Source organism: Patella vulgata, chromosome 1, assembly GCF_932274485.2.
Source record: "Patella vulgata chromosome 1, xgPatVulg1.2, whole genome shotgun sequence".
NCBI classification, from domain to species: domain Eukaryota; kingdom Metazoa; phylum Mollusca; class Gastropoda; family Patellidae; genus Patella; species Patella vulgata.
In genome coordinates, this window is record NC_065879.2 from 7991003 (window position 1) to 8063091 (window position 72089).

A 72089-nucleotide genomic window follows, 5' to 3' on the forward strand; every position below is an offset into this window, starting at 1 on the left:
GACCTCCAGATTAGCGAACCAATATTTTACTTACTGAGCCAATGCGGCTCCACTAAATCTAGAATAGACCAACTCAGCTGTATGAGTGTTGCTGCGCTGTATCATACGGTCTGTCATTGAGTCAACTGGCGGGGTTTCGATTCCCTGGTTGTACGTAACAATGAGTAGGGTCCCCTGTCCAACCTCGTGGGTTTTCTGCGGGTCCTCCGGTTTCCTCCCACTACTAAAGACCCCTACGCGGAAGCGAATTATTGAAATAAAATTAAACCATATGTTAGTCCCGAAATGACCTAGTTTGTGTCGAGTGGACGTTAAACCCCATTTCTCTCTCTCTTGTATGAGTGTGGGCTTAAAGTGGTCATTTGTATGCGGTCATCATTTGCTAATTAAATCTTTAGAAAGAATCTGACCATAATACTAAACACGCACTTGACAAATTCTAGGGGTCATCGAAAATTTACAACCCTTATATCCCTTGCAACTGTTCATCACTGTGCCCTTTTGAAAGGGTTGATCCCCAATTTAAACGGGAAAATGTCTGACACTCCAAAATTTATTACCCGCATTTCCAGTATGGTTCAATATGACATTAGACAATGTTATTTTAAACCAGGGCAATTAATTGTGCAAAACCGTGTGGACTTGATTGAGTGACACTTGATTATTTATGGAGCGTGTTTCCAATACACACCTACTAAATTATAAAATGATTTAGTCTGGGTGAAAAATCTTTTTTTCCATCTAACAGATTTTTTTTATTATTTAAATGTCCCTAGTGTATATTTGTTTGTTAATTTCAAAATTGATTTAGTTTAGGGATAGAGAGAGAGAGAGAGAGAGAGGGAGAGACTAACACATGGTTCAATTTCATTTTAATAACACGCTTTCGCGTAGGGGTATTTATCAGTGGGAGGAAACCGGGGGACCCGGAAAACCCCACGAGATTGGACAGATGACAGTACTCCTTGCCACGTACAACCGGGAAATCGAAACCCCGCCAGTTGACTCAATGACAGACCGTACAGCGCGCACGTGCTAACCATTCGGCCATCCAACCCCCAGGGGGATAGAAATATTTGTTGTCATATGTTCAGATTTGTATGCATTCAATGTCCCAAATGTATATAGTTATTTATGGAAGCCTATAACTACCATTCATAATTTCTACTTTTTAAATTAAAAACTGATTTAGTCAAGGGGTGGGTGGGGTGTGTTTTACACGAATCTTTGTCGATTTTATATATCAGATTTTTATTTATTTAGTGTTCCTAATATGTTATAAAACTTGTTAAATTCAAAACTTATTTCTTCGGATGAGGAGGCGGTCATGTATATTTGCGTCATTTATATTCGTGTACTAATATTTGCGTATGTTGAGTGGCACGTGAATGAATGAATGAATAAAGGAATGCATAAATGAATGAATTCTTTTGACCATTTTGCTAATTACTTTAAGATAAAAGTAACATTGTTATCTCAGAATCCCGTCTTCATTATCCCAGTTGGAGTAGAACAGCAAGACGTTAAACCCCATTTCATTTCATTTGATTTTTGTCATCTCAGAAGTAATGTAAAAACTGTAGATGTGTTAGTGTAATTAAATACATCCAAGTATTAACGGAACTATAACTCTCTAACTCAATATTTTCTGTAATATTCGAAATTAAAAACACAAATTAGAATTCAATATTATTCCATTTCAATCCATATTGATATTGTCATGTTGCCGTGAAAATATGGGCTCCTAATATCCAATATTTAAAACACAATGAACGTTTTTGAATATGCACACGACTCGTGTACCATAGTGTTTCGGGCGCAAAACCAATGAACACAGATAAAAAAAGCGTGAAGGCGTAAACGATTATCGTCAGTTTGGGCTGTTTGCGTATTTCACCGAACATAATTGATTAGAAATTACAATATTTCTTTAAAAAAACATTAATATAAATCACTTTATTTACACTCATATTACATTAATATATGCTTTTAGATCCACTTATGGCTCCCAAAAAAAGAGCCATACGCCCTTTAAATAAAGTCCGTCATGGAGGACTGTTTGGTTTTTTTAGGAAAGAGACCCCATGATTATTATTATCTATAGATGGGGAGTTGGGAGAGGGGGGGGGGGGCGTGAAATAATTATTGATTTGAATAAATTGTTGGACTAAAAATTGTTTTAAAATAAAATGATAATTCGTGGAGAAAATGAATTCTGAAAACCTTTCATGACCACAGTATAGAAGATATACGCGTAATAAACAGCTAGGTTTAACAGGAGTTCTCAGACTTGACTGTAGTCGACCATCTGGCTCTAGCAATCATTTTAGCGTTATTTTATTCAAAAGCCTGTTGACTTTTAGAACTCTCATAAAGAGCCATTTTTTTCAAGTGTGTTTTGATCAACTAATGAAGTGTGTTTCCTCATTATTCCCTCTTTTATTACCCAAGGTTTGACATTTCAACAATCTGCAGTCTTAAGAGTAAAAACGCCGAAAAGACATTGTTTTGTACAATCACTGCATGATGTTCGAGAATTGCCGGTTGGTTGAGACTCGGCCCTAATCAAATGTGTGACAATGAATGCTGATTCTTTTAATAATATCAAAGACTATAAGAACAAATATGGTAGCTTGTAGTCCTTGATGTTTAAGTCTGAGCATGGGCCTTATAATATAAACGCCGAAAAGACATTGTTTTGTACAATCCCTGCATATATATACCGGTTGGTTGAGATTCGGCCCAAATCTGTCACAATGAATGCCGATTCATTTAATAATGTCAAAGATATGATAGCTTATAGTCCTTGATGTCTGAGTCTAAAAGCAGATGCACCAGGGCAGTAGCCTGTTAGAAAAAGGTCTTTTTGTGTACCGGGTACTGTTAAAAAGGCATTTAGTATTTGAACACGTTAAAATAAACACAACGGTTCTATGGAAAGGAATTGTTGTATTATGCTTGACAAGAGAATATTCGTAGAAACGTGGTTCCGATTAAAATACTGTAATTTATTTCTACTGTAGCGGGTTTGTGTGGTGTGTGTGTTTGTGTGTGTGTGTATGTGCGAGAGAGAGAGAGAGAGAGAGAGGTGGGGTCGAAAATTGTTTAGAGTAAATTCTGGTTTGTTTAGATTGTATTTCTGCGCAAAATTATTGTTTAGAGTAAATTCTGGTTTGTTTAGATTGTATTTCTGCGCCAAATTTTAAACAAAACGTATGATAAATAGGGATATTATATTATTCAAAACTAATAATAGTGATTGATACTTTAAATTAATTTCAATTTTACTTATTACTGGGTGGTTATTTTCATATTGTCATATATGTATTTGCAATAAATAGAAAATGAAATAAAATGGGGTTTAACGTCCTACTGTTCTGCTCCGAACTGGGCTAATGAAGACGGGCATACACCATACAGTGTGCTATGGGGGGAATTTTGCCCGGACAGCGCCACTATGGCCTACTCTTATATCGAATTCCACCTGTCAAAGGATCGTTTACGTGCACGCCAATTTGTACACGGGACCTCGGTTTTTCGTAAGATCCGAACCCGAACGACTATAGACAGCTGTCCTTACCCACTTATCCACCTGGATCCCCTTGCAATGAACAATGTATTTAGTATTTTACCAGGTCTATATGGCGTCACATCGACTCATCCACGGCCTCAAAAAGCTTATAGGCAATTCATTCGTACATCGTCACAACGATGATCAATTCAATCTGATTAAAATACAGATCCAAATTTCGTTTCGTTTTTTTTAATACTTTCGATGGCCTAAACTACATGAAGCTCTTCCGGATCCTAGTGTAGTAAAAACAAATAAAACGAAATTTTGAACTATAAAAAACGAAACGAAATAGGATCTGTGTTTTAATCAGATTGTCGTAAATATAGTGTTATTGAGTTTATCGATATTTGTTACTATCACCGGAATAGCGTAATTTCTAAAATGTAGCGTATAGTTAGAAAATCACTTAGAACTTAAAAAATGTAACATGAGAAATCATTTTGTTTAAAAGTCAGATGCAAAATAACAGCTAACTATCCATTTAACTGAGAAGAGACGATCCATTAGGCTGATTCGGTTAATCTTGAAATTACTTTTCAGCCAACCAATAACAGCTTCTGGGTTCATACCCATGATTGACAGGTGCACGTGACACGACATCTCCAGGGAGAAATCTTATCACGCGCATCCAGGAACTATTATTACAATAGAATGTAAAAACTACAGACATTTTATCTCGTTGTCTTCTCAATTCCTGACATTTCTTAGTTTACCGTAAATACGCCAAGAAATAATGGCATTAATAATGGACAAAGAAATAGGGAGAATTTTTTTGAAAGTCTCGTCGGTTATTTCGAAAGTTTTAAAATAAGCGGAGATTCAGGTTTTCATCGGAGAGCCGAGGGATTTAAGAAGTAAAATAAAATGGGGTTTAACGGCAGTGTCTAGTCGTTCGGATGGGACCAAAAACCGAGGTGATGTGTAGCCTACACTTTGGTGTGCACGTAAAAGATCCCTTGGCAGTTGAAATTCGATATAAGAGTAAGTCATAGTGCCGCTGTCCGGGCGGAATTTCCCTCATGGAACACTGTGTGGCGTATGCCCGTCTTCATTAGCCCAGTGCAGAAATGCAGGACCTTATTGAATTTCCCATTTTCCTGTTTCTGTAATGTAAACGTTTGAATTTACGGTTATTTACGGTAATTCTTTCAGTACGCATGTACCCCCTGTAACCAAGTGAAATGAATACTATGACCCCTATCTACCGTTTAACATACCATCAATCATTCTATATTAGACGATGTAATTATTCCAATGGGAATTAAAAACAATGCAATCTTCTTGCAATGCCAATGTACTGTAGCCTAAGGGATGCAGGCGCAGGTTTTCGCTGTACAGAGTGGGCGAAGAATTTACGCTTTGTGTTTTAAATTTATTACATTTTTATTGTAACCCTATTTGTTCAGTGGAACGAAGTAACCCTATTTGTTCTGTATATGTATTTTTAAAATGGATTTCAAGATTACCCCGTGTACATTGTTGCATTATCTACAGTTTGTTTTCCAGTGTTCTGCCATTGTTCATCATTGGCATAAGTTTGCTTCGGCATCAACTGAATTTCGGGATCTCTTAACTTTCATTGGTGGAAGCAACGACAGGATCGTCCGCCAATTTTTCTCGCCAAACTGAATTTTATCCCGTTGCCCAGTGCCCGGTTACTGAGACCTATACATTGTTTATTTCCATAGGTGAGATACCCCCCCCCCCCAAAAAAAAAACAAAACAAACCATACATATACAATTCGCCATATTTATTAATGTGTGATATTCTTTTAAAACAAACAAAAGAGAAGGATCTTGTTACTTCAATTTTGACTAGGGATGGACGAGTTATCTCCCATATAACCATTGATTACGGTCCCACAACAGCACCAACCTTGACCTTGACGAAAATGAAATAACACAAAAAAAAATAATTAGAATCGGCAAGCTGCAATTTTTTCTACGGCCTTTACAATTTTAACACTTCATTTTATTGAAGCGAGGCTAAAAATATTTTAATTTGATAGATTTTATATTTACTAGAAATTATTAGCCAATCAACTGAAAGGAAGTATTTGCTGTCTAAATAAAAATGGCAGCCCCCGTAAACGAAGAAATTCAACGATTATGCTACCATAATATTCGGCCAGTGATATTTCATGGCTATGTAGCACCTTTTATTTTGATTTACTCTGCTTGGTTATATACGTGGACATTTGCTTATGGTGTAGATGACTATTTTGAAGGAGGTTTGATAGCTTTTGCGATCATAGCTTTATTTCAAGTTCTGACTTCACTGTTTTGTTTATGGTCAATTGACGTCCGGTGCGCTTTGACGTGTTCCAAGGTAAGAATAAGTTGACATATGGAATGGTGGAATGAATTAATACGGATTTTTTCCTTCCAGAAAAGAAGAACACCTTTTATTTATTTAAAATATTTAAATTTGTCATTAAGTTATAATAAATTTAAAGATGACTATCAATCAGTATCACTTCCCGAATTGCTGAAAAAGGAAAATTTATTTTAACAAACGATTCAATCAGACCTGGTATTATCATATATAACTATAATAAAGACCTCCTTGATTTGGGTCAAGAAGAAAGTGGTTGATTTCATTATATTTTGTAAGTTGATCTAGATTATGGGATGAAGTTCTGTCTTAATTGCTAATTTTTGAGGCTTTATATAAAGCCATTGATGATAACCCAAAACAGTAAGACAAAAATGGAACTAATATATAAAAAAAATTAAGCCGACGTCTGCTTTATTTTTCAAAGCAAATTTTAAACATATAGATTCTCAGAATTCCTGTGTCGCTCACTAATAGTAAACTTTACATCTACACATTACCAATTATCATTGTGTTTACATGCATCTTAATCAATTTTTCAGGTATCTGATCCATTTAAAGCCAGTTGGGTAAAAGTTGTTCCTACACCTAATAATGGCTTCACAGAATTGGTCAAGCTTCACCTCAGTAAGGTAGAGTATAAGAGATTTTGTCCCTCATGGCTTTCTGCTTGAACCAGGATTTTGACCTCTATTCTATAGACTGAATATATGTGACCCACTCTCACAAAACCAGGGGGGGTTGGATGGCCGAATGGTTAGCACGCACGCTCTGTATCATACGGTCTGTCATTTAAAGTCAACTGGCGGGGCTTCGAATCCCCGGTTGTACGTGACAAGAAGTAGGGTCGCCTGTCCAACCTCGTGGGTTTTCTCCGGGTCCTCCGGTTTCCTCCCACTGCGAAAGACCCCTACGCTCAAGCGAATTATTGAAATAAAATTGAATCATGTGTTAGTCCCGAAATGACCTAGTTTGTTTCGAGTGGATGTTAATCCCCATTTCTCTCTCTCTCTCTCTCTCTCCCCCCCACGAAACCAGGTGCTTGTCGCACAACTTAATTTTGTACTACGGGCATAAAAGCATAATCTGTATGCCTTCTTGCTGCTGTGAATGAGCCGAATTCAACTCCATAATACAACCAATTTAAAAAGAATTGCATTTTTGGAAAGCTTAGGCTGTGGACTATTCAAATATACTGTCAGCTCTATTTTTATAAAAATGACCAAGAGCCTGGTTTTGTACGAGCAGCTCACATATGTGTTGAAATATAAAACTAAACATCCATTCTAATTTATAAATTGATGATACAAACCTGTGCTGGTGCTAGATTATCTCCCCTGGCGATGACTCGTTGTTTTGCTGCTTTACTCATACCTAGCTCACATATCTAGCAGAGAAAATCAGTAAAATATAAAGTAGTATTTACATTGGATACGAGAAGTGTCAGTGAGCAAAGTCTCACTTCGGAATGTCAGCTCAATAACTACTATACCTTTTTATATTTCTAAATCATTTGAAAAAGGGTATCACAACCCAAAACGTTATTCATTAAATAATCTTCACTGTTACCAAGTCTATTGTGCTACTATTGAGCGGGGATTCTTTAATTTACATTCTTAATTCTGTAGTTGAAGTTGATAAAGATGGACGCATCATAGCACAATCATTAATTAGATTAGATTGAGATTTTTCAGGAAAAGGAAATGAAATGGGGTTTAACATCCTACTGTTCTACTCCGACTGGGCTAATGGAGATGGGACTATGCCATTCAGTGTGCTATGAGGGAAATTTGGCCCGGACAGCAGCGCTATGGCCTACACTTTTATCAATTCCAACTGCCAAGGTATCTTTTACATGAACGCCAATGTGTGTACAGGATCTAGGTTTTTTGTACCATTCGAATGACTAGACAGTTGTCCTTGTCAAGTCCTCAGTCCTGCACCACTGACATGGGGAAACCAGAAGATTTTTGAGGATTCCCTGGTAGCAAAATCGGTTTGTTGTATCAATATAACCATAGATTTTCCGAAATGAAATAAAATGTTTTCATTCCATCTGATTAAAATACTAATCTATATTTTGTTTTCTACATGAAGATCTGACCAGTTGTTTTGGGAGGTCACGTCAGAGATCATACGAGCAGCTTTTGACCCTATAACTTCAGACATTTTATTAACCAATCAGCATTGATGTTTCTAGTGGATCACCCACACTTCCGTACACCTGATGCCAAAAGCTAGTCATAACAGACCGTTTCATTGGCTAATCCCTCACCTCATCCAAAACACCTCAATGATAACAAGTCTTCCAGATCCTAGTGTAGTAAAGACAAGTAAAACGCGAAATTTTGAACTATAAAAAACGAAACGAAATTGGATCTGTGTTTTAATCAAATTGGTTTTAATTGTACAGTGGATGATAAGATAACTCTCACTTATATTTAAGAAACTTTCTTCAAATAATTCTATATTTTATTTTTTTTTTTCCAGACTGACCATGGGGAAGAGCTGTGGTTCAATTTTCAAAAAACAAAATTTATTTATGATCACGAGGAAAAAAAGACATTTTTACAAGTTTCTTTCCCGATCAATGAATCAATGCAGCATTATATGGACTGGAAAGGATACCAGGATGATAATTCACTCAAAGAAGCAGAAATTAAATATGGAAAAAATCTGTAAGTAGTCTACAGTATCAAGCTAGAACAGTGATTCTCAACCAGTGAGATCTTCCTAAGTGTGCCACGGAATTTTGAACGGCACACTAAGAAAATGCAAAAAACCACATGATCCCAATTGAGTATTCACTGGTGTCTGTTGAAAAGTTCATGGCTGTATTTTTCATTATTTAGTTTGTCTATGACTAGTCTCTGTCTACCGTTGTATGCCGTCAGACTTGCCATGATTTTATTTTGCAAAATTCAAAATATTTTTCGTATATAGTTAGCCAAGTGTGCCGCTATTTTTTTCATGTGTTCCATGGCGTTTGCGCTGTATCATAAGGTCTGTCATTGAGTCGACTGACGTTGTTTTGATTCCCTGGTTGTACGTGACAAGGAGTAGGGTCGTCTGTCCAACCTTGTGGGTTTTCTCTGGTTTCCTCCCACTGCTAAAGACACCTAGTACGCGCAAGCGATTTATTGAAATAAAACTGAGCCATATGTTAGTCCTGAAATGACCTAGTTTGTGTCGAGTGGACGTTAAACTCTCTTTCTCTTATCCATGACGAGAATATGTCCATTGTACGTACTATGGTCCCAACATTTTCCGCAATCCTATACATTGATTGCTGGATAAAGACATTCACATGATAGTTTAACAAGTGAAACTGTGATTTTTAAATGAATTTTATTTGATAGATGTTTTTTTTGTTTTATTTTGACAGCATGAAGATGGACATTCCTCAATTTGTAGAATTATTTAGAGAGAGAGCCACCGCCCCGTTTTTTGTTTTTCAAGTTTTTTGTGTTGGCTTGTGGTGTTTAGATGAATATTGGTATTACAGTGTGTTTACATTATTTATGTTGATCGCGTTTGAGGCAACGTTAGTTCAACAACAACTTCGTAACATGGCCGAAATAAGAAAAATGGGAATACGACCATATCTTATTCAGGTAACCTTTTAATACAGGAATTATTATTATTTTTTTTTTTTTCAATTTAAAGTCGCTGATTCCAATGGTGATTTTTAGAAATATTATCTAATATTTCATGAAATATTCCAGTCATGGTTCTTTAAGGCGAGCACCTGCAGTGCACCTGAATGTCTACCAAGGGGAGGTTTTTCTAGCTCCCCTTAAAATTGAAAATCACTCTCCTTTATAAAGTCATCGGCAGTTTATCATCATTTATGAAAACAGGAATGACCCCCTAACATGCAGTTATTGATCTTCAGAACCATTTCCCATACACACAACTAATCACTCTCCTTAATATCAGATCACTCTCCTTAATTTCTAAATCACTCTGCTTTTTGAAACTGGGAGTAACATACAGTTATTTATCTTCAGAACCATTTCCCATACACACAACTAATCACTCTCCTTAATATCAGATCACTCTCCTTAATTTCTAAATCACTCTTCTTATCGAAACTGGGAGAGATTTTTTAGGGGAGTGATTTTTTCAAATTGTTGATTAAGGAGAGCTTTTTTCGGCTCTCCTCTAAAATACAAACAACAACGACTGATGATCAATGCATAAATGTGTTTGAAATTAATTTTTTAAAGAAAGCAAAATCAGAATAGCAACGGTAGATAAATTCTCGTCCTGAAATCAGTCTGATTGAAACATCTTTACCCAGCTGTTTTATCCTTTTTATATTGACGGCAGAGTATGCTGAAAGTTGCGAAATTTTCAAATCATATCTTTGTAAATACTTAACAGACTGATATTCCTTTTAGCATTCAACTCTCACAAGTTCGAAAGGGAAGAAAACCAAGGTTTCATGTACATATTGGCGTGCACGTAAAAGATCCCTTGACAGTTGGATTTTGATATAAGAGTAGGCCGTAGTGCCGCTGTCCGGGCAAAATTTCCCTCATAGCACACTGTATGGTCCGTCTTCATTAGCCCAGTTCGGAGCAGAACAGTAGGACGTTAAACCTCATTTCATTTCATTTCTCTCTCTGTGGAAGTTAAACCCCATTTGTCTCTCTCCGTCTCTACTCTCCTATATTTTACACAGTTTTATAATACTACACGTATAATAATATTGTAGTTTCACACCATTATTTCCAGGTGTATAGAAATAAACGATGGATTAAGGTGATGACAGATGAATTGGTACCAGGTGACATTGTGTCTATAGGTAATACATGTATTTTATTTACAACAAATATAGTTTGGGCAGAGAAAATTCCAGTGTGGTTTTCCTTGTCAGTGGTTCAGTACAGAGGGCTTAGCAAGGAACAGTGTCTGGATGAGAAGAAATTCTGAGGTCTGCGTACACATTTGCTTGCACATAAAAGTACCCTTCGAATAAAGCGTAGGTCGTAGTATCGCTGTCTGGTCAAATTTCCTGGATGGCCGACTGGTTAGTACATGCATGTTGTATCATAAGGTCTGCCATTGGGTCAACTGGCGTGGTTTCAATTGTACGTGACAAGAACCCATCCTGGGTTTTTCTCTGGGTCCTCTGGTTTCCTCCCACTGCTAAAGACCCCTACGCTCAAGCGAATTATTGAAATAAAATTGAACCATATGTTAGTCCTAATAATGACTCAGTTTTATTTCAAGTGGATGTTAAATCCCATCTCTCTCTCTCTTTCTCTCTCTGCATGTTGTAAGCAAGTCTTCATTTGTTCATTTGGTGCAGAATAACGTTAAACCCCATATCAATTCATTTAATTTTCCATTACCGTGCAACTGTAGACATTTTCTCATACATAATGACATTTTTAATTTATTGATAGATCTGACTCAACCATATGTCAAATCTGGATTAATTGGCCTCGGGAGAATAAAGTTTTATGGTACATTTCAATATTCGCATTTGTACTATAATAGATGTGATTTATTGTGTCAATCTTCGCTATATTATATTACAGTGAAGGGGGGTTGGATGGCCGAATGGTTAGCATATGCGTGCTGTATCTTTAGGCCTTTCACTGAGTCAGCTGGCATGGTTTCGAATCCCCAGTTGTACGTGATAAGGAGTATTGTCGTGGGTTTTTCTCTGGGTCCTCTGGTTTTCTCCCACTGCTAAAGACCCCTACACTCAAGCGAATTATTGAAATAAAATTGAACCATATGTTAGTCCCGAAATGACCTAGTTTGTGTCGAGTGGACGTTAAACCCCATTTCTCTCTTTATTACAGTAAGATCACAAGAAGATCGTATAGTACCATGTGATATGTTGTTGTTACGTGGACCATGTATAATAGATGAGTCTATGTTAACAGGTGAATCAGTACCTGTTATGAAGGTAAACAATTAATTTTAATAGAATAAATCTGTTTGAAATTAAAGTATTGCAATTATTCATCTTCATGAATAGTTTGGATCAAGGTATAAAATGAAAAATTTGAGAAAAAAAAATATCCCATTTTTTGTTCAGCATTGTAAATCACATCAAATAATGATTTTACTATTCAAATATTTTAAGTCATTACTTGATTGCTATTTAGATACTTTAAGTCATTATTTGATTGCTATTTGAATATTTTGAGTCATTATTTGATTGCTATTTGAATATTTTAAGTCATTATTTGATTGCTATTCGAATACTTTGAATCATTATTTGATTGCTATTCGAATACTTTGAATCATTATTTGATTGCTATTCAAATATTTGTATCATTTGAAATCAACAGTTTCTAAACTATTCAGATTTCTAGAAATAATAAATCTTTCAAATCTTTATGGTTTCATTCATCCATTGGTTGCTTATTAATAATAGTTCATTTGATTGTAGAAAGGGGATTGGGGGCGGGGGGATTCACGGTGGCTAATTGGGTAAGACCCTGGCTCGCTAGCTTGGAGGTCAGGTGTTCAATTCTTGCATTGGCCTAGAGAGTTCATCCAGATTTTCCGGCGTGGTTACCCCTTGTCAGTGATGCAGGATGGAGGGCCTGACAAGGACAGCTGTCTAGTCATTGGCATGCACGTAAAAGATCCCTTGACCGTTGGAGTTCGATATAAGAGTAGGCTGTCACACTGTCGAGTCGTTCGGATGGGATGAAAAATCCAAATCCTGTGTGCACGTAAAAAATCTCTTGAATTTGGAATTCGATATAAGAGTAGGCTGTAGTCCTGCCGCCTGGGCAAAATTTCCCTCATAGCACATTGTATGCCCGTCTTCATTAACCCAGTTCGGAGCAGAACAGTGGGATGTTAAACTCCATTTGATTTGATTTGATTGTAGGAAGCTGTGGAGAATATAGATCTAGATCATGTTTTAGATATAGAATCAGACGGTAAACTTCATATGTTATTTGGTGGTACGAAGGTAGTTCAACATACTCCACCTAATAAAACAGCGCCAGGTTTAAAAGGTATTCATTACATTTCTACAATAAATATCAGCAATTGTAAAAAAAATTTTTAACCGTGACAGCATTCACTGTAACCCGGGTATCATTTAATCTTGTGCATTTATCACTTATTTCTTTCACGTTCATTCAATAACAAATCTTTGTTTAAAAACTCGAAAAATCGTTAAAATTCACCCCAAATCATCTAATTTGTACTTGTGTCCAGGTTAGAGCTGACCATTCAATTTTGATAATGAGTGTCCAATTTAAAAGTGTTTAATTTCTCAATCACTGTTAAAAAATAAACAACCCAATTGATTATTGATGTATAATGATTAATTTTTGAACAGTGATCAGGAAATTAAACACTGGACACATGTACAAATTATACTAATGTCCAAAAGAAAGTATACACTGTGCATTTTGTGCTGCATCAACCAAAGTCGTTTTTCCATGGTATACGTGTCGTATTGATCCTCTCTATACTGGATGATCAATATTGTCAATTTGTTTTACATTTTTATTTTGCATAGAAATGTTGAGTCTGGACGCAAGAGACAAACTCAGTAATGCTTTATCAAATGTTTTTAATCTAAACAAAACTTAGTCATACTTTTAGTGTGTTTACTTTCTTTTGGACATCAGTATAGATGATTTTTGGTAATTTTAAATGATTTTTACTAGTTTTTAAACAAAGATTTGATATTGAATGAATGTGAAAGAAATTAATGCTAAATACACAAAATTAAATGATATCCAGGTTACAGTGATTGCTAGTAATTGCTTTTTTGCTTCAACATTTTATCAGGAACAACTAAAACTGTTTATTCCAGGCTTGCATGTAGTTTTTAGAATGCATTGGCTAAGCATTTTTTACTGGATTAAACTACAATTTCACAATTAAGACCATGTTTTTTGTTCTATCCGTGTTACTAATTCTTTTACATTTTGTGTTTTTTTAGCCGCAGATAATGGATGCATAGCTTATGTTTTACGTCATAGTTTTAACACTTCACAGGGAAAATTACTGAAAACTATTTTATTTGGTGTAAAAAGAATGACAGCAAACACAGTTGAAACGTTTTTCTTTATTATGTTTTTATTAGTGTTTGCGATTATAGCCGCTTCTTACGTCTGGATTAAAGGTGAGATATGCTATATTTTATATAATAACGAGTATAAATAAATAATAAGTTGCAGAAATCACGGGATATGCAAATGCAACCGTTGAAACAAAACACAAACTTTGTCCAAGGGATATTTGAATTATTTGAATTTTGTAACACTATCTTAATGATAACAGAGATCAGTTTAGTAAATATATTATTTATGTACATCGGGAACAGGAACTTAAATACACATGAACATAAATCAAACATCAACACAGTACATTAATATAGTACATGACTATATTTCAACCATTTCGTCCTTCTGCTTCGGTAGCGCCCGAACCCAAATGAGCCCACTTGCTGGTCTCTGCTTCTGTCTTTTCCTCCCATCCTCGGTTACCCAGTGTACTCATTCCGTTCTACTCCACTATACCCTGGGTTAATCTATGGGGGAGACACGTTTTCAAATTATCCGCCCTTGAGGATTGTGCTATTTTTATCGACCAATCCCATAAATTGTTATTTGAAAAGGAAGTTGGCAAAGGTAAGTAACTCTCATCAGACAATGTTAGGAGTTGGCCCATTCTAAATGCGTAATTATTAACAATCTATATATTATGTTAATGAAGACCAGACGTTCATATAATAATGTAGGGTCATTAGTTTTATTTAGAATCGTTCGTTCATTCCCGGAATTTTTTGTCCACGTGATATCGTAGACAAGTTATTGTGAATCAAATTGCCAAGTATAAGTCCAATGATAATAAACATAACAGAATGACATATTTCAGACAAAGAACGAATAGTAATAATAATAACCAAATTCAAACATATAGGTGTTATACATATTTGAAATCAGCGAAACATACTACAGATTTTGATAATACAATTAAATATAAATAAATTATAAATATAGACATTATTTACATAAATCATTCAGTAAATGGACATTAATATGGTTATCTACCCTTATAAAAAACGAAGGCGAATCGATTGGTTTGTAAACTGTTTTCTGATTGGTTGGTAGACTGTAGCTACATTCTAGGCCAGGTCAGATAATTTGAAATCGTGGAAACCCTATGGATTAACCCAGGGTATATTGGAGTAGAACGGAATGAGTACACTGGGTAACCAAGGATATTTTCCTCCCCGCTCGTCTGCGTCTCTCTTCTCTGCGTCTCTCTAACTGTCAGTAAACTGGTGGTTATATACCTTTCAACTGGGTCTTACATATACAAGATCGTTACTATATATGGCATTTACAAGTTATCTTAATATAAATATATACATCTGGAATTGATAGTTTCTGTGTAACAACTGTTCCCTTTTTATATTTAAACACTTTTTATTTTACCATCAAAATGGCAATGTTTTTATTTTAAAAAAAAGCCCCCCAAATAAAAGAAATCAATTTTTATTTGGTTTTCATACAATTATTTATCATTGTATATTGTACAATGGTGGCTAAAGTGGATAAGATGCTGGCTCCATACTGACGCTAGTCTGGAGGTCGGGTGTTCGAACCCTGCATTGGCCGAGAAAGTTCATCAGAATTTTCTGAGGTGGTTTCCTCTTGTCAGTGGAGCAGGACGGGGGTCCTAACAAGGACAGCTGTCTAGTCGTTCAGATTGGATGAAAAACCAAGGCCCCATGTATACATTGGCATGCACGTAAAAGATCCCTTGGCAGTTGGAATTCGATATAAGAGTAGGGCGTTGTGCCGCTGCCCAGGCAAAATTTCACTCATAGCACACTGTATGGCATATGCCCGTCTTCATTAACCCAGTCTGAGCAGAACAGTAGGACGTTAAACCCCCATTTCATTTCATATTTTCACGTATTAAAGTGAGCAGTTTGCAGGTCAGTGTGAAATGCAAGGGAAGACAACTCTGCTAGAAGAAGGCGATAGTGTAAGTGGTTGACGTCTATTGCTCCCAAGACAAATTAAAGCACATGCTTTGCCAAATAGAATATTGAAGACTACGAGACAGCAAGTTATCGCTTTATAAAATCTTTTTATATCAACTTCTAATTCATTTCAGGTACTGAAGATCCAAATCGTAATCGCTACAAGTTATTTTTAGAATGTACATTAATTTTAACGTCTGTAGTACCACCAGAATTACCAATAGAGTTATCTCTAGCTGTAAATACATCACTGTTAGCTCTAACTAAACTATGTAAGTTGTTATATTATACTTTGGGGTTGGATGGCCGAATGGTTAGCATGTGCGCTCTGTATCATAAGGTCTGTCATTGAGTCAACTGGCATGGTTTCGATTTCCCGGTTCTATTTGACAACCTCGTGGGTTGTCTCCTGGTCCTCCGGTTTCCTCCTACTGCTAAAGACCCCTAAAGGCAAGTGAATTATTGAAATAAAATTAAACCATATGTTAGTCCTGAAATGACCTAGTTTGGGTCGAGTGGATGTTAAACTCCATTTCTCTTTCTCTCTCCCATGTTTGTATGTGACACGGAGTTGGGTTGGCTGCCAAAGCTTGTGGTTTTTCTCCAGGTTCTGCGGATTCCACCACTCTCAGTGAGTTAAATGCTGGCTCTTGTGCCGGGAGGTTTCAAGTTCAAAACTGTTGTTGGCCGAGAAAATTCCATTTGATTTTCCAGCATGGTGCAGGATGGAGGACCTGACAAAGACAGCTGTCTAGTCATTGGCATGCATATAAGAGAACCCTTGACAGTTGGAATTCGATATAAGAGTAGCCTGTAGTGCCGCTGTTCGGGCAAAATTCCCCTCATAGCACACTGTATGGCGTATGCCAGTTTTCATTAGCCCAGTCGGTGTAGAACATTAAACCCCATTTCATTTCATTTAAATGTGTAAAATACTTAAATATTGAGTCATTTATTATATTTGATTTCAGATGTATATTGTACCGAACCATTCCGTATACCATTTGCTGGTAAAGTAGATATTTGTTGTTTTGATAAAACAGGGACGTTAACTAGTGATAACCTGGTGGTAGAGGGCGTTACTGGTCTCAAGTAAGTCTCACAAATACTTTAATATATCCTTCCTTATACATAAATCGTGGCTAGTTGCAAATAGATTTTAGATTTTTATTGCGAAAAATTCCTGACTTATATCTAAGTTTGCAGGCCTGGAAATAACGGTTTTACACCTGACAAAATGTCAGGCACTAATGAAATAGTACCTGATATTTTCAACTTTAGTGTCAGGACATGTATTAATAAAAAAGACAAATCAGTGCCAAACAAAATGACAGGCACCAGAGGTTTTGTGCCTGACAAAGCCTGAATCTGTGCCTGACATTGTCTGTGACAGGTGCCTTATTTCCAGGCTTGTAAGTTTGGATTTTTTTGATCTACATCGGTTGAAATTCAAGGGACGGATATATCGAAGAAGGCTCTGTCTTTTTGTCCTGATTTCGTTTCTAGATCTCTGAAACATTTCACACACATATTATAGTAGTTCTAGTTTTCCTGCTTAGAAGCTTCTCCGATTTAATACATTTTTTGTTTCGGTGGAAACAAATTGGTTTCGTCCCTGATTTACAAGGGCATTGGGGTGTAGTCTTATCCTAATTAGAAAATTCTTCGGTGGGTTGATCCAACATCAAAAATAGAACTAAAAGCTATTTATGGTGTGTGAATGTTTGAACAATAAGGCTCCAAATTACCTTTGTGATCTTATAATACAACCAGAATCGATATTTCGCCCAATCATAGAGCGCCCATAATTTGCATGTTCCAAAAACAAAAAATAAAAGCTTTCCCCCTTCATTGTAGCGGGACCAAAACTCGGGGAATAAACTATCGCCAAATCTCAAAGAGTGTCCTTCTTTGGAAAGTTTTAAGAAGACTTTAAAAACATATCTATTTCATTCTGCAAATAACAACTTGTATTATGTGTTTATTTAATTTATGTATGTGTAGGTGTGTATATTTTGTTCATGTAAAGCACCATTGAATTCATCGAGCGCTATATCAAATACAATCAAGATAAACATATTTGTCCAACTTCACTGGTGTAAAAATACTGACAAATAAACTTTGAGTTCAATAAGACAGTATCTAGTCATTTGGAGGGTACAGAAAATGGGAAAAAAACCTTGAAATTTGAAATTATAGTAGGCTCTAATGTCGCTGTCCTGTCAAAATTTAGCGTATGTACGTCTTTATTAGCCCAGTTGGTGCTATCAAATTCTGAGTTTGTTATTGAATTAGTCCAAAAATATTAATTCTAGTGGTGCAGAAATGATAGCAGCAACAGATGTTCCTATAGCAACAGCACAAGTTATGGCTTCATGTCACTCATTAGTACAGTTAGATGATGAACTTGTTGGGGATCCATTAGAGAAAGCTACATTGAATGCTGTGGAGTGGACTTTAACCAAAGGTACAAATTTTTTTTTTTATTTTAAAGTCGCTGATTAAAGATGAATTTGTTGTGTTGACTTATCTGGTTTTTAAAAAAAAAAAATCTTACAAAAACAACCCCTCGACCTACCGACCCTTGTCCTTGATTGTGGGTCGGGTTATGTAAGTCATTCTTATGATAACTGGGGGCTTGGACAAGCCGAATGGTTAGCACGTGCGTGCTGTATCATAAGGTCTGTCATTGAGTCAACTGGCGTGGTTTCGAATCCCCTGTTGTACGTGACAAGGAGTAAGGTCGCTTGTCCAGCCTCGTGGGTTTTCTCCGGGTCCTCCGGTTTCCTCCCACTGCTAAAGACCCCTACGTGCAAGAGAATTATAGAAATAAAACTGAGCGATATGTTAGTCCCGAAATGACCTAGTTTGTTTCGAGTTGACGTTAAACCCCATTTCTCTCTCTCTTAATGATAAATGAAATTCTAAGATTCAATTAGCATACAAGTATGATTTTAAATTTTTTTCTAACTTTTATTTTTTCAGCCGATTCAGTCATACCCCAAAAACGAGGTCCACAAGGTTTAAAGATATTTCACAGATTTCATTTTGCCAGTGCCTTGAAACGTATGTCTGTTATTTGTGGTTACACTCCTCTAGGATCTCAGAATACAGAATATATGGGCACTGTTAAAGGAGCTCCCGAAACCCTTAAAAATATGGTATGTACACTTGAGAGAAAATTATGCAAATGTGATGTAATCAATGGTAAATATAAGCTGGTACCGTTGACGTCATTAACATTTCTCACTGTCTAGTTCATACAGTGTGCTATGAGGGAAATTTTGCCCAGGCAGCAGCATTAAGTCCTACTCTTATATCAAATTCCAACTTCCAGGGGATCTTTTATATGCACGACAATGTATACAAGGGAAATCATGTTGGAAAATCCAGATGAATTTTCTTGCCAATGCAAGGATCAAACACGCGACCTCCAGACTAACAAGCCAGCGTCTTACCCACTTAGTCAATTTCAAGGGATTAAAAATACCTCAAATTTTATATGGTGTAGTGAAGATCTAATGTTTTTTATTCTACTTTCAGTTTACCAATAAACCGGATGATTATGATCAAGTGTATCTAGATATGGCGAGGAGAGGAGCGCGTGTTTTAGCTTTAGGTTATAAACATCTTGGAGCCCTTTCTCATCCAGAGGTAACTAACAACTTGTGAACTGTCATGCTTTACGTTTCCATTTGCGGATGTATTGCTTTCGAATTGTATGATGATTTCTAATCGACCAAACCTCATCTTCTTTTCTTAAGAAAATATCTCAATATGGTGTAATTATTGTTGATTTGCATTCATGTTATTGTTATATTACAACATTCACTGTACGATAAGGACTGTGCAATGGTGGGATGTAAGTCAAGATCTGGTCCAAGTTATTCCATTTATTTTGGGGAGTTGTTGGATGGCTGAGTGGTTAGCGCGTCCGTGCTGTATCATAAGGCCTGTCACTGAGCCAACTGGCACGGCTTCGAATCCCCAGTTGTATGTGACAAGGAGTAGGGTCGCCTGTCAAACCTCATGGGTTTTCTCCTGGTCCTACCAGTTTCCTCCCACTGCTAAAGCTCCCTACGCACAAGCAAATTATTGAAATAAAACTGAGCCATGTGTTAGTCCCTAGTTTGTGTCGAGTGGATGTTAAACCCCATCTCTCTCTCTCTTTGTTGTTTAAGGTGTCTGTATATATTGTGTCTTGTAAAATTGTTTTATGTGTGGTGGACTCCTCCTTCCCTTACTATTTGATTGTTTTATAATAAATTATTCCCGTTTTATTTTAGGTTCGTGAAATATCAAGAGAGGAAGTAGAACATAGTTTAATATTCGCTGGTTTTGTTATCATTTCCTGTCCATTAAAATACGATTCCAAATCTTCTGTCAAGGAGATACAAAATGCGTCTCATCACGTAAGTAGTCATCATTAACTCAAAATACATATAAAATGGCTATGCGTCTATTGTTGGCGATATCACTTTGGTGGAAACAGACGTTAAATAAAGCTATTTCACACACTCTTATGGGGTAGTAGTAGTGTCAGTAGTAGTAGTAACGGAAAGACGAATTACCAGTTGCTACAGAGATACAGAACAAGTCTCAGGCGAGTAACTCTTAGAGCCGAGTTACCCACGTAGAATAATGGTGTGTGTGTTTGAAATAGCTTTATTTAACATCCGCTTCCACAGGAGTGATATCGCCGACAAATTATCGGCGGGTCGGTATGGCAAAAGAAATTCAAAGACGAGCAGGCTGAGACTGAAACTGATTGAGTATAAAGAACCCTTGACAGTTAAAAATTGAAGAAGACTATCGGCAACCTCGGATAGCGAATTCTCTGCTCTTTCATCTCACATATGTCTCAAAATGTATTGTATTTGTGTGACATTTATCCCATTTTACATCGCCATTTATTGTTATGACAGGATTCTCCTTTCAGTGTCAATATGAGCAAAATAAATTGTAGATGTATATTACAGATCAATCTGATTAAAATACAGATCTATATTTCATTTCGTTTTTTTTATACTTTTGATGGCCTACACTACATGAAGATCTGACCAGTTATATCGATAGGTCACGTCAGGGGTCAAAAGACCGACTTATGACTTATGACTTATGACGTCAGACATTTGATTAACTAATCAGCATTGATGTTACTAGTGGATTACCCACAGTTCCGTGCAAAACACACCTAAAGCTCGCCGTAACAGACTGTTTCATTGGCTTATCCCTGACACCATTCAGAACACGAGTTAAATAACAACTCTTCCAGATCCAAGAGTAGTAAAGACAAGTAAAACGAAATTTTGAACTATAGAAACGAAACGAAATAGGATCTGTGTTTTAACCAGATTGATTGCAGAATGACCGTAATAAATTGTTTGTGTATTTTTCAGGTTGCTATGATAACCGGTGATAATCCACTTACTGCCTGCCATGTTTCTAAAGAATTAAAAATATCAGGAAAATCTAAAATCTTGATCCTTACCTCGCCAAATTCTCTAGGTAAATTGTTTTGTTGTTAGCTTTTATTGTAATCATTTTCATAATATTTACCGTTACTTACAAATATGCAATTGTACATGCGCAATGTTCAAGGCGGGAAGAGGTACTTTTGCCTAGAGGGTTGGGAAAAGAACATGGCATTGGCCTCGCTGTATTATTAGTTAATAAAATAGTTTAGTAATCAGAATGAGACTGTAGACATATTTCCACAAGTCATGTCAAATGGTGACGTCATATTCTTATCTGAAGAGCATGCACAATAAACACTATCGGTCTAGACTGGAATAACCAGTTGCTAGAGATTGCCATTCGATTGAGGCTTCTAATATATTTCGCCGAACATAACTGATTAGAAATTAGAGTAAAAACAGAAACAATTGAATGTAAATCCGTTTATATGCATTCATATTACATTATTATTTGTGTCAATTTCTAGGTCCCAAATATTAGCGATTTAGCTCCTTTAAAGAGGTAACATCCAGGTATTTTATTTTTGTTTTATTTCAGCCAACTCCTGGCACTGGCAGTCTATAGATGATGAAATTATCGTACCTGCTGTACCTGTAAATTTGAGAAAATCACTTATTGATAAATATGATCTCTGTTTGACTGGTGAGGTGAGCACAAAATATCTTAATTGTTTCTTATAAATTATTACGTAGTGTCATATAGTAATGTCACCTTTCATGGAAGAGTTCTCTCCCCTTTGTTCTTTATTAGAGTCCTCGGGAGTTATCTCCCATATGTGGAATCTTCTGTACTTAGATAGGTTGAATAAAACATGGCCTATCTTATATGTGGTTCTTGGATTCAATACAATTTAATCCATGCCATCCATGGTGAACCAGAGAACCACAGCCAAAATTAGCTGATATGTGTTAAAAGTATGGAGAATTCACCAAAAATACACCAAGTTCTACACTACAGCCACAGAGCATTAGTAATGTCATGGTATTACATTGTTATAATCGCCTCACTGTCAACAAAAACCCATCCAGCCATCAATGAAAGACACTGAAGATGAAACATTTTTTTTGTTGACTCATCATTTTAGTTGTGGTCTGAACCCACCTGCTTAAATAAATAAATTGATAAATGTATGTATTTTATTTTCAGGCTTTAATTTACCTGCAGACTGAACATCCTAAATTATTAAAAACTATTTTACCCAATACAAAAATATATGCTCGTGTAGCACCTAAACAAAAGGTAAATATATATGTGTCATATATTCCCAATATATGACCGGTGACAACAAAATCAGTCGGAAGTCTCATTCATTCAGAAAAAATGTGGTCCACTCATGTACATGTAGGCCTACATGTGAAGGAGTCCTTGGCAGTTAGAATTTAATAATAGATGTTCTTTATTTTCATTACTTCTGTCAATAAGATAAATCATATCAGAAATAGCACCAGCAGTCATAGAAACATCAATGTTGGCATTATTTTAATTACATCGAACAACTTTGGACAGAATTCAATTAATGTTTGTTACAGGAATATCATATTTACAGAGGTTGTATTTATAAAGAGCAGTTGAAACCGCTGCTGTTCAGGCAAAATTCTCATTTCAGTGATTATGTTTACAATGTGAGGGGTGAGAATTTTATGATATTGTCAAACGACCAAAGTTTGGTGTTGAGAAATTAAACACTGTTACATTTTTTTTTTTTTTTTTATGTGAATGTATAAAAGATTTGAAATTATTTGTTTTAGGAAATTATTATAACATCTTTAAAATCATATGGCTACACAACTTTAATGTGTGGTGATGGTACTAATGATGTTGGTGCTTTAAAACATGCACATGTGGGTAAGTGAAAATAAATTTTTACACTTTCATTTTAACAAGTGGGGTTGGATGGCCGAATGGTTAGCGCTTGCACACTGTATTATTCATAAGGCCTGTCATTGACCCAACTGGCTTGGTTTCAATTCCCCGGGTTGTACGTGACAAGGAGTAGGGTTGGGTCGCCTGTTCATCCTCGTGGGTTATCTCTGGTTCCTCCTGTTTCCTCCCACTGCTAAAGACCCCTACATGCAAGCAAATTATTGAAATAAAATTTAACCATATGTTAGTCCCGAAATGACCTAGTTTGTGTCAAGTCGTCTTTGTATGAGCCTGGATCAGCTTGCCTATATACTAGGTGAAGTTATATTGATAGTCACAAATATCAAGTCACAGATGCTATTGAAGAACAAGTTTGAATCTATGTGGGCCTAGGATTTTTCAAGCCTAGTTTTCACTTGTTAGTTCTGTCTTTGCTTTGTTGTGCTGTTCCCCTGCACATTATTTAAATGATGTAAATAAAAATTGTAAATTTTCCATGTTTGTGTTTTGACAGGTGTAGCTTTGTTAGCCAACGCACCAGAAAGAATGTCAGATAAACGAAAAAAGAAAGAAAAATTAGAGGTTTGTTAAAAATTATTATTAAAGCCACTGATTGTCTGTCATTAGAGAGGGAGGGTTGAATGGCCGAATGGTTAGCACATGCGCGCTGTCTCATAAGGCCTGTCATTGAGTCAACTGGCGTGGTTTCAAATTCCCAGTTGGACGTGACAAGGAGTAGGGTTGCCTGTTCAACCTCATGGATTTTCTCCGGGTTCTCCAGCTTCCTCCCACTGCTAAACACCCCCTACGTCTGTCAAGTGGATGTTAAACCCCATCTCTCTCTCTCTCTCTCTCTCTCTCTCTCTCTCATTTGAGTGATTTAGAATCCCTTGCAAACTGAAATATTGTGAAAGTTGTATCTCTAAAAGGATCATCAGTATGTACAAACATATTATGAATTACTGTTTGACATCCCAGAAAGTTTATCAGGATTTCCTGGAGTCGTTTCCCCTAGTTAGTGGTATAGAACAGATGGCCTTGCAAGGGACAATGTATAGTTGTTTAGATGGTACGAAAAACCGAGGTCCTTTGTACACATTGGCGTGCATGTAAAATATCCCATGGCAGTTGGAATTCGAAATAATAGTGGGCCATCAGGGCAAAATTTCCCTCATAGCGCGCTGCATGCCGTATGTCTGTCTTCTTTAGCCCAGTCTGAGCAGAACAGTAGGACGTCCACGTGACACAAACTAGGTCATTTTGGGACTACCATATGGTAAAATTTTATTTCAATAATTCGCTTGCTGTCTTTAGCAGTGGGAGGAAACCGGAGAAAACCCACGAGGTTGGCCCGTAGCGAAACTACTCCTTGTCACGTACAACCGGGGAATCGAAACCAAGGCAGATGACTCAATGACACAGCGCGCATGTGAACAACCATTCGGCCATCCAACCCAACAAACTTTATGAGTAGGGGTCTTCAGCAGTGGGAGGAAACTGGAGGACCTGGAGAAAACCATGACGTTGGATTGGCGACCCTACCCCTTGTCACGTGCAACCTGGGAATTGAAACCACGCCAGTTGACTCAAAAACAGACCTTATGATACAACGCGCATGTGCTAACCATTCGGCCATCTGAATCAATTTGAGTATATTGTAGTATGTCCCAATGATATTTGATCATTATAACATGTGGAGAATTGTATTTTAGGGTACAAGTGTTGACGTAGAAACCAATAAGAATGATAAATTAACGACATTAAATCAACGAGGAACAAAGGGTATGAGTAAAGCAGCAAAACAACGAGCCGTTGCTAGGGGAGATAATCTAGCACCAGCACAGGTTTGTATCATCAATTTATAAATTAGAATGGATGTTTAGTTTTATATTTCAACACATATGTGAGCTGCTAACACAAAACCCGGCTCTTGGTCCTTTTTATAAAAATAGAGCTGGCAGCATTTTTGAATAGTCCAGAGCCTAAGCTTTCCAGAAATGCAATTCTTTTTAAATTTGTTGTATCATCTGAAGTGGAGTTCGGCTCATTCACAGCAACAAGAAGGCATACAGTTTATGCTTTTGTGCCTGTAGTACAAAATGAAGTTGTGTGACAAGCGCCTGGTTTTGTGGGAGCGGGTCACATATTATGTATGGATTAGATAAAGTTCAATTTTTCTAGTCTGTCAGTTTTGGCGTGTGCTTCGTTAGTTTCGTGTATGACACTTTTCAACATTATCCCAATTTGTAACAATCTGATTAAAATACAGATCTATATTTCGTTTTTTTTTTTTTTTATACTTTCGATGGCCTACACTACATGAAGATCTGACCAATTGTACTAGAAGGTCACATCAGGGGTCATACGAGTGCTTTTGTCCCTATGACGTCAGACATTGATTAATCAATCAGCGTGGGTTTACCCACAGTTCCGTGCAGAGCACGCCAATAAGTCACCAGAACAGACCGTTTTGTTGGCTAATTCCTCACATTAACTAGAATGCATGTTATATAACAACTCTTCCAGATCCTAGTGTAGTAAAGACAAGTAAAGCGAAATTTTAAACTATAAAAAACGAAACGAAATAGGATCTGTGTTTCAATCAGATTGACGTTATAAATATATTTTTAAGTATTTGTAAACATAACAACGTTAAATTTAACTATATTTAGTGTATTTCACCGTGAATTCTTTGAAATTCTAATTTTATCTCATGTAACGTCAAATATGACTGAAAATAATTCTTGAGTGGCATTTATTGATTGAGCACATTAAAAAACACAACACAATTTATATGGAAAACAATCACTGGTTTATACACATATAGCACGACGTTTCGACAAGTATTCACTTATCGTTATCAAGTACAAATGTGTGTAAACCAGTGATTGTTTTCCAGATTGTTGATTATGGTCTGGATAAGTTAATTAATGTCTAATTAATAATTTAGATAACATTTCAGGCCTAATGAAAGTCCTGCAATAGGCAGATTTAACTCTTGCGTAATGTATGGTTAAAAAAGAAAATGGACAATGTTTGGAAGTCCCTTGAAAGTCATATCTTTTATTTGTAGAAAAAAATAGCAGCCATGTTAAAAGAGATGGAGGAAGAAGAAAAATCACAAGTTGTCCGTTTGGGAGATGCAAGTGTAGCCTCTCCTTTTACTTCAAAACTATCAACTGTAGCTAGTGGTACGTCATATACAAATAAGTTTAATTATGCTGCGTCGTCTTTATTGTGTGTACTGAGCATATCATTATAAACTGAACATGGGGGGTTGGATGGCTGAATGGTTAGCATGTATGCGTTATATCATAAGTTCTGTCATTGAGTCAACTGGCATGGTTTCGATTCTCTGGTTCTACGTGACAAGGAGTAGGGTAGGCTGTCCAACCTCGTGGATTTTTCTGGTTCTCCGGTTTCCTAACACTGCTAAAGACTCCTATGCGCAAGTGAATTGTTGAAATAAACTTGAACCATATGTTAGTCCCGAAATGACCTAGTTTGTGTTGAGTGGACGTTAAACTCTCTTGAAAGTAGGGCTGGCGAAAAATATTGATAAAGCCGATAAACGTCGGCGACTATGGAAAAATATCAATATCCAGTTCTTGATATCGATACTCGCATAAAAAATAAAGGAGCTTCAATGAAATGAAATTAATGGAATGTTTTGTGTCAAATAATCGCTGTCATATCATTCAAAACACGCTAAAACTAGCTGGCCGAATGAAGGTGGGCATACACAATACAGTGTACTATGATGAAAATTTTGCCAGGAAAGCCATGCAACAGACTACTATTATTTCAAATTCCTACTGTCAAGGGTTCATTTCATTTATATGCACGCCAATAGGTACACAGGACCTCCGCTGTTCGCACCATCCGAAGGACTAGACACTACACTGTTCCTGCCAGTGTGGATAATAAAATGACATGTATTTGTATGATTTCAGTATGTAACATAATAAAACAGGGACGATGTACGCTAGTTACTACGTTACAGATGTTTAAAATATTAGCGTTAAATGCGTTGATATTAGCATACAGTCAGAGTGTCTTATACCTCGATGGTATCAAGTTTAGCGATGGTCAAGCCACCATGCAGGGTTTATTATTAGCAGGCTGTTTCCTATTTATATCCAGGTCAAAGGTCAGTAAACTTTAGAATATTATTCAGTTCGCGGTCCAACTCTATTTGATTACTGCCAAAGTTATGGCCCTTGACGCATCTTGTGAACGATCTAGAGGCTACTGTTAATTTCTGATTGACTTTAAGTGTTAGCATAAAAAATTACAATTTCATACCGTCCATGGTAACCTATATACAATGAAGACATTTTAATATTTCTTTTTTACATGTTCCATATTGTGTTTTTTCTTGTTTCAGCCATTAAAGTCATTATCAAAAGAGCGCCCTCTACCTAATATATTTAATATTTATACAATATTAACAGTGTTTCTGCAGTTTGCCATACATTTTACAAGTTTAGTTTATCTCGTACAACAAGCTCTAGTCTTTGCTGATAGAAAGTAAGTTGAGGTGTTTTCTTATATTAATACTAGTATTAATAAATAGTACTCACACATTTCTTATAAGTTGGGTTGTTTTCTTATATTAATACTAATATTAATAAATAATGCTTACACATTTCTTATATAAATACTAGTATTAATATATAGCTCACACATTTCTTATAAATCGTGTTCATATATGTTATATTAGTATTAATAAATCGTGTTCAGACACCTTATATTAACACTAGTATTAATAAATCTTTTTCACATTTCTTATATTAACACTAGTATTAATAAATAGTGCTCACACAATTTGATATATTAACACTCACATGAATAATTAGCGCTCACACATAAATCATGTTCATATATCTTTTATTAACACTAATATTAATAAATAGTGCTCACATATATCTTATATGAACACTAATATTAATAAAAAGTGCTCACACATTTCTTATATTAACACTAGTATTAATAAATTGTGTTCATACATCTTATATTAACACTAGTATTAATAAATCGTGTTCATATATCTTATATTAACACTAGTATTAATAAATAGTGCTCACACAATTCCTTACATTAACACTCACATTTCTTATATTAACAGTAGTATTAATAAATAGTGCTCAAACATTTCTTATATTAAAGATACATTATGAGAGATTAAATAAAGAGCTGGCAGTTCTCACTATAATAGATAAAAACTAGATAATGTAAAGACAATTTGCTGAACCGCTCTGAACCGAGAATTTAGAGATTGAATTTTCTGGCTAGCCTCGGTCATCATTACTAAAGCTGTTCGATGAAAAAACATAGTCTTGATTATCCATTTCATGATTTAATCATGAATGAAAGTTGATCAGCTAATCGGATCCTAATCCAGTAAATATCGCAGGCTAGCGATGACATCGGGAGTTGATTATGGTCTGGATAAGTTAATTAATGCCTAATTAATGATTTAGATAACATTTCAGGCCTAAAGAAAGGCCTGCAATAGGCAGATTTAACTCTTGCATAATGTATGTTTAACACTAGTATTAATATTTTAAAAATTTTATAATTTCCTAAAAAAATTTTTAAAGGGAGCACCTGTTGTTAATTCTAATGTTATTTCATATCTTGTTTTGTTTGATTTATTTACAGAGTTGGAGAACATATTGATCTAGAAGCTAAATTTAAACCTAGTATATTAAACACCACAGTTTATATAATATCTATGTCATTACAAGTATCTACATTCGCTGTTAATTATCGTGTAAGTTTTTAATCCACTATGGTCCCTCTCTGTCAATCAATTACAAGTATCCACATTCACTGTTAATTATCGTGTAAGTTTTTAATCCACTATGGTCCCTCTCTGTCAAGTTTTTAATCCACTATGGTCCCTCTCTATCAATCGCACATATCTGCTGGACATATTTTATGTTTTATTCCAAAAATGGCTTAGTTTATGTTCAGTGGACATTAAACCCTATTTCTCTCTCTCGTCTTGAAATATCCGGAGTTCAAATCTCATGATTTAAGCCTGGTTCCTGGTGAAAGGGGTGACGCCTACAGCACAGACAAGTAAAGTATTGCCTGGTCTATACCTCGGTTCTAATTGAGTATTTTTCATTACATTAATACCTTGACTAAGTTTGCTCAGGTGAAGCAGAATATGGAATTTAATGGCTAGATGGTTTATAAAAAAGATAAATGTGGGTGTAATTGAATAATGCCATCTATTTATTTTGGGTTTGAGTTGGATGTGAAGCCTTACTATTAGCTTGTTGAAGTTTAATCTTTTAGAGGCATTATCATGTAGTAACTGGATAAAGCAGTAAACTATAACACGTACTTATTGAAGAACAATTACTTCTTTATTTAGGGGGGTCATGGTGGGTAAGATGCTGGCTCGCTAGCCTGGAATTCAGGTGTTTGATCCCTGCATTGCCGAGAAAGTTCACCCAGATTTTCCGGCGTGGTTCCCCCCTGTCAGTGATGCAGGACGGAGGGTCTGACAAGGACAGCTGTTTAGTCATTCGGATGAGACGAAAAACCAAGGTCCCGTGTACACATTGGCGTGCACGTAAAAGATCCCTTGACAGTTGGAATTCGATATAAAAGTAGGCTGTAGTGCCGCTTACCGGGGAAAATTTACCTCATAGCACACTGTATGGTGTATGCCCGTCTTCACTAGCCCAGTTCGGAGCAAAACAGTAGGTATGTTAAACCCCATTTCATTTCATTTATTTATTTAGGCGACGTTGTGAATAGTACTCTCTCAAGGTTTTCAAGCAAGTACAGTAACAAATTTGTAGGTCAATTATATTTTATGTGATGTAATTCTTTTTTTTTTAGGGTGAACCATTTATGGAGAGTTTGTGGAATAATAAACCATTATTATATAGTTTAATGATATCGGGTGGAGCCGTGGCCTGTTTAGCCAGTGGTCTTATACCTGAATTAGCAGACCAGTTTGAATTAGTTGCTCTACCTGAAGATGTAAGTAACAAAACATTTAATGTGTGAAATATCTTAACTCTTTAGTACATAGACAGCCCCAAACTACCCTAACTAGGGTTCCTTAGACAGTCCCAAACTACCCTAACTAGGGTTCCTTAGACAGTCCCAAACTACCCTAACTAGGGTTCCTTAGACAGTCCCAAACTACCCTAACTAGGGTTTCTGAGACAGTCCAAAACTACCCTAACTAGGGTTCCTTAGACAGCCCAAACTGCCTTAAACAGCCCTAACTAGGGTTCCTTAGACAACCCAAAACGACCCTAACTATGATTCCTTAGACAACACCAAACCACCCTAACTAGGGCTCCTTAGATAGCCCCAAAACAACCACAAGTAGGGTTCCTTAGACAGCCCCAAACTACCCTAACTAGGGTTCCTTAGACAGCCCCCCCCCCCAAACTACCCTAACTAGGATTCCTTAGACAGCTCAAAACTGCCTTACCTAACCCAAACCAAGGGTTCCTTAGACAGCCCCAAACTTCCTTAGACAGCCCCAAAACGACTCTAACTATGGTTCCTTAGACAACCCAAAACGACCCTAACTATGGTTCCTTAGACAGCCCTCAACTACCCTAACTAGGGTTCCTTAGCCAGCCCAAAAGAGCCCTGTCACAACCACAGTTTGAGGCAGTCTATGGAAGAGCAGTTTTAGACTGTTTCAATCTGTCCAGGGATGTACCAGTATTAATATATCACTTTTCTTCAAGGAATTGAGGTACTCAATATTTACATATACTAAGTGGTAAAGGGTTAATCTATGAATAATAGTGTTCAGACAAAACTTATAGCTTTTCAAATACACATATTCAATAATCGAAAATTTGTCTGTTATAGTAATTTAAAGCCCCTTTGTACTAGTTTGGGCCAGTCGAATATTGTCGTCGCCGAATATTGTCGTCGCCGCTGTCCGTCCGTCCGTGTGTCCATTCACAATTTGTTTGTGGACACTCTACAGGTCACAATTCTTATCCGATTTTGACGAAACTTGAAGTATAGGTTTACCCCCAAAAGATCTCGTTTCCTGTCTATATTTGCATGCATCGGATCGAAACTTCATGGATTATGGCCCCTGATTGTACCAAAAATCATGTTTTTAGCTTGTTGACACTCTAGAGGTCACTATTTACATCCGATTTTAAAATTTGTTTAAATGTATCACTGCTACACCCTAATAAAGGTTGAGTTCGAATTTCCCGAAAAATTGGCTGCTCCTTGAAGGCAAATAATGTAAAAGTATGTAATACTTAAAATATATCTTCATATCCCAAATATCCCAGTCCCTTTGACTATATGTGCATTTCACCTTTTTATTTAGCTTGTACTCTATCCATCTTTTGCAAAATGTGGGGTATCTTACCTGGTAACCACTGTTTTTTTTTAAATATTTCAGCCTAAATTAATGGAAAGTTTTTTTTATCCATTTCAGCTACGTAATAAAGTGTTGATGACAGTAGCAGGGGATATTATGGCAGCGTTTGTAGTTGATAGAATATGTCGATTTATATTTGGTCGTGGGAAATTAAGAAAAAGTTAATATTTGTTGTTAAATTATTTTCTGTCCATGTTTTCATTGATTTACCACTGAATATCAAAACCCAAAAATAAAATCTTTTTTTTTCTTGTTTAAATATGTTAGTTGAATTTCACTGAAGGAAAGAAATGGAACAGAGTTTCAGTGTCTCAAGAACTCACATACTTCTCGGCAGTGCTTCGTTTGATTAGAGCTAATCCCACTCAAACACTGTTGTAATGAAAGCAAATTTCTGTTCCAAATTATGACTGGTCAATAGTCCGATTAACAACCAATACCTAACTGCGTAAAAGTATCATTTGGGTTTAAACAGAGCTCCACATTGTTTACATAACGTTAGGTCATGACTCACAAAACTTATTATGCCCAATTACCTAACCAGTGCATAGCAGAATGTCAGTCAGTGACACACTAGGGGCCATTTTAGTCAAGCAGAAGGACACTGGTAGCACTGGCCTCTTGCCTGTTGTGTTCTGTGTGCGACTCAACCATATTATGCCACCTTTGTTTCCATGATTAATCCAAATATTACAAACATGATGGGAAGATCAACCCGGGCCCGGTTTCTCATAATCCTAACTAAAGATACAATCCAAATTTTAGTAGGTACTTCAATTTTGATTGGCTAAGCACTTAAATCAATCTAATATTATCCAATCAAATTACTAAAATTTGGATTTTATCTTAGTTAAAATTTCGTGAAACAGGCCCCTGGTACACACTATACAAAAACACCTGAGTTGTAAGCCTTGGAAGGCCGAATGGTTTAACATGTGTACTTTAGATCATAAGGTCTGTCATTGAATCAACTCGTGTGGCTTCGATTCTCAGCTTTTACTGTCAAGGAATAGGGAGGGTTGCTTGTCCAACCTCGTGGGTTTTCTGCAGGTCCTCCGATTTCCTCCATGTAATAAAGACCCCTACGTGCAAGCGAATTATTGAAATAAAATTGAACCAGGTAAGTTTAGAAATGACCTAGTTTGTGTCGAGTGGACGTTTAAATTTCTCTCGATCTCGGCTTATGGGTAGGAGGAGTAGGGTCGCTTTGGGTTACCTCCAACTGATTAAAACCCCTATGATATTATTGAAGTAAAAATGGACTATATGGTTGTGGTCAGTGGACTTTATAAACCCTCTCTCTCTCTCTCTCTCTCTCAGTGGCTCAGTGAGTTAGACGTTGGCTCTCGCTAACCTTGTTGTCCCGTGTTCGATGCCTGAGTTGGTCGAGAAAGTTCCTCCAGGATTTTCGGGCGTGGTTCCCCCATGTCAGTTGTGTAGGACGGAGGGTCTGGCAAGGGACAAAGTATAGTCGTTCGGATGGAACGAAAAACCGAGGTCCCATGTACACATTGATGTGCATACAAAAGAGTCCTTGACTGTTGGAATTCGAAAGACGCGTTGGCCATAGCGTCGCTGTCCGGGCAAAATTTTCCTCATAGCAAACTGCATGGCGTATGCCGGTCTTCATTAGCCCAATGGAGCAGAACTGTAGGACGTTAAACCCGATTTCATTTCCCCCTACCCCCCACCCCACCCCAAATCTAAGTTTTCCTAGGATAAAGTATATTTCATAATGCAAAAGAAAATATTTCTTAAATTGGTTTATTTTTGTCTATAAAAGAAATTAACTTTAAATCGACTTTTCAAATCTTGATCCCCTGTTAGGTAGGGGTAATATAAAATATAATTGGTGTCCCAGATATTATTATAAAAATTAAATCCTAGGCCTATTATATCTTGTTGCGTTATAGGGGTTAAGGGTACGGGGAACGGGTAGGGAGATCGCTTTTTAGTTGCAAGTAATACCAATGGAACATCTTGTGTTAGTAACTGTAAACCGTTGCCATTAGCATCAATATAATACGCACCATTGTCTACAGCTGAAATAATAAAAGAAAAACAATATTTAGAAATTTTCCGAATTGCTAATAAAATTTCTACGTGGAAATTTTCCGAATTGCTAAATAAAATTCTACATGGAAATTTTCCGAATTGCTTAATAAAATTCTACATGGAAATTTTCCGAATTGCTAGATAATATTCTACATGGAAATTTTCCGAATTGCTAAATAAAATTCTACATGGATATTTACCGGATTGCTAATAAAATTCTACACAGAAATGACCCAAATAGCTAATAAAATTTTACACTGAAATTGTCCTGATTACTAATAAAATTTTACATGGAAATATTCCAAATTGCTGATAAAATTCAAGGGTGCTACTGAGTATGGAAGTGAGTCGCTATCCAGGAGATTTCGGTTCAGGGTTGTGGTTACCGCTGATTTAGCGCAAGGAACAATTTCCCATGGGACAGAAACAAATATTACAAAAATCCGAGGTTTCCTCGAAATAATTGTAGAATATCTGAGCCACGGTATTTGTTTGAGAGAGAGATGGGGTAAACATCCACTCGACACAAACTAATTAATTTCGGGACTAACATATGGTTCAATTTTATTTCAATAATTCGCTTACTCGTAGGGGATATTTAGCAGTGGGAGGAAACCGGAGGGAGGACCCGGAGAAAACCCCAACTCCTTGTTTTGTACAACCTGGGAATCGAAATTCTGAATATATTATTCAAAATTAATTACATTTAGTTTGTATATTATGAATCTATGAAAGGGGGAATGGGAGTTCGAGTAGTCTAACGCGTGCGCTTTAGATCATAAGGTCTGCCATTGAGTCAAGTTTCGTATCCCAGCTTGTACGTCACAATGAGTAGGGATCGCTTGCCCAGCAACTTCGTGGGTTTTCTCTGGGTCATCTGGTTTCCCCTAACTGCCAAAGACTCCTACGCACAAGCGAATTATAACGCTAAAGCCCATGTGTTAGTCCCGAAACCATCCAGTTTGTGTCGCGTGGACGTTAAACCCCATTTCCATCAACCTCTCTGTAATTAGTTCAGCTCTGAACGTAGGTCTCATTACATTCGCCCTGTACGTTCAGAAACCGTCCTATTGAATCTTTGTCGAAAAACTTTCGGTTTAGATAATTTTTAACAGCTTCCATGTTGATCCATGTACATATATTTTGTATAAAAGTATTCATCCCTATCTTCGAGCAAATACTGTTCATGTATAATTCTATATACCTCTCATAGTGTAAATATTTTCACATTTATCAAACAGCACATCTAATATATTTATTATCATTATGTAAAACATTTGTTCCGGATTTTATGCATGTTTGGTGTTGTTAAAAGGGCAAAATGTAAGAAAGGCCCCAGGCCTAATTTTCTACCCTTTTGAAATAAAGTGATTATTATTATTATTATTATTATTATTAACAGCATGTTGTGTCGGACATACTGACTCGAGCGAGGTAAGCGAGACCTTATCTTCTCACTAAAATGCCCCTTTACATTGTAAGGCGTTCACAGGGACTGACACACGACCGTTTAGCAGTAAAAAGTTGCCCAGTACAGGGCGAGTGTAATGAGACCTACGTTCAGAGCTGAAGCACTCTGTAATCTATGTAACGGGAAAGGGTGGGGGCACGCTTGTTACAGTACAGAAAAAATAAGAATCTTCGTTATTGTTCAAAACATAATTGTTGTAACCCAAATCGATACGTCAGTCTTATTTTTAAAATAAATCCGGCCACTGTAGCTATAACAACAAAGAAATGTGATTTACATCAGGAGATAAAATATTTATTCAAGTCTCAATGGATTTTTATTCAACTGGGTCCAATAATATTTGCTTTTCATTAAGTTATATACATCTTGGAGCATTCGAACTTTTTCTTATCCATGAAGATATTGAATCGTCTGTAAAACTTACCGTGTAAGTATTGACTGCCATTAAGAACAACATTGGCTGGATCAACAAGATGTCCAATCTTTGACAGTCTCCACTGTAAATCGTTAACTAAAGTAGGTGTAAAACTGTAGGATAACGATTCTGGAAGTCGTGTAGATGTTTTATCAAACCACTGAACAACTATATCCAAACCTAAAATGAGAAGAAGACTACAGCGACCTAATTCATAAGTAGTACATGTATACAAAATCTATTTGTGGAATGTTATACAAAATCTATTTGTGGAATGTTATACAAAATCTATTTGTGGAATGTTATACAAAATCTATTTCTGGAACTGTTTAAAATTCTTTTTCTGGGACGGTATACAAAATCCATTTCTGGAACGTTATACAAAATCTATTTCTGGAATTGTTGACAAATTCTATTTCTGGTACGGTATACAAAACCTCTTTCTGGAATTGTTGACAAATTCTATTTCTGGTACGGTATACAAAATCCATTTCTAGAACGGTATACAAAATCTATTTCTGAAGTACATTATGACAAATCTAACGGATAGAATTATACAAAATTGTTTCAGTGTATAGCCCAGGAAATTAGATAAAAACTGTTACTTTAAATTATACAAAATCTACTTGGGAAATCAGCCGAAATCTACATGGGAAATTTAAAGTAATTGACAGAATAAAACTAAATGACTTATGTAAACGTATCAGACAAATAGAGAGAGAGAGAGAAATGGGGTTTAACGTCCACTCGACACAAACTAGGTCATTTCGGGACTAACATATGGTTTAATTTTATTACAATAATGCGCTTGCGCGTAGGGGTCTTTAGCAGTGGGAGGAAACCGGAGGATCCGGAGAAAACCCACGAGGGTGGATATCAGACAAATGCTGAAACAAATAGCCATTTACAGTTTAATAAAAACAACACCCCAAAACCGTAGTAGAGGGCGGGGAACATCGTAAGGAAAAGTCCCTAGTCGTTTGGATTGTAGGAAAAACCGAGGTCCACTTGTATACTCGTTTGCGTGCAGGTAAAAGAACCCTTAACAGCTTCAGTTCTATGAAGAGTAGACAAATAGGCCGCTTTCCATTTTCATTATCCCGATAGGTGCAGGACGTTAAACCCCAGATTCCAGACGACAACTGTTAATTACCCCCCCCCCCCCCCATTAGATTGAGACTTCTGGCGTATTTCGCCGAAAATAACTGATTAGAAATTCGAGTAAAAACGGAAACGATTGAATGTAAATCAATTTATATACATTCATATTAGCCTACATTAATATATGCGTTGCGACCTATTTGTGTCAATTTCTAGGTCCCAAATATTAACGATTTAGCTCCTTTAATTCTAAAATTATAAAAGGTTGAAACTGTGGATATCGACTAAGACTCTTAGTTATGTAAGCTTAAACTAAACAAGTACGAGTGTAGGCCTACTATATGAACTAGAAACTCGCCATTGTGGAATTGTGGCGTCATATCCAAAAATCGAAGCACGTTAATCGATAACAGACATACTAGTAATATTATTAGTAGGCCCTATATTATTGTAATCGATGTCCAATCGCAATTTTCCAAACAACAGTGACGTCAAGCTACATGTCCATTGTACTCGATTTGACGGGGCCTTAGGCTTTCTTGAAAGGACGCCATCCCAAAAATAAAAACATCAACATCACGACTATCAAATGTATGGAATTAGTTACTAGTTTAAACAAACAGTGTGTCCTATCGTCGACCTTAAAGGGTCATCTGAACGCAAATAAAAAAAAAAATAAAAAAATTACAAAATATCATTATTACCGAAATGTACGTATATCTTTTAGTCCAATGGTTTATCATGTGACTCTGATGGAATGAACCTAATGTACACTTATTACTGTCCTTCCACTGATCCGTTGTTGAAAGGATAAACGAACCGTTTCTGTTTTAAGACTAAACATATAAGATATTAAAATAGTAAACATTTGTTACATGAGGTTCGATGGTTCGGTGTTAGGGAGCCACGGTGGATAGATGGTTAAGACGCTGGCTCGCTAGCCTGGAGGCGGGCCCGTAGCCACGCCCCCCCCCCCCCCAAAAAAAATAAAATCGAATTAGCCCCCCCCCCCCCCAAATATTTCGCCAACAACAATGATTTCTTAGGAGCGTTCTTAGCCGGCCACATCCTCAGCCCCTCCAAAAAATTCCGTAGCCCCGCCAAATTTTAAGAACTGGCTACGGGCCCGCCTTGAGGTCGGATGTTCGATCCCTGCAATGGCCAAGAAAGTTCATCGTGATTTTCCGACGTGGTTTCCCCTTGTTAGTGGTGCAGGACGGAAGACCTGATAGGGACAGTGTCTAGCCATTCGTTTGGGAACAAAAAAAAACGAAGTTCCGCGAACACAATTGCGTGCATGTGAAATAACCCTTGACAGTTCGAATGCGAAATAAGAGTAGGCAGTACTTAGCGCCTCTGACCGGGGAAAATTTATCTGATAGCAAGCTGTATGCCCGTCTTCAGTAGCCCAATCAGTGTAGAAAACTAGTACGTTAAACCCTATTTCATTTCGGGGAGAGAGAATTGGGGTTTAACGTCCAGTCGACACAAACTATGTTATTTCGGGACTAACATATGGTTCAATTTTATTTCAATAATTCGCTTGCGATTAGGGGTCTTTAGCAGTGAGAGGAAACCGGAATACCCGGAGAAAACCCACGAGGTTGGACAGGCGAACCTACTCCTTGTTACGTACAACCGGGGATTCGAAACCACGCCAGTTGACTCACTGACAGGCCTTATGATACAGCGCGCACGTGCTAACCATTAAGCCATCCCCTCGCCCCATTTCATTTCGGTCTCATTAGAATATTTTATTGCTGTCATTAAAAAGTCTCTTGATGTAATGTAAGATAGCCGAAAACGAACCTAAGCTTACTTTATCATTTGCTTGATAAAGACGAGTGTATCCTCGTCGAAACGTCGCTTAATATCAAACTCAGTAACTGTGTATCCATAAAATTGTTCCTTGTATAGGGACCTTTCCCATCGGTACGAAAACGAAAACGTCATTCGTTACGCGTATGGAGCTGGATTTACGTAGGTATGGAAACGAATATGTTTCTTGTCTCATATATTGAATTTTCCATCATTTTCCATCATTTTGTGTATATTGTTGATTGTGTAGAGTTCGTAGAATGTGCTCAAATCCAATATTCTGCTTGATTTATTGAACATCTGCCAAAAAATCGATTGAAAACTTTGCCTTGACCGAGAAGTTCATGGAGTGGAAATTAACGCCATCTAGCTAATTAATATTATCGTACGTCGGATTCCGAAACCGCGTGTTAGAAGATACGAAAACGAAAATGTAAACGTACATATGTTCGTTTTGGTGTTCGTTTTTGTACCGATGCGAAAGGTCCCTAACTAAATGCCAACCAAAGAAGATACTTGGTGTGTTTGTACCTACCACCGGGGTAACCCCCTACATCCGGATCTATACCACGTGTTGTATACTGTATAAATATTTCACTTGGCGCCCCGTACCATGTATTACTGCGGCTATAAACTGGAACCAATTTCAACATAAAATCGCATTTTTTATCAGGCACTGAAAATAAAATACATTGGTTTTTAAAACAAACAAGTACGAACGTAATATGGACTAGGAGCCGAGCATGATGTCATCGCAGCCATCTTGGAATCGCGACGTCAATCAATGCGCAACTGTCCAAGGAAAAGGTCATGTTTCATGTCCATCGTACTTGAATTGCCGGAAGCTGAGACTTTTTTTTAGATTAGCGTTGCCACCCCCCCCCCCCCCACCCGAGGAAGAGGAATAACAACACAAGAACATCAATGTCTATAGGTTTGGGCTCCAGATGATCCAAAATTAGAATATATCAATTTTCTGTTCTGTAAACTTGCAATACCAAAGTTCACATGTTTTAGCACGGCTAAATCTAGGGTTTGTTAAGGCCAGCTCAATTTTTGTCAAGGTCGCTGGGATGTATAAAAGGTTAGGGCACGTGATTGTTTGCGAGATTGTATGTTAGGGTTAGGGTAATCATTGATGCTAGGTCCAGTGTTAGGGTTAGGGTTGGGATTAGTTGATCGTATCGAAACGTATTCGAATGAATCTGCACGTAGCAGATCCTGGACTCAATAGGGACAGTCCCAATCAGATTAAGATACAGATCTATATTTCGTTTCGTTTTTTTTTATACTTTCGATGGCCTACACTACATGAAGATCTGGCAAGTTATAGTGGGAGTTTACGTCAGGGGTCAAACGAGCGGCTTTTGACCCTATGAAGTCAGACATTGATTAATCAATCAGCGTTGACGTTTCTAGTGGTTTACCAATAGTTCCGTGCGTAAAAAGGTCAAGAACTCGCCGTAACAGACCGTTTCATTGGCTAATCCCTCACTTCAACGAGAATGCCGGTAATATAACAACTCTTCCAGATCCTAGTGTAGTAAAGAAAAGTAAAACGAAATTTTGAACTATAAAAACGAAACGAAATAGGATCTGTGTTTTAATCAGATTGAGACAATCCTATCGTAACCCAGCATTAAAAGAAATGACGCACTTACATTCATATTTGTAAAGTGTTTGTAATTTCATTGGCCATTTCTTGGATTCGGGATGAGCGTTATCAGTTAGATTAATCTTATAAAAGCCAGCATTTCCTAGATAACTGTAGTACGAATTCATATAGTCAAAATCCGAATCATTATAACTGTTATATAGAAACTCGCCCATGGGGTTATTCTCGGATGCCCAGTTCACCTGAAGAGAATAAACATGCATGCATTTATCAAAGATACAATTGTGATTTTGAAAATACCTGTCATAGTTGTCATACCAATGATTGATTTTTACCTAGTGTTCGGTAATAAAGGAACGAATACTGACCCTTGTGGTATTCCACATCGAAAACTTTCCCACGTATCTTTTTTTTAATTTCTTTTCATATATAGAGAACATCCTACGAGTCTTTTTTGATTTTGATATCAAAAAATATCAACACAAGTCGATAAAGTAAAAAAAAAAAAGAGAGAGAGAGAGAGAGAGAGAGAGAGAGAGAGAGTTTAACGTCCACTTGACACAAACTTGGGTCACCTCGGGACCAACACATGAGAAAACTCACGAGGTTGGACAGCCGACCCTACTCCTTTTAACGTACAACCGGGGAATCGAAACCCCGCCAGTTGACGTGCTAACCATTCGGCTATCCAACCAGATCAGCAGTAAATAATGCAACGGCGAGTAACAAAAATGAATTTCGCTTAGAACCAGCACAAGATATTGATTTTATTAAGAGCGTTTCTGGGTTAACTGGATAAAGGTGTCTTACCTTGTTGTAAGGATCATATAAATGTTGTATAAAACCCTGGGTGTTGAAGGCTACTTGTATTCGGTCATCACAATAATACGTCTGTGTAACATCTTTTTCAATATTATAATCTACCAATTATATAAATAATATTATAATCTACCAATTATATAAATAATATTATAATCTACCAATTATATAAATAATATTATAATATACTAATCTACCAATTATATAAAAAATATTATAATCTACCAATTATATATATATATACTTTTACAATCTACCAATTATATAAATAATATTATAATCTACCAATTATATAAATAATATCATAATCTACCAATTATATAAATAATATTATAATCTACCAATTATATAAATAATATCAATAATATTATAATCTACCAATTATATAAATAATATCATAATCTACCAATTATATAAATAATATCATAATCTACCAATTATATAAATAATATTATAATCTACCAATAAATAATATTATAATCTACCAATTATATAAATAATATTATAATCTACCAATTATATAAATAATATTATAATCTACATTTCTGCATTAACCGGGCTAATGAAGACAGGGCATTACGCGGTTTACGCCTAATTTCCCCATATTTGCATGTGTTATGAATTCTCTTCCATGCACACCATCGTGGAAAAGGGATCCCTTTTTTGTCCCATCCGAACGACTTGAAATCGTTTCTTGCCAGGCCCTGAAAAGGGGAACCAGACTGGAAAATCTCGGCCATCATGTGGGTCCAGACGTGACTGGTGTCGTGCACTAGGTAAATATGCGAATTCTAGATTGATACTAAAAAGGAGATGTACTAGGTTTCGTTCTTGGAGTCATGGTGGCCAAGTGAGTAAGACGCTGACTCGCTAGCCTGGAGGTCGCATGTTCGATCCCTGCATTGGCCGAGAAATTTCATCAGGATTTTCCAGTGGTGCAGGAAGGAGGGCCTGGCAAGGACAAATGTCTAGTCGTTCAGGTGGGACGAAATTCCCAGGTCCCGTGTATGCAATGGCGTGCACGTAAACGATCCCTTGGCAATTGGAATTCGATATAAGAGTATGCCATAGTGCAGTTGCCAGGGCAAAATTTCCCTCAAAGCACACTGTATGGCGTAGACCCGTCTTCATTAGCCCAGTATAGGAGCAGAACAGTAGGACGCTAAACCCCATTTCATTTCATTTATAACTTACTGGTAAGATCTGGTTTTCTAGGTATAAGTTCTGCTAATCCAGCTACAACCCTCTCGACTACAGGATGATCTTCTAGCGAAGCTAAAGCTAAATCTATAAATGTCCTTTGTTCTGCCCAGGCAGCATCGCAATTTAAAAAATTCTGATCTGCAAAAACAGAGCAATGAAATGGAAATCCTAGAAATCTTTTTAAAATATGTTTATACAGCGCACGTTATGAATAAATTCATAATAGTAGATCTAATTTCGAAACAATAGATCGAAGAATTCTTTTATTTACCATAATATATAGACAGCAATATTGGTATTTTTTTTCCTCACAAAAATAACTGCGTACATTCTTAAAGGGACATCATGGTAGATTAGATAACGAGCTAGGAGCTCTCACTATAATAGTTAAAAACTTGATAATGTAAAGGGAATTTGCAGAAAATTTCAGTCAAATTGATCCACTCGGAACCGAGATGTTAGCTTTTGAATTTTAGGCCAAGCCTCGATCATCATTACTAAGGTCGGTACAATAAAACATAGTCTCAATTATCCATTTTTGGATATAATCATCAATGAGCGTTGAGAAGCAGATGGGATTCAAATACAGGCTAGTGACAGAGAGAGTTGATTATGGTCTGGATATGTTAATTCAGGCCTAAAGAAAGACCCGCAATAGGCAGATTTAACTCTTGCGTAATGTATGTTTAATAAATACATAATAGTAGATCTAAATTCGAAATAATGGATCGAAAATCTCTTTTATTTACTACAATAAATTATAGCAATATTAGTAAAAAAAAATTATCACAAAAATAACTGAGAATATACATTCTTAATAAATTCAAAATAGTCCATCAAAAATTCCCTTTACGTACTATAATATAGTAATTATGACATTATGTATATAAAAATGACAAAACATTTACATATTAGAGAATCTACAAATTACTTTGTAACAAAGAATCTTTTCCCCGCCTTTAGGTAACAGTCCCAAACTGTTTTACGATAACTAATGTTATTTCGCATTTTTATACTGAAAATCGAAAAACAGAACCCGTACTTCTGATAACTTAATACAATTTAACAACAAAAGCAACCCCTACTGGTAAATAGGGTAATAAGTTACCTGATCTAGCGATATTAAAATCGGGGTTTGACCAGTGAATAAAATCGTTAACTGTTGGTAGTCCCCATGTATGTTCTGGTGGTTTTATTATGTATCTAATAGCATTAAATATTCTACTATCATCTGTATCACACTGGCCTGTAAAATAACATTATCATCATCAGAGCAGAACACCTTGGCCGCATTAGCGGACATTTTGGTACACTTTCGTACACATCAAATATTCTGTTATCATATAATACATAACAAAATTCGCCAAAAGTGACGAAAAAACCGTTCACTAAAAGGAAGGAAAGGGCGGAAGAGTCCCTCTAATGCCCCCGTTAGACCGGGGTGATGTCCTTACTGCGCTGCTGCGACCGTACACCGACAAGAAAATGCATAACCACGAACACGACGCGAGAAAATGTCCCAAAATATTACAAACTTGAAAAAAATCGCGTTCTTACATCTGTCCAGGTCAGAACGCAGACCCTTGGCGTTGGTTTTGAACGTGCTCAAACGGCGATTATTGGCGACCATGGAGACGCCACCCGGTCTGACGGGTATGACAGTGCAAGTGAGTTTTGGGCTCAGTGATTCGACCAAGGAAGAACAGGAACCATTCTTTGTAAATAATTCATGATAAAAATCCCCGGATACCAAACTTGACAAGACTGTGTGAAGATTAAAGATTTAAAAATGAAATGAAATGAAATGGGGTTTAACGTCCTACTGTTCTGCTCCTATGCTGGGCTAATGAAGACGGGCATACGCCATACAGTGTGCTATGAGGGAAATTTTGCCCGGGCAGCGACACTATCGCCTACTCTTATATCGAATTCCAACTGCTAAGGGATCTTTTACGTGCATTCCAATATATACACGGGACCTCGGTTTTTCGTCTCATCCGAAGGATTAAAGATTTAAACAAGTCTTGTCAACTTTGTTATTCGGGGACACGGTTTATACTTTTAAAAACATTGACTGCGTTAGCCGACCTTTTCAACACTTTGTTGAAAAATATTTTTGAGATATTTAAGGAATATTAGAGGAGGAATTCATTAAGTGAACCTTAGAAACAACCATTCGAGGTGTTAGACGAGAGTAACTACGATCTTCTAGTATAACCCTAAAATACGCCTGATTCTGCTGATTGAGTGGTTAACGCCGTCATTAAAAGAATCTCACCAAGTAACACCTTGTAATATATTAATCGTTCTCATCAACGAATCGTACACGAACGCACAATTCTCAACCACGACTCACCCGCTTCCGCATAATTCTCATTCACGCGTTTTATACCCGTGCCTGACATAACGAAATGAAACGGGGTTTAACATCCTACTGTTCTGCTACGAACTGGGCTAATGAAGACGGGCATACGCCATACAGCGTGCTATGAGGGACATTTTGCCCGGACGGCGAAACTACAGCCTACTCTTATATCGAATTCCAACTGTCAAGGGATCTTTTACGTGCACGCCAATGTGTACATGGGACCTCGGTTTTTTGTCCCATCCGAACGACTAGACAGCTGTCCTTGTCAGGCCGTTCCTCCTGCATCACTGACAAGGGGGAACCACGCCGGAAAATCTGGATGAACTTTCTCGGCCAATGCAGGGATCGAACACCCGACCTCCACCATAACCCGACATAACTAGTTACATCACAAAACAATATTTATAAATAGATTTTATGAGAAAATATCTGACATACCGGTTTGAAAACATTCTTGAAGGGTCAGAGAAAAACTTCTGTATTTGGACATTTTCAGAGGATCGGAAGCAATTCCTTGAATCCAGGTATCTCCGATTTCATAACTTGCTTTTGGTAACTGGTCTTTGATTGGGTATAACGCTTGAACATAATTTTCAAATGTCGATGCCATGAGTTTTGCTCCTGGGAATTCTGCAGCCAGAATAGCATAATTCGATAATATTTCCTGTTAAATATTGAAAAGAATTAATCCTATCGAAATTTGCTATCTGAAACCAAACGATGTCTAATAGCGTCCCGTATATAAAAGTGCATGCGTTCAGATGCCGAGGTTAGGGTGGGGGGGGGGGCTGGGATGGCCAAGTGTCGCGCTTCGACCTCTAGCTGGTTGGTAACCTATAGCTTGCAATTGTGGTTTAGATTCCCCGTGTGAGGGTATATGGCTTGGAGATAGGGGCGCCTTCTCAATCTCGTGGATTTACTCCGGGTACTCCGGTTTCCTCTCACAGGAAAGACTTCTGCGCGTGCGCTAAGATAATAAAAATGAAAATAAGACTTGTCTGCGATATCACCTTCGGTGGACGTGGACGTTATTTAAACACTAAGAACAACAACAACATACCGAGGTTGCCCAAGGTTCTATACTAGGATCTTTGCTTTCTATCGTAAACGTTTGTATGATAACGGACAATGCTACACCATCAATTAATGTTTCATATTCAAATTGAAATAGTACTTGTATTACTATACACGATTCCATCTGATTTCAGAATCTGTGTTAATCGTACTATTCTAATTTCTTGTTTCATTGACTGAATTGAGATAAATATCAACTACGATATTTAACATAAAAATATACTTGCTTTGACCGATTCTGGGGGACCAGCATTATCAGTCCTGAAGGCGAAGCACAAGGCCTCGGAGAAGCCGTCAACAATAACACAGTCTTTTCTAGATAAACCACCTGGCTGTGATGGATCGGGTCCAGGATTCAAGGGGTAACCACCTGAAGTAATATGCATGTTGTTTCTGTTATTGATTTTATTAGTCTGATTAAAATACAGATCTATATTTCGTTTCGTTTTATATACTTTCGATGACCTACACTCATAGAAATATATAAATATTTATATATTTCTATGCCTACACTACATACAGACAAATAAAACAAATTTTGAACTATAAAAAACGAAACGAAATAGCATCTGTGTTTTAATCAGATTGTTGTATTTTTATGAAAGCGAGAATTTCATATTTTCTAAGAAAGTCGAAACATAATTATTTCTATGTCTTTTGCTCAATAGGTTGTCAACTCACTATTATACGATCATAGGCATCATTCTCACACTTAAAAAATCATTCACACTGGAAATAATAACACAATTACCTCCCTTGTTTTTCTATCCCCCACCACCCCCATGGAATAGCTATCTTCAAACGTTTCAATTTGAAGTTGAAAAAGATATTTTTTTTCCAATTTCTCAACTGGCAATAGTGAATTATAGGATTAATAGGATTATTCTTTAACAAGGTAGTACTGTTTACAGATACCATCTATTTTAAGGCGTTATTTTAATACATTTAAAAAATATAAATTAAAAATATGAAATTCTCGCTTTTAAATGCCTGGGCACTGCATTTAAAGGTTAATCAGAGTTATTACCCAGTAACACTCAGCCTATTACCGTGCTGTTGATAAAACACTAGTGAAACATACATTATGTATGATTTAGACCAGTGATTCTCAACCAATGTGCCGCGGCACACCTGTGTGCCGCGAGATCTTCCTAGGTGTGCCGCGAAATTTTGAACGACACACCAAGAAAATGCTAAAGAACATGTGATTCCAGTTAAGTATTCACTGGTGTCTACTGGTAAGTTCGTAGCTGTGTTTTTCTTTATTAAGTTTGAATCATTATAAATGTGTATATGACTAATATGTCTACTGTTGTATGGAGTCTATGACTTGCCTTGTTTTTATTTTGCAAAATTCAAATATTTTTCATATATTATTTAGCCAGGTGTGCCGCTGTTTTTTCATGTGTTCCAAGGTGTGCCGTTGGCAAGAAAAGGTCGAGAACCACTGATTGAGACAAAGGACTGACAGTTCTCGCTAAAATAGTTCAAAATAGATTATAAAAAATGAATATATTTAAAATTTCAATCAAATTGCTTTATTCTGGATGTTGGAAGTTTTTATCAGAATAGTGTAGACTCGATTTTCATTGCTACCATTGCTACGTTAATAAACAAAGTCTCGAATATCTATTTTAAATTTAAATCATTAAATGGAAATCGTGTTTCCATCCATTACATAAAGCGACCATCCGATGTCAAGAGAGTTAATCATGGGCTCGTTTTTCGATATTGGCGAATAACGAAAAACAAACTTGAATCTCAAAAAAGCAGATTTGATGGATGTATATCTACAGAATGTCTCCATACATCTTTGATTAAATAAGCTAATTGTTAATTTATATTTCATATATATATATATGAATTTCAGTGTAAATGAAATGAAATGAAATGGGGTTTAACGTCCTACTGTTCTGTTCCGAACTGGGCTAATGAAGACGGTCATACGCCATACAGTGTGCTATGAGGAAAATTTGCCCGGGCAGCAGTACTACCGCCTACTCTTATATCGAATTCCAACTGCCAAGGGATCTTTAACGTGCATTCCAAAGTATACACGGGACCTCGGGTTTTCGTATCATCCGAAGCACTAGACAGCTGTCCTTGTCAGGCCCTCCGTTCTGCACCACTGACAAGTGGAAACCACGTCGGAAAATCACGATGAACTTTCTCGGCCAATGCAGGGATCGAACATCCGACCTCCAGGCTAGCGAGCCAGCTTCTTAACCACCTAGCAACCGTGGCTCCCGAATTTCAGTGTTTCTGGTATGCGTAACGATACAAAATATGTGTTTTATAGAGTAAAGAAATTGTACCTTTATGCCACATTGCAATTACTTCTTCCCCTTGGAATTGCCAGAGAAACGGATTGGGAACACCAGGTGGGCTTGTACTGGGATTCACACCAACCGAGATCCCCTTGATGCCATATTTAGCTAAACTTGGTATCACGGACTGGGTCATACCTAGCACAAACAAAAAACAATAAATTCAACAACATAATATTCTCAAATAAAAAGAACACGGACAGAGAGAGAGACAGAGAGAGAGAGAGAGAGAGAAATGGGGTTTAACGTCCACTCGACACAAACTAGGTCATTTCGGGACTAACATATGGTTTAATCTTATTTCAATAATTCGCTTGCGCGTAGGGGTCTTTAGCAGTGGGAGGAAACCGCGGGACCCGGAGAAAACCCACGAGGTTGGACAGGCGACCCTACTCCTTGCCACGTACAACCGGGGATTCGAAACCACGCCAGTCGACTCAATGACAGACTTTATGATACAGCGCGCGCACGCTAACCATTCAGCCATCCAACCCCCCTGAACGCCACGGTAGGGGAGACTGACTAGACATTCCGTAAAAGATGAACCTTTAATAGGAATATCAGTTCAAAAAGCGTTCGGTGCTGTTTATAGTATTATGGAGGGTTGGGTGGCCGAATGGTTAGCGCGTTTGCGTTGCATCATAAGGTCTGTCATTGAGTCAACTGGCGTGGTTTCGATTCCCCGGTTGTACGTGACAAGGAGTAGTAGGGTCGCCTGTCCAACCTCGTGGGTTTTCTCCGGGTCCCGCGATTTCCTCCCACTGCTAAAGACCCCTACGCGCAAGCGAATTATTGAAATAAAATTAAACCATATGTTAGTCTCGAAATGACCTAGTTTGTGTCGAGTGGACGTTAAACCCCATTTCTCTCTCTCTCTCTCAGTCCGTGGCGTTCACAATCTTTGGCAGTACACCATCCTTATCAACAAAATATGTATTTAGCTAATCAGTATTGAAATTCATAATAATCATTCCCAATGCGGTATTTTTTTATGTTCTTGTCTATTTTGTTACATTATTGTTATTACGTATATTAAATTTTCTTGTCATTTATTTATAATAAATGGCCTATTCAATTTCATATCGTCTACTCTTATATTTGTTTACAAGGACACTCACTGGGGGAATTATTATCTGTCGTCATCTGTCGTGAATATGTTTTACTCTAAAATGGCACATCCAGACTTTAAAATACCAAAGCTTCATTTATTTTATAAGTTATAGAGAATTTATTTACCCGGTACATCTCTCTGGCTTAATGTTTTAAACTGTCGTTGTATACCATAAACGTTATCCAGTTGTTGACTGATGTTCAAACTTTGTTCAAAAAGAAATTGATTCAAATTCTCAGGCTGCATGTTCATTGGTCCCGCATGCCAAGTGATATATCCTTTCTTAACCGCCCATTCGAAATCACCAATTTCCTGAGCAGTCGGACACTGAAATGACCAGAATGTATGCGTATATAATATCTGAATTGAAAGTACCTAAAACTGAACCCTTTGGGGACGGCAACAAAGATACTTTATTGCGTAAACTTTCACAGCCCTTCAACTTTGGTGACACTTAGGGTTAAGCGGATCTCCTGAATTAACGTAATCTTGGGTCTCTATTTATAAATTTCATACAACTGACGGGGGTTTAAAATCAAAAATGGAGTTTAAAGATGGGTTCCCAGAAAAGTATTTATCGGGTGGTTATTTCCAATAAAAGTATGGCAATTTTGGTATATATGGAAAGAGAGATATCCAATCTTACTAGAAAAATACTGGATTTCCCGAAAAACACTCATGGAGCGTATACAGGACAAAAATGTAAGGGTTCCCCTAATCAACAGCCCGACGATTAGGAACTTCTGCATGCGTGATGTCAAAGGTCACAAGCGAACATTGAGCGCTTGATGTACAAGTTGATAAACTTTATGAAGAGTTAGACTTTCAACACTGACTGAGATAAAACATGACGCGGGTCATGGATAATCCGAGAATTTAATTAGGATTCGATATTTGTAATAAATAGTAAGCGATTAAAGACAACATCGTCTTATGTATGCAATGAATTCTCCTCTGACTTCCAAGGGAGGTAAGTCACGTGACGTAAACATGACCTGGTTTGATCGAATTTTTATAGCAGGGCATTCCTTCGCAATTACAATGTTTGAGAAGGATTTGAAGCAAAATTATGACAAATTAATTAGTTTGAATATGTTTTTAGTCCATATATACCATTAAATCACCCAATTTGCACGCGGGAATGTATCTTTAACGCCCCACTTTTCTGCAGCAACCGGGCTTATCAAGACGGGCATACGCCATGATGTCAAATTGGCCTGGACAACAGCTTTTTGACCTCCTCTTGTCCGAATTACAAATGCCATGCTAATGTTTACACAGAAACTCGATGTTTCGTCCCATCTGACCAACTAGATGTTATTTCTTGCTAGGCCCTCCATCCTGCATCACTGACAAGGACGAACAACGCTGGATTCCCGCGAACTTTTACTGGATAACCGAAGTTATGTTTAGTGAGCCAGCGCCCTCCGCCCTGCACAGCTGAAAAGGGGAAAGAAACAACGTCGGATTCTCGCGAACTTTCCAGGACAACCGAAACTATGTTTAATGTACCAGCGCCTTACTCACTGAACCACCTGGTCTGTTTAAAGACAACAGAAGAAAAAATAAATAAAAACAAAACCCAAAAAACAAAAAAACTCAAGCTAACCTTTAACGTTATGTTGTTAAGTAACATGGGCGGACCATTTTGACAGTTAATATAGGAGCTGACGAGCCATGGATGTGTAGTATAGATAAATGTGACATTAGATTGTAATTGTTCTATAGCTTTAGATAAAGCTACAGCTCGTGGAAAATATTTGTGGTAATATATGTTAAATATATTGTTTATAAACCCCACTGTAGGCGATATACCATTATACCCCACATCTGAAAAACATTATAAAAAAAATTATTTTATTTCTAGAAATAGTATTTTAAAATAAGAATAAAAAAGTATAGAAATATCATTTTGAAATAAATATAAAAAAAAAAAATATAGAAATATCATTTTGAAATAAATATAAAAAATTTACAGAAATATTATTTTAAAATAAAAATTTGTATTATTTATAGAAATAGTATTGATAATATTTATAGAAATAATTTTGATATTATTTATAGAAATAATATTGATATTATTTATAGAAATAATATTGATATTATTTACAGAAATAGTATTGATATTATTTATTGAAATAAAATTGATATTATTTATAGAAATAGTATTGATATTATTTATAGAAATAAAAATTGATATTATATATAGAAATAGTATTGATATTATTTATAGAAATAGTATTGATATTATTTATAGAAATAGTATTTACCGCCCCCCCCCCCCCAAAAAAAACAAAAACAAACCCCAAACAAAAACAAAACAAAAAGATAAAACGCACCTTTGCCAAATTATAATAGCAATATTATTTTTGAAATGAAATGGGGTTTAAAGTCCTATATTTCTGCACCAACCGGGATAATGAAGACAGAGGTGCTTTTAGGGAAATTATGCGCGCGGGCAGCGACGCTCCGGCCTAACCCGTATTTCGAATTCCAATTACCAAGGTTTCTAACGTGCATACCAACGCGTACACGGATCTCGATTTTTTACCCACCCGAACAACTAGACACTGTTCCTTGCCAGGCTCTTGTCAGGGGGAAAATTCCGAGATACGTTTTATCTTTTTTTCAAGGACCCCGCTTTCCCCAAAAATATTTTTCAGTGTTTCAATGACTCCAGAGTGGAAAACAATATACATGTTATTAGTAAATTGTTTAAGTGGCATTTAGTAACTGGATGAGAATAACACATGACACAATTATATGGAATACAAGTTACTTGAAGAGTTTATTTCAGCGACGTTTCGACGAGGGTTTTCTCGTCTTTATCAAGCAACGGGTGAGAGAGAGAGAGAGAGAGAGAGAGAGAGAGATGGGGTTTAACGTCCACTCGACACATACGAGGTTGGACAGGCCACCCTACTCCTTGTCACGTACAACCGGGGATTCGAAACCACGCCAGTTGACTCAATGACAGGCCGTATGATACAGCCACACGTGCTAATCATTCGGCCATCCACCCCCCCCCCTGTCAATCAACGAAATCATTACTTAACATACATTATGCAAGAGCTAAATCTGCCTATTTCTGGTCTATCTTTATGTCTGAAATGTTATCTAAATTATTAATTAGACATCAATCAACTCTCGATGTATCGCTAGCTTGCGATAATTACTAGATTATAGTCCGATCTGATGCTCAACGCTCATTCATTATTAAATCAAAATAATGTCGAATCAGGGATAAAAGAATATTCCATTAAGTTGTTAAAAATTAATGTTTAATAAAATTGTCGAATCAGAGATAAACGATTATGTCATTAAGTTTTTAAAAATTAAAGTTTAATATACAATCAAACCAATCAATAATTAAATTGATGACTCACCTAAATGATTCATAAAAATAATATGAACTTTTTCAATCTTTGTTTCAGAGTAGGGAACGCCATCAGTGTTTACCTAATAGCAAAAATAAAAAATACGACGGTTAACCTCATTTTCATAAATATACACAAATGTATAGCCTGTAGGCTCAGTGCGGGGGTGGGGGTGGGGTGTCCATCAAACTTTGCACAAAACCAGACCCAACTTTTCTAGAGTAAAATTTTGCGTAATCAGTCCACCGTTGGGGCGTTTTCCAGATATTCGGGGTCAAAGGTCAAATGAGGTCATTTGCACTAAAAGTGACTGCGCAGCCATTCTTGTATCACGAAAACATGCTGAAAATGATCGAAAGTAATCGACCTTTCAATAAAAATGTTGATTTGCTAAATTTACCTTTGTTCTTTGTGACCCCGGAGGCCGAAATGTCAAATTGTCAGTTTTTCACTAGGAAGATTTAAAGCAATAAAATGTCAGCGTAAAAACTAAAAACTAAAGCTAAACCCGTTCTAATTAATAAAAAGAACATTTTAACTTGTCTTTAGGTCGTCTTATCACCGTACATTTACTTTAGAACGTCGAAAAAGATCTTGCATAAAAGAACCAAAACACTTGGAAACCTGTTTCAAAAATACGTAAAAACTGTCAAATCATAATCTCTTTGATTTAGTTTCACAACGATTGCTATACATAATGAAACTAGTTGTGCGAAAAAACAATTGGATAGTTTCATGGCTGAACTCCAGTTGTAGGCCGCGTCACGAAGTTTGCCAAACTTTCTCCCGGTAACATTTACTAATACGACATTTATATCCCGTGGGCTATAATGTGCAATGCATCTGTTGGTTTTATCTGTGTCCATGATCCGGCAAAATTCATGAAAACTCATAAAAAATTTGCAAACCTTTAACCGCGTCGTCTGATACGTGTTTTCCGGTCACAGATTAACGTCGTTTTCCCCAGATTGGGATTCCCGGAAATCCACGCGGTCTGCAAGCTGGAGTCAAACCATGAAACAGTTCAAAGATAAGTTTTAAATGTTTCTTTTATAAATTAGAACAGGTTTCGCTTTAGTTCTTATATTTCACGCTGACATTTTATTGCTTTAAATCTTCCTAGTGCAAAAACGGAAAATTTGTCCTTTTGCCCCCCCCCCCCCTCCTTGGGTCACAAAGAACAAAGGTGAATTTAGCAAGTTAACATTTTTATTGGAAGTTTGATTACTTTCGATCGTTTTCAGCATGTTTTCATGATATAAGAATGGCGGAGCATTAGTTTTAAGTGTAAATGACCTCATTTGACCTTTGACCCGAATATCTGGAAAACACCGAAACGGCGGACTTATTACCATCCGGCATCGTATTCTACGCAAAACTTTACTCTAGAAAAGTAAGGTCTGGTTTTGTGCCCATTTGATGGAACCCCCCCCCCCCCCCATCACTCAGCCTCCGGTGTAGTAGAATCAAGCGTTATTTCGTGCCGAACGGGGAGGGATTCTTATAAAAATAAATTTACACGCACCGAATAATTTGAAATTCCTTATATATTTTTACATATTTTGTTGTAAAAGTCAAAACCGAATAAATTTAATGAGCCCAGAAATGTCTTTTAAGTTCATACCATACAAAATAAAAACAATAAAGAAAAAATAAGATTCATGTTTTACCGTGGGCCCGAAAAAACTTTCAATTTGATCAGTTACAACATCACCATACTGCTATGTATTGAAATAACTGGTTTCGTGGAGGAGGGAGGGGGTGGGGCTACATACCCACCAGGATCCGCCCCTGTGTAACGCACGAGAGTACGTTTGAGATAAGCGGTTCACTGACATACTCACTTGTATTGGTGATTTCTATCTAGATCAGTAGACCTATCTTCTATTGAATTTAATGTACTGATAAAATTATTAAAATTATTAAATGGCCAGAAAAGAAAAATAGGATTGGGATAATATACAGAGTGAATTTAGGATTGAGATATTAATATGATATTTACCAAAGCAGTAAGCAGTGATAGAAATAAAAACAACACTCCTCCTACACCCATGACTGCATATAGTCACATGATTCATCACGTGCACGGTAAACCTATATATATATATAATTGACTACTATTTGTATATTATCTACACGCTATGTCAAATGACGCTATATCAAATGAGAGATAGAGAGAGAGAGAGAGAGAAAGAGAGAGAGAAAGATAGAGAGAAATGGGGTTTAACGTCCACTCGACACAAACTAGGTCATTTCGGTTTAATTTTATTTCAAAAATTCGTTTGTGCGTAGGGGTCTTTAGCAGTGGGAGGAAACCGGAGGACCCGGAAAAAACCCACGAGGTTGGACAGGTGACCCTACTCCATGTCATGTACAACCGGGGATTCGAAACCACGCCAGTCGACTCAATGACAGACTTTTATGATACAGCGCGCGCACGCTAACCATTCAGCCATTCAACCCCCGGGAATCGAAAGAGAGAGAGAGAGAAATGGGGTTTAACGTCCACTCAACACAAACTAGGTCATTTCGAGACTAACATATGGTTTAATTTTATTTCAATAATTCGCTTGCGCGTAGGGGTCTTTAGCAGTGGGAGGAAACCGGAGGACCTGGAGAAAACCCACGAGGTTGGACAGGCGACCCTACTCCTTGTCACGTACAACCGGGGATTCGAAACCACGCCAGTTGCCGGGGAATCGGAACCACGTCAGTTGACTCAATGACAGACATTATGATACAGCGCGCACGCGCTAACCATTCGGCCATCCAACCCCCTTTATGTCAAACCGTGTCAAATCTAGAAATCTGATTATGAAATGAAATGGGGTTTGACGTCCTACTATTCTGTTCCGAACTGAGCTAATGAAGACTGGCTTACATCATACAGTGTGCTATGAGGGAAATTGTGCCCGGACAGCGGCACTACGGGCTACTCTTATATCGAATTCCACCGTCAAGGGATCTTTAACGTGCCCTCCAACGTGTATACGGTACCTCGGTTTTTCGTCCCATCAGAACGACTAGACAGCTTTCCTTGTCAGGCCCTCCGTTGTGCACCACTGACAAGGGGAAACCACGTTGGATAATCCCGATGAACTTTCTCGGCCAATGCAGGGATCGAACACGTGACCTCCAGGCTAGCGAGCCAGCGTCCTACCTACTAAAGACGTACATGTTGTTGTTGTTCTTCTTCTTAGCGTTTAACGTCCGCTTCCACCGCCGTGTAAATATTTTCTTTTGTGTTTTGAGTAGGTTATTTTCAACCGAGGTCCCGTACACGTACACATTTGGGTGCACTTCAAAGATCCCTGGGCAGTTGGAATTTAATATAAGAGTAGGCCGTAGCGGTAAATGCGTTACATAACCGACTGTAAGCAGTGTTTTCGCGGAAAAATAAAGTTATGTCAATCTTTTGTCGCAACGGAGACATGACTCCCTTTTCCCCACAGTAGATAAAAGGTGCCGCTCAGGTCTGTGCCAAATACGTTTTCGTGATTTGATATGGATTATGTTTTCTTTCTAAAATTGATCTAGTATTTTCCAGAAAATATTCATTAAAAAAGCAACGCTAAAGCGGAAATGAAATCAAGAGAATGGCGCATGTATACACACAAGCATAGCATTGTCCTTTTAAACACTTAATAAAAATTAATTTGTCTTTTACACAACCATCCAATAGTCAAATAGGTAACATGACACACGACAAATCAAGCTTTTCGTTATTGAAGTTAAAAACAAATACGGATTGAAAAGGTGCTATTTATACATTATAGCTTACTATAATACTATTCAAAAAAAGTAGGGGATATTTGATTTTGGGGGCATAATACTAAAATATGCAAATGACTACGAAAAAAGTCACTATAGAACCTAACAGAAGAAACATTTCCAGTTACATGTGACGCCCAAACGCACCAATAGCTACCGCATGGAATGCAGGTGATGCTTGGGATCATCATGGGGGTCCAACCCAAGATTTGCACGACTCTGACTTTGAATGTTACAGTCATTGTGGCATTGAATTCCAGGGTGGAAACATCAGTTTAATTGTTTTAGTGACCAGAAAACAAATTTTGATATGCGTCGGCTTACCCAAAATGAAAGGTTACGTGCCCTTGGCATGCTACAGATCGGCACAACACAGGCGGTTGTGGCGCGGACGATGAATGTTTCTCAGTCTGTCATAAGCAGGCTATGGTCCAGATACCGTGATACACAATCTGTACAGGACAGACCACGCTCAGGTCGACCAAGGGCGACAACTCAAGCCCAGGATCGATTTATCCGTACCTTGGCCTTGAGAAATCGTGTCATCACAGCAAATCAGATCAGCGCTCGTCTTGAAACAGACACTGGTGTGAGAGTGAGTGGCCAGACGATTCGGAATCGACTGCATAGGGGTCACCTTCGCGCCCGACGTCCTCGCGTGATCCCTTGTTTGAGAGATCATCACATTCAGGCAAGACGTCGTTGGTGTAGGGATCGTCAACACTGGGATAATCGACGCTGGAGCAATGTGATGTTTTCAGATGAGTCAAGGTTCACTGTTGATTTTTTGGACAGACGTAGGAGGGTGTGGCGTCGTCGAAACGAGCGCTTCCAAGACGTTAACGTCATCAGACATGATCGATTTAGGGGTGGTTCTGTTATGGTGTGGGGAGGCATCACTGTTGCTGGAAGAACGGCTTTACATGTTGTTGCAGGGCGTGTTACAGGCCAGTACTACCGGGACAACATCTTGGCAGTCCATGTTGTGCCGTTCGCACGACGTCATGGCCGCCGTTTCATCTTCCAGGATGACAACGCAAGATGTCACAGGGCCAGGATCGTTACAGGTTACCTCCAACAACAGAACATCACCACATTACCTTGGCCAGCACTGAGTCCCGACCTCTCCCCCATCGAGCATGTCTGGGACATGCTTGGACAGAGGTTACGTCAACGTCAACAACGTCCTGCCAATGTCCAAGAACTTGCTGCTGCGTTGCAACAGGAATGGGACAATCTGGACCAAAATGACCTTAGACGTCTCATTAGGAGTATGCCACGTCGGATCAATGCTTGTTTGGCAAACAGAGGAGGATTTACCCGTTACTGACTTGGTTGTGATGCTGTGGTAACTTTGCTGTTTGACCCCGGGTATCATTTTACCCTTATAATGGTCAGTCTGTGCCTTACTTAGTCTAACGATCATTTGGAATAAATCGATGAATGTGAACTTCATTTCATTTTGTCATTTGTTTCTTCGTCAGTTTCATTAGGTGACTTTAATAATACTTAAAAATCAAATATTCCCTACTTTTTTTGAATAGTATATTATTTTTATATATAGATTTTTCTCGATGTGTCTATGCTTCCGCTTTAAAAGTGCGTTCAATTTGAGACAATGTGTTCTGGAAATTTTGTTCATTAACATTGAGAAAACGTACGCATCAGATGTGTTCGTAAATATTGTTCGGTTTACGTTGTTTCAATAGAAAATTATCTGCTCTGGCAATACGTAGAGTAGTTCCAATTGGTAACTTGGAATATTCAGCACTTCAATTCTATGGATTGCAAGTAGTGTTTGTTGTTACAAATTGACGTTTCAAGTCGGATTCTGTAGTCACTAGAATCGCTTGAGAGAGAGAGAGAGAGAGAGAGAGGGACAGAGACAGAGAGAGAGAGACAGAGAGGGAGAGAGAGAGAGAGGGTTTAACGTCCACTCGACTGGATAGAAGATTCTCAGATAGCGAGTTCCACAAATTGTCAGCAACAACACTAAATGAGCGAGCTCCAAAGAAGCTTAGTTAATATTTTGGGACAACAAGGCTGTTCTTAGTACTTGATCTTAGATTTTTCGATGGCATGTAAGGTACCACCAGTTCTCTCAGATAAGATGACATTTCACATCAATTTAACGTCTATTCTCGCTTGCACTGGCATCCTATTGGCACCCAATGATTATAACACAGTCAAGACCATTCTTGCTTAAGGCATAAAGCTACGTTCCCAGAAAAGTATTTATCGGGTGGTTATCCATACTAATATTTGAGACTGTCGTTTGTCTGTCTGTCTGTCTGTTCGGGGTTGGCGGATACACTAGGTCTGCCTTGAATCTGAAATTCGGGGTATAGGGGTAGCTCGGACCGGGGAGTAACATAGGCCAGGTGGCGTTAGTCTACCACTTCCGGTTTCGGAGTTATGACCCCCGAGCGAAGCCGGTCTGTTCGGGGTTGGCGGCTACACTAGGTCTGCCCCGAGTCTGAAATTTGGGTTATAGGGGTAGCTCGGACCGGGGAGTAACATAGACCAGGAGGCGTTAGTCTACCACTTCCGGTTTCGGATTCATGACCCCCGAGCGAAGTCTGTCTGTTCGGGGTTGGCGGCTACATCTGCCCCGAGTCTGAAATTTGGGGTGGTAGCTCGGACCGGGGAGTAACATAGGCCAGGTGGCGTTAGTCTACCACTTCCGGTTTCGGAGTTATGACCCCCGAGCGAAGCCGGTCTGTTCGGGGTTGGCGGCTACACTAGGTCTGTCCCGAGTCTGAAATTCGGGGTATAAGGGTAGCTCGGACGGGGGAGTAACATAGGCCAGGTGGCGTTAGTCTACCACTTCCGGTTTCGGAGTTATGACCCCTGAGCGATGTCTGTCTGTTCGGGGTTGGCGGCTACACTAGGTCTGCCCCGAGTCTGAAATTTGGGGTATAGGGGTAGCTCGGATCGGGGAGTAACACAGTCCAGGTGGTGTTAGTCTACCACTTCCGGTTGCGGAGTTATGACCCCCGAGCGAAGCCGGTCTGTTCGGGGTTGGCAGCTACACTAGGTCTGTCCCGAGTCTGATATTTGGGGTATAGGGGTAGCTCGGACCGGGGAGTAACTTAGGCCAGGTGGCGTTAGTCTACCACTTCCGGTTTCGAAGTTATGACCCCCGAGTATCCTGCTAGTTTTCAATAAAAGTATGTCAATTTTGGTATATATGGAAAGTAGAAATATCCAATCTTACTAGAAAAATAATGGATTCCCTGAAAAACACTTATGGAGCCCATACAGGACAAAAATGTACGGGTTTTCCTAATCGACAGCCCGACGATTATGAGTGTCTGCACGCGGAGATTGAGCGCTTGATATACGTGTAGATAAACTTTATGAAGAGTTAGACGTACAACACTTTCTGAGATAAAAATCACGGAAAAAGACGCGGGCAGTGGATAATCCGAGAATTTAATTAGGCTTCGATATTTGTAAAAAATAGTCAACGTGACACAAACATGACCTCTTTTGATCGATTTGTTATAGTCGACTATTCCCTGACAATTGCAATGTTTTGAGAAGGATTTGAAGCAAAATTATTATAAATTAATTAGTTTGAATATGTTTTTAGTCCAAATATATCATCAAATATCACCCAGTTTGTACCCGGGAATGTATCTTTAAGGCAACCATTTTATAGACTTCAAATCAAAATATTAACATACCAAAGAGAGCGCGAGAAAAATAGAAATTCTCCGTACATTCCGTTGTTTTTATTCATTCTACACTTAATACAAACATGGTAATGTATGGAATTTTTCTATTATTTAGTGAAAGTCAATCATTTAGATTCAGATTTAAAGTTGCAATTTCATATTTTTAAGTTATATTTTTAAAATTTATTAAAATAAAGCCTTAAAATAGATGGTATCTATAAACAGTTCTACCTTGTTAAAGAATAATCCTATTAATCCTATAATTCACTATTGCCAGTTGAGAAATTGGCATAAATATCATTTTCATCTTCAAATTCAAACGTTTGAAGATAGCTACTCCATGGTGGAGAATAGAAAACAAGGGAGGTAATTATGTTATTATTTCCGGTGTAAATGAGTTTTAAGTGTGAGAATGACACCCATGATCGTATAATAGTGAGTTGACAACCTATTGAGCAAAAGACATGGAAATAATTATGTTTTGACTTTCTTAGAAAATATGAAATTGTAACTTTAAACAAATGACTTTTCTAACTTCCTTTAAAACATCCGATTGGAGTTTTAACACTATGTGGTAAACTCTGCCATAAAGTTTCCAAACTTTCTTTAAAATATTCGATTGCAGTTTTAACATTATGTGGTAAACTCTTCCATAAAGTTTTCAGATTTTCTTTAAAAGATCCGATTGAAGTTTTAACATTATGTGGTAAACTCTGCCATAAAGTTTCCAAACTTGCTTTAAAAGATCCGATTGAAGTTTTAACACTATGTGGTAAACTCTGCCATAAAGTTTTCAGACTTTCTTTAAAAGATCCGATTGAAGTTTTAACATTATGTGGTAAACTCTTCCATAAAGTTTTCAAACTTCCTTTTAAAGATTCGGGTGAGCTTGGAATTTTAATACTATGTGGTAAGCTATTCCATAAAATTGGTGTGTTATATCTGAAGGATTTATAACCGAACGATTGTAATTTCCACCTTACATTTGTTCAATCTGATTAAAATACAGATCTATAATTCGTTTCGTTTTTTATACTTTCGTTGGCCTACACTACATGAATATCTGACAAGTTGTACTCGAAGGTCGTGTCAGGGGTCGTACGAGCGGCTTTTGACCCATTGAACGTCAGACATTGATTAATCAATCAGCGTTGACGTTTCTAGTGGTTTACCCAGAGTTCCGTGCATGGCACGCCAAGAAGTCGCCGTAACAGACCGTTTCATTGACTAATCCCTCACTTCAACCAAAACGCCGGTAATATAACAACTCTTCCAGATCATATTGTAGTAAAGACAAGTAAAACGAAATTTTGAAACGAAACGAAATAGGATCTTTGTTTTAATCAGGTTGATAATTGTTACGACCACAGGGCTCTTGTCGATACATAGCCGTAGAAGCTCAAAGTAATTCAGGGGGGGCATGAGAGAAAATTGCCCGAAATAAATACCTATCATAAGAGAGCCTCGGGCATATTTTCGGGCATGCAGTGGACAAGAAAAAGACGAGAAAATACTTTTCGGGCAGTGTGGATCTCATAGAAATAAGTTAGTTATATTTTTTCTCTAAACGTTAATAGAAAAAAAAAGGTCGTCGAATTTTTCATTGCCCCCCCCCCCCGGCTCCTACGCCTATGTGTCGACATGGCCCACTCTTTCATAACTTGTGGGGGTGTGACAGGTTACATTGTAACCAGGAAACTATGATATAAAACATGATAACAGTTTATCTCCACCTTTATTAGAGTCTGAGAATTACGAGTCTAGTAATATCTCTGTCAAAGATGACTGCCTTAACACGTGCCGTCACAGCACGGGGCGTCAATCATTGGCTGAATGACGCGTGCATTGTTTACATAAGACGTTACTGCTTCGGGCAGAATGCTGCCTTTTAGTCATTTTAATACCCATTTACACTAAATAGGAATTAATTTTTACCTACAAATACTTCAAACGCCTTTATTTATTTTTCCAATACATAAAAAAATGTTTTATAATTTAATTTGTCGCAGGAAAAAAGTTAATATTTCTGGCTCATTAAGTCGCATCGATGTCATCCTTATCAGTGATTGTAGAGGCCTAGCGAAAATTCACTGCTGATCAGTGTGTACCACCCCGTGGTACCAATACAATAGACTTGACTATCTAGACTAACAAGGGAAGTCACTACAATAATAGCCTTAACTCATCGGACCAATATCTTCATACCGCGGTAGTATTTAAAGGAGAGCGAACCATAACAATATCACCCTTGGTGGACGTGGACGTAAAACTCCAGGAAAGAACGAATCATAACAATAAATATAAACCAGAACTAAACTATGCCAGGCGCGTCGGCTTGACATCGCTACTCAATCACTGATCGTGAGAGGGAAGTTTTCGTGGTGGCGTGTATAGGTGTATAAGTCCAGATAGGTAGTTTTTTATAGCCAAGAATAGATTTCCACGCGTCACTTAGTGATTGCGGCTCCTGGCGTATTATTCTGCCTTTTGTTCTTCACTTTAATGTACATGTAGTTTATAAAAGTACTTATCAAATACATTAATAAATCATGAGAGATTAATGGAACTTGTATACCCAAAGGAACAATTAAATATACTATATTTTATATAAACGATTACAAATGGCATCTAGAAAAAATACGAATTCAATTACGAATACAATGCAGATAGATGCAGATTATTGACGCGGATCAGGAGTATAGGGTTAAACAATTATCAAATGATATGCTGTAGCTGACACCCATTAATGGAATTCATGTACCCAATAGGACAAGATATATTGCATTTCTTATAAAAACCAGCAAATGCATCTAGAAAAAAACAAAGTTTGATACGAGTTGTCGTTAAAAAAACCTAACAGCTAATTGATGCAGAATAGTAAAGATTAATGCCTCACCAGGAATCATTCGACTTTACTGGTTATATATAAGGGATATTACCATACAAATGTGACACTTACGTACAAAATGGTGGATATTAAACATCGTCTGTCAACTATTTGGGAGAGTTTCTGAATGATTCTGGAATATCACGGAATTGCCTCACCCAAAATCAATCGATTTTACGGGTGATGTATATGAGATATTAGGCTACCAAATTGTGACACTTACAGTTCAAAATGGCTGATATTAGACCTCGTCTGGCAACTATTTGGGGAGAGTTCCTGAATGAAACCTCACTACACGGATGTAAAAATACATTTGCTAAGCAACACGGACCTTTGAAAAGAACGCTGTGGTTTTTATGTTTTGGTTTAATGGTTGGAACTTTGGTGTACACGACTGCTACCTTCTATCTGAAATATTTGGAATTTAATTTTGTGACCAAGACCAGTATGAGATATCATCCTGAATTAGAATTCCCGGCTGTAACGCTCTGTAACTTATGTAGGTTTTATACTAATGACTTAAATAGATCGGACTTTAATAAATCGGATCCTCTATTGTTAGAATATTTTGAATTTATGCGTGTGCGACCGCCCGCGTCGTATTCGTTTAATGCATCTGATCCCAAATGGCAAGGCGTGGTACTAAAATGGGCAGATCTAAACCAGTTAGGATTGGGTATCCATGATACCATTTCGTGGGGAGATGTGAAGGGTCAGTCACTGACTAATCTGGAATCAAACTTCTCTATAACTTACAGGGGACCCTACGAAAAATGTTTCACCTTTAACTGGAGATATTCGAATCGAACATATCACAACAAACCGTTGATGTTCCAATCCGCAAACGAATTGGTTCTTTCTCTGGACACTAAACAGGACAGTTGTTATACTAAACTTTTAGGATGTGGCTTTCGGATTTTACTGCACCACCCCGACGAACCATTCCATTACAATTCCCCATCAACTAGTCTTGCTTCAGGACATTTCCACAGGATGCAAGTCTCTAAAAAGAGCTTTCAATATTTAAGTCGTCCGTACAATTCGTACCAGGATCAAGAGTGCCTACAAGACAACAAGATACACAAAGGTTTCGGGGAATATGGTTCTTGGTATTCTCATGCTAGTTGTGTTATTGCGTGTCTGACTAATCGTACACAATCATTGTGTGGATGTGTTACAGAATATCTCTTTCATGATAACTCAAGTGTATTTTGTACTGTTGCTAAAAGACATTCTTGTTCCAAGGAGGTTTGGAGATCATACTTTATATTGGAATCTACCGAGATCTGTGACTGTAAGAGACCGTGTTCTGAAATCAAATATGATTACGAACTTTCTTCCCTGCCGGCTAAACCTGATGAAAGTTTCGACAACAGAATATATTTGAGGATTTCCTTTAAAGACATGGTGCTCACTACGATTAGACATGAACCGGAGTTCGAGTTCGGTGATATTATCAGTTATCTTGGAGGTTACATGGGATTCTGTATTGGAGCTAGTGTATTAACATTGATAGAGCTGGTTGAGGTAGTATTGAAAAGTTTGAAGGCGATCAGCCTCTATCGACATTGTTCTGAGAAAAGCCGAGAAGCAACACCACCTAATCCCGTTGAAAACTACGACACTGATAGTACTGGTATTTAGAAATTTGGTGTTGGAGATGTATTAGGATTTCAGCAAGAAATTTGATGTAACATCATATTCCAAATTATCTGTAGATGTGACTTATTAGTTTTATAAATGTAGTATTGTGACTTTATAGATAATTGTTATATATAGTGTGGTCCTATTAACACTAAACATAGCCCTATATAAATATACTTATGTGATTTTATAGATAATTGTTATAAATAATGTGGTCCTATAGGTCTATATAAATGTAATATTGTGACATTATAGGTAATTGTTATATACTCTTCAAAAAAAAGTAGGGGATATTCAGAAACAATACAATTGCCTACACATGAACATATCCGACGGCCCCATTTCACTCGCAAAGAGATACACTGTCAACGTGGTTGATTTTTGTCTTAATAATGAGTAATTGCTTCACCAATCCTCAGACATTCAGCAATTCGTCGTGGCATGCTCCTAATCAACCATCCAATCAGGATTTGGTTCAATCTGATCCACTCCTCTTTCGGTGCCACGGCCAATTCTTGCAGTGTTGTCGGTTGACGTTGATGTCGACGAGCGTCTCTCGATCAAATTAAACGTAACACACTAAAGATACCCTAAACAGTAAATCTTATGCAAGACCCGATAGGAATGCTAACATGGATAGATAAACCAGCACGCGGCAGTTTTCATCAACCCTTCCTTAACCCTTCCTTGAAGTGTCAAATTTGACAATGAACCCATCCCACGTGTCTGGCGCTATTGCGTGTCGCATGTGCAGATCAGTGGTTCTGTTGGGGCGATAAGCTCTTCATCTGTGAACATACCACAGAGTAAAAATACACAGAGTGGCGACGCGCATTACGGCCCATAGAAACACAGCGACGCGCAATGCATCTTGGGAATTGTCTGTAATAAACACACACTGACAGTTCGATGAACTAAATCTCTTTAATTTCGTAGTTTTTATAGTATTTTCGGTAACAAAACTACTGAGAATTAGCACATACAATATGTAAGTTGCGTGTGTGTTTCGGGAATTTATAAAACATGATTCATATTTTTAAAACATGCATAAAGCGTCGTACGACCCGGAATGAAGTGAGACGAGAGACGGCATTTGTGACGGTTTACGAATTGGTCTATTTAAGGCAGTAAATTATTGTCGATTTTTAAGAGGTTTTATTAACTTTGAAACTATTCCACCAAATACTTGTTTCCATTCCTAGATTTTTGGATAAGGCCTAGCTATTTTACTCAACATCAACATGACTTATTTTTCTCCCAAAGAAAAATTCCTTTGTCTTCTAGAGCTTATTACTGTGTGCTTCTCTTATTTATGTTATTTTCATAAAGTAAGCTTTCATTAAAATATAAAATAATAATTTAAGAATATTAAAAAAGAATTTCAAATAGGCATATAACGTTTTCCAATAACAGATTTGAGCCGTTGGTTGTTTTCCAAGATAAGATACCTTTGGCTCCAACGTTGACTCACCGTGTGCTTTTTATGATTTTTGTTCTATTAATTAATGTAGGCTTTCATTTTTAAAAAATAAAATAATTAAAGATATTAAAATTTATTTTTAGTAGGCCTATAACATTTTTCAATAAAGATTATTTGAGTTGATTGGTTTCTCTTTTTACAAACAAGTATAAACCAAAAACAACTTGAGAATGAATATTTTGCATCTTGCTCCGGGTGTCATGTAATGTTTTGACGGCTTTTATAGGCCCCCCAATACTATGAAATTGTCCATTTTACACTACTGCACAAGAATATATTAAATTATTATAAATCTGAAGTTTGCTCTAGATATCCATGCCATTAGGTCTGATCTGTGTTCAGAGTTGCTTTTATTTTTGTGATTTTTTGTCAACTGATTATTTAGAAATAGAAAATTTAATTTATACTGTGTTCTCTTATGGAATTATCTGCCATACAAACTGAAGTTAACCATTACAGCATAATAGATAATCACAGAGTTACTTAAAATTATATTTTGAATTACTGAATGGTTTAAAATTATTGATAGTGCTTCAGCGAATATTCTTTCCATCTGATTTAATTGTTACAATATCTATGATCCCAAATTTTATTTTTAATCTGATTTGTCGAAATGATTGTTCTTTTATCTGTAAGTAAATTAATTTCTTTAAAAGGCCCAACAAAAGCGATGAGATAGGATATAGGGCTAAGACCTTTATACATGTATACGATCTTTTACTACGATAAACCAATTTAACTAAATACAAAATGTATATGATACGATCTGTATGTTCAACTATATATAACGTAATATGGAAACGGATTTGGGTTTGGACTATTGAAAAACAGCGACCGCCTTCTTTAGAATACTACCCGTCAGTAATGAGCTATACCCATCCCAACACATAGCTCATCCATGTGTATGAAATATTACATGTGCATCACCTGGGTTCTTATACTGCTCTCAAGTTCCCACCTCAACCCCACCACACTCTTACTGCGCTTACAAATATCTAGCCACGTCCCTACAACAATCTCACCACGCCCATGCCGTTTTCGGACACGATCTGAGTGACTTGTTTAGATCTTATGCGCCCCTTTTGCGCTGCTGAGACCGTACGGCGGCCGGAAAATACACAAGGTCGCCGGCAAACGAGAAAACAACGCGAGAAAATGTCCCCAAAAATTACAAACTTGGAAAAGTCGCGCTCTCGCAGCATTCCAGGTCAGATCGCAGAACATTGGCTTTTGTTTTGAACATGCACAAAAAAACGCCGTGACTCGGCGATCATTGGCGACCATGGAGACCACAGCACGATATCTGGCGTTTCCAGCACACATTTACCACGCTTATAGCGACCTTGGCGCGCTCTGAGTCCATATTCCGTCGCCGTAGCAGCGCAATTAAGACGACACACCGGTCTGGTTGGGGTATTAGCGATATCGTGGTCTATGTTTTTAGTTTTCTTGGTGGATGAGACTCAGTACAAACATCCGCATATCTAGGAGAAGTCGTTGTAATAGCGTCGTGACAGCTTGGCGCGGTCTTCTAGGGCGTGGTGCCAACGTGGTTGAACGTTGTGCGGGCGCGGAGCGAGTCTTGTAAGGGCGCAGCGAACGCATTTCACTGCGACTTCTGCGATGTTTGCCCTTTCAATTTGTATATATATTATTTGTTTATTTATTTATTCTATATTGTTGTATTGTCTTGTTATGATTATTGATGAATTTAAATAAAAGTTATTCCCTTATTGGAGTAGAATTTTATTCATTACCATAACAACAGAAATGTGAGTTGGGACTAAGTATCCATAAAGCCATTCCCTGATTAGAATAGATTTTATTATTACCATAACAACAGAAATATGAGTTGGGTCTAAACTGTATTATCCATGAGGTGCAACGGGATCTGAACGACAAGAGATCGGGTGTACGTAAACCTGAAAGGCGACAGATTGGTGATGGAGGTGCTGGGAGACTACATTTAATTGTGGTACTCTGTATAATCGGTCTGACAGAAGCAGGAATCTAACAAATCAACGGACGTCATGGTGTTGCCTGTGTATGTGTGTATGTGACTAGGAAGGAGGGGGGAGGCAAAGCCGTATATTATAGATAAAGTTGCGACAACTGTGAAGCCAGAAATTTCATATGACGTCATGAAAATAAGACGTCAAGTGTATAAAGACGCCATCTTGGGTCCCAAGTACCTACGTATCATCTGTTTATATGCCCTATTATATTGTCGTGTCGAAGTCGGCTGCACCGAAAGGCATGTGAATAGATATGTCATAGATTTTCACGAATAAGTGTCTATAGGAGATAAAACATAAATTTCTTAAAACGAAAAGTATAGCTGAACATATACTATTCAAAAAAAGTAAGGGATATTTGATTTTTAAGTGTTATTAAAGTCACCTAATGAAACTGACGAAGAAACAAATGACAAAATGAAATGAAGTTCACATTCATCGATTTATTCCAAATGATCGTTAGACTAAGTAAGGCACAGACTGACCATTATAAGGGTAAAATGATACCCGGGGTCAAACAGCAAAGTTACCACAGCATCACAACCAAGTCAGTAACGGGTAAATCCTCCTCTGTTTGCCAAACAAGCATTGATCCGACGTGGCATACTCCTAATGAGACGTCTAAGGTCATTTTGGTCCAGATTGTCCCATTCCTGTTGCAACGCAGCAGCAAGTTCTTGGACATTGGCAGGACGTTGTCCCAGACATGCTCGATGGGGGAGAGGTCGGGACTCAGTGCTGGCCAAGGTAATGTGGTGATGTTCTGTTGTTGGAGGTAACCTGTAACGATCCTGGCCCTGTGACATCTTGCGTTGTCATCCTGGAAGATGAAACGGCGGCCATGACGTCGTGCGAACGGCACAACATGGACTGCCAAGATGTTGTCCCGGTAGTACTGGCCTGTAACACGCCCTGCAACAACATGTAAAGCCGTTCTTCCAGCAACAGTGATGCCTCCCCACACCATAACAGAACCACCCCCAAATCGATCATGTCTGATGACGTTAACGTCTTGGAAGCGCTCGTTTCGACGACGCCACACCCTCCTACGTCTGTCCAAAAAATCAACAGTGAACCTTGACTCATCTGAAAACATCACATTGCTCCAGCGTCGATTATCCCAGTGTTGACGATCCCTACACCAACGACGTCTTGCCTGAATGTGATGATCTCTCAAACAAAGGATTACGCGAGGACGTCGGGCGCGAAGGTGACCCCTATGCAGTCGATTCCGAATCGTTTGGCCACTCACTGTCACACCAGTGTCTGTTTGAAGACGAGCGCTGATCTGATTTGCTGTGATGACACGATTTCTCAAGGCCAAGGTACGGATAAATCGATCCTGGGCTTGAGTTATCGCCCTTGGTCGACCTGAGCGTGGTCTGTCCTGTACAGATTGTGTATCACGGTATCTGGACCATAGCCTGCTTATGGCAGACTGAGAAACATTCATCGTCCGCGCCACAACCGCCTGTGTTGTGCCGATCTGTAGCATGCCAAGGGCACGTAACCTTTCATTTTGGGTAAGCCGACGCATATCAAAATTTGTTTTCTGGTCACTAAAACAATTAAACTGATGTTTCCACCCTGGAATTCAATGCCACAATGACTGTAACATTCAAAGTCAGAGTCGTGCAAATCTTGGGTTGGACCCCCATGATGATCCCAAGCATCACATGCATTCCATGCGGTAGCTATTGGTGCGTTTGGGCGTCACATGTAACTGGAAATGTTTCTTCTGTAGTGACTTTTTTCGTAGTCATTTGCATATTTTAGTATTATGCCCCCAAAATCAAATATCCCCTACTTTTTTTGAATGGTATATAACAACTGCCTATACAAGTCACAATATTACATTTATATAGGCCTATGTTTACTATTAATATTAATAGGACCACACTATATGTAAGAATTACCTATAAAGTCACAATATTACACTTATATATGCCTATGTTTAATATTAATAGGACCACACTATATGTAACAATTACCTATAAAGTCACAATATTACATTGATATAGGCCTATGTTTAGTATTAATAGGACCACACTATATATAACAATTATCTATGAAGTCACAATATTACACGTATATAGACCTATGTTTAATATTAATAGGACAGCACTGGATATAATTAGACAATTACACGCAATGGTTATTATGAATATGCTATTACAGAACGTTTCATCGCCCAAACACTAGAATTAAATGGGTTATATTATAGCTACTATTTTCAAATAGTATTAGTTTCATGGATTACACAGGATTAGCTGGTGTTTCTTCTCGGTTTTTCTCTGTACAATGTCGATACAGTCTGGTCGTCTTCAAACTCTTCAATACTACCTCAACCAGCTCTATCAATGTTAATACACTAGCTCCAATACAGAATCCCATGTAACCTCCAAGATGACTAATAATATCACCAACGTCCAACTCCGGTTCATGTGTGATCTTAGTGACCATCATGTCTTTAAAGGAAATCGTTAAATGTATTTTGTTCTTAACACCATAAACAGGATTAATCCGCTGAGAAGAAAGTTCATATTCATATTTGATTTCCGAACACGGTCTCTTACAGTCACAAAGATCTCTAGGATATTTTACAAGGAAGGCGTGCCAAATTTTTTTAAGGGCAATATTTAAATGGTCCGTACAATTCGTACCAGGATCAAGAGTGCCTACATTACGACAACATACACAAAGGTTTCGGGGAATATCGTTCTCCATACTCTCATGCTAGTTGTGTTATTGGGTGTCTGACTAATCGTACACAATTATTGTGTGTATGTGTTACAGAATTTCTCTTTCATGATAACTCAAGTGTATTTTGTACTGTTGCTGAAAGATCGCAGAACATTGGCGTTTGTTTTGAACATGCACAAAACAAACGCCGTGACTCGGCGATCATTGGCGACCATGGAGATCACAGCACGATATCTGGCGTTTCCATCACACATTTACCACGCTTATAGCGACCTTGGGCGCGCTCTGAGACCATTTCCCGTCGCCGTAGAAGCGCAATTAAGACGACACCCTGGTCGACGGGGTGTATGAGCGATATCGTGGTCTATGTGTGAAGGTGTTTCGTTTTTAGTTTTCTTGGTGGATAAACTCTGTACAAACATCCGCAGATCGAGAAGACGTCGTTGTAATAGCGTCGTGACAGCTTGGCGCGGTCTTCTAGGGCGTGGCGCCAACGTGGTTGAACGTTGTGCGGGCGCGGAGCGAGTCTTGTAAGGACGCGGCGAACGCATTTCACCTCGACTTCTGCGATGTGGGCCCTTTCAATTTGTATATATATTATTTGTTTATTTATTTATTCTACATTGTTGTATTGTCTTGCTATGATTATTGATGAATTTGAATAAAAGTTATTCCCTTATTAGAGTAGAATTTTATTCATTACCATAACAACAGAAATGTGAGTTGGGACTAAGTATCCATAAAGCCATTCCCTTATTAGAATAGATTTTATTATTACCAAAACAACAGAAATATGAGTTGGGTCTAAACTGTATTATCCATGAGGTGCAACGGGATCTGAACGACAAGAGATCGGGTGTACGTAAACCTGAAAGGCGACAGATTGGTGATGGAGGTGCTGGGAGACTACATTTAATTGTGGTACTCTGTTTAATCGGTCTGACAGAAGCAGGACGTCATGGTCAACGGACGTCATGGTGCTGCCTGTGTATGTGTGTATGTGGCTAGGAGGGAGGGGGGAGGCAAAGCCGTATATTATAGATAAAGTTTCGAAAACTGTGAAGCCAGAAATTTCATATGACGTCATGAAAATAAGACGTCAAGTGTATAAAGACGCCATCTTGGGTCCCAAGTACCTACGCATCATCTGTTTATATGCCCTATTATATTGTCGTGTCGAAGTCGGCTGCACCGGGAGGCATGTGAATAGATATGTCATAGATTTCTACGAATAAGTGTCTATAGGAGATAAAACATAAATTTCTTAAAACGAAAAGTATAGCTGAACATACTATTATTATTATACAACAAAAAGCGCACATTATTGTTATATAGCCTAATTCATAGAGAAAATAAAATAAAAGATACACCAGATAAAAGCGCTATTAAATATATATATATACGCTTTTAAAAATCAGATTCATCTCAACAACTCTGAATAGGCTAAATGGAACAATAGAGCAAGTTCACCGTGATGTTGACAAATACGTAAGACTATATGAATTGATATTTTTATATG

The 72089-nt window shown here is 37.6% G+C and overlaps 2 protein-coding genes across 2 annotated transcripts; one reads left to right on the top strand and one right to left on the bottom strand.

Annotated features, from left to right (window-relative positions):
* Nucleotides 1-5648: 5648 nt before the first annotated feature.
* On the top strand, nt 5649-31895 carry LOC126814910 (endoplasmic reticulum transmembrane helix translocase). The gene is made up of 26 exons (XM_050540361.1): nt 5649-5903; nt 6452-6541; nt 8400-8587; nt 9295-9523; nt 10650-10719; nt 11729-11835; nt 12775-12904; nt 13846-14028; nt 16035-16172; nt 16872-16992; nt 18216-18367; nt 18886-19061; nt 19444-19554; nt 20187-20312; nt 21300-21408; nt 21916-22025; nt 22525-22617; nt 23127-23223; nt 23756-23823; nt 24954-25085; nt 26315-26432; nt 27195-27391; nt 27629-27771; nt 28906-29017; nt 30103-30246; nt 31694-31895. Exons 1-26 carry the CDS (start codon nt 5649-5651, stop codon nt 31799-31801), a joined length of 3507 nt encoding a protein of 1168 aa, XP_050396318.1. The 3' UTR covers nt 31802-31895.
* Nucleotides 31896-33390: 1495 nt separating this feature from the next.
* LOC126812577 (uncharacterized) lies at nt 33391-54443 on the bottom strand. Its single transcript, XM_050539038.1, has 14 exons — nt 54393-54443; nt 52400-52472; nt 50623-50843; nt 49139-49340; nt 47891-48040; nt 45803-45945; nt 44940-45165; nt 43242-43379; nt 42125-42271; nt 40922-41031; nt 40158-40353; nt 39032-39172; nt 35587-35757; nt 33391-33678 (listed from the first exon to the last, which is right to left on the bottom strand). Exons 1-14 carry the CDS (start codon nt 54441-54443, stop codon nt 33401-33403), a joined length of 2247 nt encoding a protein of 748 aa, XP_050394995.1. The 3' UTR covers nt 33391-33400.
* Between the last annotated feature and the right edge of the window lie 17646 nt (nt 54444-72089).

Bases quoted from the DNA above. Each gene is read 5' to 3' on its own strand.
- LOC126812577 (XM_050539038.1), bottom strand. From the start codon at position 54,443: ATGGGTGTAGGAGGAGTGTTGTTTTTATTTCTATCACTGCTTACTGCT. The intron at 45,946-47,890 runs GTACAATTTCTT...ATATTACTTCAG, and splicing joins AATTGCAATGTGGCATAAAG to GTGGTTACCCCTTGAATCCT. The intron at 45,166-45,802 runs GCAAGTATATTT...AATATTTAACAG, and splicing joins GTCCCCCAGAATCGGTCAAA to GAAATATTATCGAATTATGC.
- LOC126814910 (XM_050540361.1), top strand. From the start codon at position 5,649: ATGGCAGCCCCCGTAAACGAAGAAATTCAACGATTATGCTACCATAAT. The intron at 8,588-9,294 runs GTAAGTAGTCTA...TTATTTTGACAG, and splicing joins ATTAAATATGGAAAAAATCT to CATGAAGATGGACATTCCTC. The intron at 27,772-28,905 runs GTAAGTTGAGGT...ATTTATTTACAG, and splicing joins CTAGTCTTTGCTGATAGAAA to AGTTGGAGAACATATTGATC.